Source organism: Chenopodium quinoa, unplaced genomic scaffold, assembly GCF_001683475.1.
Source record: "Chenopodium quinoa cultivar QQ74 unplaced genomic scaffold, ASM168347v1, whole genome shotgun sequence".
Lineage (NCBI taxonomy): Eukaryota > Viridiplantae > Streptophyta > Magnoliopsida > Caryophyllales > Amaranthaceae > Chenopodium > Chenopodium quinoa.
Window position 1 is genome coordinate 420,364 of NW_018742214.1, and position 72,089 is coordinate 492,452.

Sequence of the window (72,089 nt, forward strand, 5' to 3'; positions counted from 1 at the left end):
CTAGAATACTCTAGAAGGTTCTTTTAAATCCTAATGGAGTTAGGATTGATAATTATGTTTCAAAGAGTTTGAAATTGAATAAAACTACTCCTTTTGAGAATCCTTGTTTTGTACGAAGTGGAATATATTATGATTTTATTTTGGTTCCTCATAATATTTATCCAAATTTTATATGGTTGGATATATCTTGAAATTATCTTTCCAATGATATATTATAATATTAAATCCGAGTTACAACGAAAAAGATATGAATGAGATATGAAACTTTATCCAAAACTGACACCGTTTCACTATTTCGGACATATCTTTTTATCTAAAACATTTTTTAATCTGATTCCAATTGGATTGGAAATTAGACTTCAAGATATTTCCAACGACATATTATATTCCTTATTTGGACTTTTGAATCAAAAGATATGATAAAAACAAAATCCGCAAAAACTGATGTCCATCAAGTTCTATTTCGATTCGAATTCGGATTCTCTTCTTATTCTTCGACCCTCTTTTTTTCTCTATGAATAGAGGTTATATCTCCCCTTTTTCTCTCATCAACTCTCATCAAGAATTTCTTGATTCTCTCTCTTTTTCTAAACCAACCCTTTTTACAAACACAATTCCTCACACATTAGCACTAGACATACCTAGCATTGTTCGAAGTTGCCTTCGCCCTAGACGTGAAAGGTTTGATATTTCTGAGGGTTTGGTTCTAAATCTTTATTTAAATTATTTAATTTAATTGTTGATTTTATTATTTTCCTTGAAGTTACTAAAATGTGTTTTTTTATTAGAAAGGGGTACGAGGCATCCAAGTAATTAAGTGCTTTAATTGATTTATTGATTTTATGATATAGAAATCATGCTTAGATTGTTATTTTGATTCCTAGTATCATGTTAGGATGTTTTATTGATTCCTAGTATCATGTTTAGGATGTTCCTAGTATCATGTTAGGATGCTTTCTTTAGTATGATATTTAGGGTGATTTGCATATATCAATCATGATTCCTGCGATGCCTTTTATTTTCTTTCCTAATATTCATGTTAGTATCATGTTAGGGTTATATATTTGATCTTTGATGTTTAGTGACATGCTAAGGTTTGTTATTAATCTTGTTAGTATCATGCCTAGGATCTTGATATTATTATGCTTTAACATGATTATTTTTTATAATTGTTTTGATTATGATTATAATTATTATTATTGTTATGATTTATGATTATTATGTTGCTTGGTATTTTATTGTTATTTCTTGATCACACCTTTTATGCATGTTTAAAGGGAATTTGTACTTGTAATCACGCTTAATAAGATAATTAATAATCTTGTTTAGGGTTAATATGATTATAATTCAAGTGATCGCCAATAATAGATTTATTTGTGCATTATTCAACCAACATAGATAAACAGGTTTAGGGTAAACCTATTGATTGCATGTTAGTCAGAAAGCGCACATGAATACGATCAAAATAAAGTAGAGGCCTATTATTAGGGAAGGTTCAATCTCTTTTAGGTTGAATTTGTACCTTCATCCCCGAACTACCAGTCATGGTTCCAGACCTATTGGAGTTGACAATCTCTTGGATCGTTAAGGGGTGTAACCCTTACCTCGTGAACGGTTCAAGTTCCTAAAACTTGTTGGCGACTCTTTTGCTCTAGCTTTCTTTCCATTGGACGCCACCGTACTTTAGTGTATGATCACAGTGGGGTTCAAGCTAGGGATAATGCTTGAAATATTCTCTACAAGTGTCGGTTTTGGATAGAGTTTCATATCTCATTCATATCTTTTTCTTTATAGCTCGGAACTAATATTATAATATATCATTGGAAAGATGATTTCAAGATCTCCAACCATATAAGATTTGGATAAAGATTATGAGGCACGAAAATAAAATCTGAATATATTCTATTTTATACAAAACAAGAATTCTTAAAAGAAGTAGTTTTATTCAATTTCAAACTCTTTGAAATATAATTATCAATCCTAACTCCATTAGAATTTAAGAGAACCTTCTAGAGTATTCTAGAAGCCTATAATCAATCCTAATAGCTTTGTGAATGATAATTAATAATAGGCCCTCCTCTAGATCATTGGGCCGCATATAAGAACCAAACCGGGCCCAGTTTAGTATTTTGGCCATAACTTCCTCATTATTTATCGGAATCCGGTTTATAATATATCGTTGGAAAGCTATTTTCGAGACCAATCCAACTACACTATTATTGGACCCTTTTCATGGACCAAACTAAACTTGATTGGCTATTTTCATAAAATAGGTTTTAAAAAAACAGAGAGAAGAGAATTTAATTAAAACTAACCGCAACACTAGACTTTCCACACTTTCACTTCATTCAATTATGAATCGACGTGATAGGTATTCATCACCGGGTTTGGTTTTGGGGAGACATAAATGGGTGTCTACACTAGGAAATATAATATTTCTAATATATGTATTGAGTACGATAATCTAACAATCATTAATATTTTGCAGGGTTATTTCAACTGTCCATGGAAACTTAATCTTCTTATGGAAGATATCAAGGCTATTTTGGATTCTTTCTTGAGCTTTCAGGAAAGACATATCTATCGATAAGGGAATTGGGGCGCAGATTATGTTGCCTCTCTCGGTTATTCAACTCTGACTCATCAAGATATAGATCTGTTTCTAGATAGTAAATTTTCTTATTTTTTACTCCTCATAGATTAGGTCACAGTATTGTGAGAAGACATACTTAATCTCTAAATGTTGGGAAGTTATATAAACTATGAAAGGGCGTCAAGCTAGCCCTAGATAGTATTGTTTGAAAATACTTATATAGTACTTCTTCTATATTTTATTATTTGTTCCATTTTCCTTTTACAGTTGTGTTTTATTATTTACTCCATTTCCTTTTTTGAAAACCTTGTATAATATTTTACCATTTTTTTTTCTCCTAGTGGATCCTCAACTTTCATACTTTAATATTTTCATATTCTCTCTCCTCCTAACTATGATACTTTATTTTTTCACTAATTAACCCTACTTATTTCATATTTTATTATTTTTTTACTATTTCTTTTAAAACTCTGCGCATGGAGGAATGGAGCAATTATTAAAATGTAGAGGGAGTACAAGACAATTAACAAAATTTGGTGAAAGATCAGATTATATAAACAAATATATTTAATTCCTAAATCAAAGCCTATCGATTAGAAAAACATATCCTAATAATCTTAACAACCACCCTAAAGTTGGAGCATGTGGAGTGAAAATGCCTAACTTGTGAAGTCAATTATGGAACTGATATTTTCCAAGAGCTTTGGTGAAGATTTTAGTTAGTTGTGCATTTGTATGGACATACGGTGGTTAAATTAAACCATTAGCACCCGAACAAAATGACAATCAACTTTGATATGTTTTGTTCGTTCATGAAACATAGGATTCTTGACGATGGTGATATGAAGAACCGATTGACTATCATAAAATAGTTGTATAGACCTTGGATGATAAAGTCCAAAACTCATTAATAATCCTTTAACCATTTAATTCACAAGTGATGACAACCACAGAGCGATACTTCCTTCTGGTGAAGTGCGAGATATGTTATTTTGTTTCTTAGTCTTCCAAAAAATAGGAGAGTGACCAAGAAATACAAGTCACCTGTTACAAATCTACACATAATGGGACACACGGCCCAATAAAAGTCACACCAACCATGTAGATTTAAATCATTTTCACCTCGCAAAAGTATCCTCTGTTCGGGAGTAACATTTAAGTACTTTACGACTCTTAAAGTTGCTTTCCAATGCTTTGTTCGGGGTTCTTGAATGAACTATGATAATATAAGAACTGAATAAGCATGATCCAGTCAAGTAACAGCTAGATAAATCAGCGAACCAACAAGCCTTCAATAAATTTTGCGAATAGACCAAAATTTCACCACAAGCCAAGCCAAGCTTGTGGTTTTGTTCAATAGGAAAACCAACGGGTTCGGCACCTAACAAGCCAACCTCAAAAATGATATCAAAAGTATATTTCTTTTGACAAAGAAAAACCCATATGTACTACATGCCATCTCAATGCCTAAAAAATATTTCAAGGAGCAAAGATCCTTCATATGAAAATAACAATCACTCAAATACGCTTTAAAAGCCCTTAAAGCAAAGAAATCATTTCCATAAAACACAAGATCATCAACATAAACTAGAACATTAATTTGCACAACATTTGTAGTATATGTGAAAAGCGAATAATCTGAGTATGATTGTAAGAAACCCTAATCTTTCAATGTAGACACAAGTTCACGAAACCAGCAACGAGGTGCCTATTTTAAGTTGTACAATGACTTTCGAAGGCAACATTTGGTTAAGATGATTTAAATTCTGGTGGAAGTTTCATGTACACCTCATCATTAACATCCCCATGAAAAAATGCATTATGAACATCTGTCCGGTGAAGCTCCCAATTTTTCGAAATTGCAATGGCAAGAAAGGCCCGAACAGTGACCATTTTAGGTAAAGGAGCAAAGGTTTCAGTGTAATCGATGCTCTCCTTTTGATGATTTCCAAATATAACTTATCATGATTTTAATCATTCAATGCTTCCATTTGAATTATATTTGATCTGATATACCCACTGATTTCCTAGAGCACGTTTTCCATGGGGATGATCTTCCATTGTCCACTTGCCATTATTTTCCAATGCATGTATTTCTTTCTGCATAGAATACCTCCATTACACATCTCTCGTGGCCTCCTTTAAAGACCGAGGCTCTTTTCCATAAGTAACGGCTAAGATAAAATTTCAAAAATGTGGAGAAAAAATGTCAATTAATAATGTGTTATAGAATTAGGAATAACTGAGGGGTGCTCTTGAGATGGAGTGTTAAAACATGCCAAAGATGGACCATTAGTAAGCAAAATATGAGCTACATTGTAACACACTGAGAATTCCTTCCTTTTAAAATACCTGTTTTACATTTTTTAATACACGAAATAGGAATTCTAAGTGATTACCGCCACAGTGATAATGCCTAAGACAAATATCAAAGAAACAGAGCGAAAGACTCATTTCAAAATGGTAGAGGGAAGATCGGTCGTTGAACTATCACCCTAAAACCAAACACTATTTCTACCTAAACCAACCTAAGACAAGTCTAAGGTAAGTAGAGGATCATATCCACAAGGAATGGGTAAGGACACCAAGAGTATGAAACGGTTGCAATCTAGTTCGAACACAAATTGGGAGTTTTGATTAAATAACTACTATGGAGACAAACTCTAGGGGAAAATGGGAATCGACACCAACCAATCCAATGGATCAAAATAATAGGCAAGCATGAAAACAAATTGGGTGATAGAAAGGGCACTCAACTTTGCCTTCTTTCAAAGCCACAACACTAAACATTTTTAAACTAAACTCAACTAACAAGATAGGCCAACCAAGTCTTAATGATGGGTAGTAGATTACTAACTCGGAGTTGACTTTTGATCGGTCCAAGAAAGCATAAAGGCACAAGTAATTGGGATCTCTCACCTGATTGATGCAACTAAGACTACTACATCATCTAAACAAGGAACCGTAATCAAGAGGAATTGCTGCAAGCATAGAAGTTAATACATGAGCAATAAGCGACCATCCAATTACACATGCAATTAACCAATTATTTTACAATCAATTATCAACCCAAAATGAACATGCAAGCACAAATATCAATCAACCCATGGCTTGGTTCGGTCTTCGCCCAACCCCTAGCTAATTAACAACTCACTAATCATGGTGAAGAGCATCATAACAACAAATTCTAATTCTATCATTAATATAACAAGTTGATAAAACTAATAATAACAAGGTAGATTGAACATGAAACAACAATTAAACAAGATTAAGGAAGAAATGAACAATTCAAAGTAAATAAAAACATAAATTAATTAGGAACAAGTGATAGAGGAATTCGAAAGAGATTACTAATGAAGCTTCAAAGTTGAGTAGATGTTGAATTCAAGAGAACAAACTTCAATTAACTATTACAATGATTGAGTTTTGAGGAAAATTAAGCTAATTAATGAGCGGTTCTAAGAAACTAAGGGGCCAAGAAGACTAAAGGGAAAAAGATCTAGAAAAATGAAGCCAAGGGTCGTATTTATATGCCTAAAAATTACATTGTAAAATCCGTCAAAAATCGGGCTTTAGAACAGTAGGAGCGCCCGATCCTACTCAAAGAAGCTCCCATTCCTCGGGCTGGGGCGCCCGCTCTGGCTTTCACATACGCCCGCTCCTAGCTGCACAGACAAGGAAGATTGTTGGAGCTCGTCTAGGAGTGCCCACTCCTTGAAGGTTGCGCACCCGCTCCACTAAGAACAGGTTTAAGGAAGAATGGAGAGGATCAGGGAGGAGCGTCTGCTCCTCAAGGGGTGCACGCCCGCTCTTGGTGTGCTTTTCTTCTAATATAGTTCTTCATGCTAATGCTATATAACCAATTTCTCGTTGCATCTACAAATATGAACACACATAAAAAGTAAAAGACCGAGGAAGCCAAAAGCTATAAATGTGCACAAAAAGAGTTAGAAAAAGGGATTGAAGTAGGGGAAAGAGTACAAAATCGTGTTTAAAATGCCATGATATGTGGAAAAATAAAACACTTATCACAAAATCATTCAAAACAAACCAGTTTTTTAAAGTCAAACCAAAGTCAAATGAAGTCAACTTAAAACTTGTAACCATTATAGGCCCTATCAAAACCCAAAATAAATTCTTAAAAACATTGCGTTAGTCTCACAAGCAAATATATAATAATTAAAGCAATTAAAACATAACATATTCTTATAGAAACTAAACAAGATTCGTTTTTTACTCATGCCCATCATGAATATGCTTCATCACCTTAAAAGCTTCTCTTTACTTTGTCCTCACTACTCGTCATTAGAAAAGGGTCATCGTAGGACCAAGATAAAGACAAGGACAAACAAACATACAAACACACAATCTACAATGTTGAGTACATAAACGTGAACAAAACACACTAACCTGCTTACATCCTAACATCAAGCCACTTATTGTATTACACCTGTTTACAAGCATACAACATACAACTCAAACAATAGATAATCAACTGCTTATTTATTTGATTATGCATTGAACAAGTTTCCCACCAAATCCATGCCCCAAAGAATTTGGGTAAACTACTCCAAGACCTAACCGGGTAGGCATAAATGTCATATGAAAGTGACGGGCGCGGATAAGATAATAAAAGGAAAATATAGCGTCATGTGCTCTCAATAGAAGCTATGGTTAAATATAAAACCCCATAACTCCCCCAATATGTTCATACTCGAGGTATATACGTTCCAAGAGTTTTGGTACGTAATCTCTTTCACTTTATGTTGTTTACATATTTTAGACTTGGTGATGACTCTCAATTCACAACACAAGTAATCAACATGAATCATTCAAGTAATCAAAAATTCCAATTCAATTCTTAAATATATAGTGATCACATATAATTACATGTTGAACCCTTTTTTAAACTATCTCCGTGTTGAAAAACCTTAAGCGCATAAAGCACCGTAAATCCTATCCCTCAGTGTTTAGAACACCTTAAGTGCACTTAGGCACCACATTTTATTTTATTCTACATCTTTCAATTTAATTCAACAATTTTTTATCTCGATTCGAACATCAACCACTAATATTATCATGTAGTTAGGCATGAATTTCTCAATCGAGGACCAAAAATTGAGAAATGTGATACCTTGCAAAGATTAATGCTAAAGATGTGCATTTGTTATGTAATCATAAATTAATCTTTAGATAACAAGACATCTAATTATGAATATCCAATTTTGATTGAAGATTGATTTTTAAGATGCCCTTATTAATCAATCCCATTATATTGAATAATTCAACTTTTAGCATAATCTAATTTCTCATCATCTTCATCATCATCTAAACCAAGTCGATCATCTCAATTCTAAAGATTATAGTCAATTTTGCTTTTCCCTTCAATTTGATCAGATTAAATTTTGCTTTTCCCTTCAGTTTGATCAGATTCAATTTTGCTTTTTCCCCTCCATCAAAGCCAAGGATGTCAAAGTTTGGACAACAATGCCACAGTAGCATTAAGGTAACAATGGAGTGTTTTCCGACCAAATTTTACAACTTGACTCAATTATATATTAGATCAAAATCAAAAATTTAATTAGATTGAAGATTGATTTTAGCTTAAAATAAATGTTAACGCTACTTGATCCCTGTTTTAAAGCATTTAATCAATTCACACAAATACCTAATAAACATAATTCCATTTTATTTCAAAATATTACAATATCATCAACCATTACAAAAGATACCTACCATTTCATCAACTCAACATATAGGGTTTTAAATGTTAATAACAACCTTTACCCTAAATTTAGATTAACATAAACCCCGAAAACCACTAATCTTATCTTCTTTAGCAAAGCTTTTGAACTTTTACCAAGATACCTTAAAAAAAACAAAAAAAAAGACTAAAATTACATGAAAATACCACAATAAAGGCAAATACTTTAAAAATCAATAAATATATTGTTTAATGATATTCTGTTATCCTTTTATTATACTTAATTACTTTAATTTTTTTAAGGTTCTACCTACAACATTAATCAACAAATTCCTAATAACTTGTCATAATTTATTTATGAAGTTGTTTACGCAGTACTAAATACAATTTTGAAAAATAAATTTAAATATAGTTAGTATTTGTTTTAAGGTACTATTACTAATTAAGAACCTAAGACTAAGAATTTTAATTTCAATGAAAACTGAAAGCGATTAGCTATTAAAAAGTTTCATGCTTATTACCAATTAATGCAAAAAATTAGTTACCACTAAACCACATCAAATCACGTGAATCATACCGCCAACTAAAAAAATGCAAGACTATCGCGCACAATTAGTAAAAAGAAAAGAGGACAGTGGATCCCTTTGTCTTAAGCCCCTACTAGGCATAAACTTCCAAGAGGGTTGCCCATTCACAAGATTATCAAACAAAGCAGTCATATATAATACATCTCAGAATATTATGCACAACTTTCATTGCTATAAAGAATACCCAAAATCTTTAAGAGAAATAATTTTTTTCTTTCGGAATTAGGACAACATGAGTCTAATTAATAGAGCAAATATCATCATCGTTATAAAGAATACCCATAATCTTCTTAATCACATCGATCATTGCCAACAATATTTTAGAATTTTTAAAAAAAATTAAAATTGTAGATGTACAATCAAGTTAGGGTGCTTCGGAGCAGCTAGCTCATCATACTTCTTGTTGGAAGTTAGGTTACAACCTCAACTTTACCAATTATTGATCTTGGTTAAATTTTCCCCCATGCGGAAAACACTTCTTCAAAGTGAGTCGCAAAAATTTCAGAAATTTGATCCTCATCCTTGTGTTCATTCGCCCACAAAGTTTTTGATACAAGTAATGTTATTTCTCTCCCTTCTTTGTTTCGCTTTATTATGGCAAAAAAAGTGGTGTTCTTATCCCCATTTTCCAATCTTGCCAACTTTGTCGTATCTAATACATATCCTCTCCTGTTCTATCTTATCCGTCCTATCATCAAGGGCACGCATTTGGGAAATCACCTCATATGTGTTTTCTTTACCTTAAAATAACCATATTCAAAATAAAATTAATTTCATTTCAATAAAAATAAGATATTAATATCATTTTCTAAAAGATAAGTTTTAATTTAATCAACAACTTAAATGACAAATACTTATAAGTAATAATCTATAGGGTATATTGAATTTAAACACAAAGAAAAAAACGTAATTGTTTTTTACAACCAAAACTTCTAAAAGTTTTATTTTACCACCAAATAATTAAAAATCTAACAATTTTTTTTCACCACTTAACATAAAAATAAATATTAAATATAATAAATTATCAATCAATAACTATATACTAGAAGACACACTAGAAATGACACATGTCATAAAAAGATTTGACATATCTATGACATAAATTTATGTAGCTAAAAAAAACTTTCTTAAAATAATTTTTATAATTTTCTATATCATTTTATATCTAACATATCTTTGGTAACATTTTATTTTGATTAAAATTTGTCAACTATATTTTTTAGATTTTTTTTTGTTTATTAAAAGCTAATTATAAAGATATTTTAATAATGGTTATTGAAAATTATCGTGCATGAAATGGGAGCTAACCTAATTTTTTTCGATTATCGTGCCAAAAACATGTTCTTAAGAGGTTTTGGGGGTCATTTTGTCCTTTTGAGTCCGAGGTCAAAATTGACAAAAAATTATCACAAAATGCCTTGTTTTGCCGATTAGAAAATAGCTCAAATTGCATGACAAACGCAAAATGAGATCTTTTCTATAATTTTTTTGTTATTTCTGACGTCAAATTGGTTTGGATTTAAGAGCTAAAATAACCCCCAAATCCTCTAAAGATCATGTTTTTGGCACGAAAATCAAATAAGGTTTTTCTAAACTGTTAGATTTAACGTTTTTCTTGACAATAGATGATGAAAAATAATTTTACAAAATTTTTTGGTGATAAATAAATTTTTTAGAAGTTTTAGTGGTAAATAATAATTTCATTTTAAATTCTTATGGTAAAAGTCAATACATCCTAATTTGTAAAACTAATTTAAGTTCAATGCAATTTATTTATGGAGTGCTTAGTTCAACTTATTTTTACTTATTTCAAAAAAATAAGTTCAGATCATATCATAAAAAATAAGTTCATATGTATCAGATTATCCTTTTAGGCCCTATTCACTTCACCTTAAAAAAATAATATTCAATTAAATAATTTCAATCTAGTAAAAATAAGTTCAGATCAGTAAAAATAATTTCATTTCAGCAAAGACAATTTAGTTCAGTAAAAATAATTTAAGTTCAGTAAAAATCGATTAAATTAAAGAAGAATATAATATCAAATTGGTAAAAATAATACAGTTCAGCAAAAATAATTTTAGTTCAGTAAAATTAATTTTAGTTCAATAAAAATAATTTAAAATTAGCAAATATAATTTCTGTTCAGCAAAAAATAAGGTGAAGTGAACGGGGCCTAATGTGTAGGTTTTTTTTTATCACTATATATCTTTTGTTTTGTATTAAGAAATTATAAAAATTAGGAAATTTTAACTTTTGGCACCACTTAAAAACTCCTATTTCACTTTTGCTACCCATCTAAAATTTTATTTTATTTTGCTACCACAAAAAACATATGTTTTGCTACCACTTAACAGAATTGGTTACTATTTTCGTTAGTGGGTGTAGACACCTAAAAATGTCTTCCCAAAACCAAACCCCCAATTATGTGTACCTTTCACACCTTGGTTTAAGGACGGAACCTCGAGTAAAGTATGGACTCCTTGGAGTGCTTGAAGAAGGAATTTTGAAAAAAGAAGGGTAAGCTAGTGTTTAGGCTAGAGCATAGAGGAGAGAAAAATAGAGAATAAATTGATGATCAAGAATCGAGTAGAGGCCAATATGGGCGAATGTGACTCCATGTCTCACATCGTACCATCATCCTCGATCCTCCTTTCGTGGTTCCGAACCATATGGAGTTAGTAATCTCATGAATTATGAATGGGGTGTAACCTTCACGGGTCAATCGTTGTCCCTTTATTCGTGGTTGCCTTTTATGATCCGTGAACGGTTTACAAGTTCCTTAAAAACTTGTTGGCGGCTCACTACTTTCCTTGTCCCTAATCGTAATGTCAATTCCCACTTCCTATGAGTGCCAAGCATATTCACACATGCTTAATGTAGGCGCACTTCAAATGACGCCTACAATTTGGCGACTCCATTAGGGAGGATTCTTGGTTATTTATCGATTTGAGTGATCGGTATTTAATTAAGATGAGTGGATGAGACTTGAAAGATTCTTAAATTGTATTCCCGGGATTTATTTGGCATTGTCACATATGCATATGCTTTTTAGGTTACCTTTTTTGCCACAATAGTATGTGTTCTACGTATGTGGCTAGCCCGGGGGATTTAAGCTCTATCAACACAAAAACGCTCATGGCAATAAGGGTTCACCCGATTTTTTAAATCCACCCAAACCATGGAATCGAGTTTGATTTCATCGAAAACTTGCGGAGCCTCCCGTTGACATACACCCTCAAGGAAGGCTGCCTTGCTAACGCGTCCAAACTCTTAACCATGGTACCCTTTGACACCCTTTTAAGCTTGACCATAGTCGAACATAGAACTTGACTTTAGGTAGCGAACTTCATTGCATCATTCGTGACAATGTGCTTATATGTGAATTTTTTGACTTTTTATTTTTTATTTTTTTCTTATCAAACCCTTTTTATTTTTTTAGAGTCGAGTCATAGATTTTTTTTAAAATTTGAGTCAACCCGGATTTTTATTCTCGTATACTGCACAAGAGTCAACTTGTTTTGGTCATAGCCGGAGTTCCAGAAAGTGTTACGTTTCGTATACCTATGGATCTGTATCCCCAACTTTTATCTTTCATTTGGAATTAGTTTCGTTCTAATCAGAGTCACAGATAAAAAGTTATAACCGATATACTACAGCCTGTCCAGTTTAGGTGTCTTTTAGCGTCAACTTTCTTTTGTTTTTTTTAATTTTTTTTATTCTTTTTGTGTCAAGATAGTCATAGCCAAGTCCTTTAATCCGTGTCAACTCAAATAACATAGGATTATAGATTTTTTTTTATATATATATACCCATGAGTCATAAATCTTCTAGAATTCTAGTCATCTTCCTAGTTTCTTGTGATCAATTTTTGTGCTAACCTTAACATGTGTTCTTTGTCTTTGATTGTGGTTGATCTTATTTATGACTAACGATTGCCAATTGACCGTTTTCACCTAGTAAATAGCATAAACATTAAAAAAAAAAATTAATCAAGTTAGTTTGTCTTTTAGTCTTCCGTGCTATTTGGCATTGGGTCCTTTGTTTTTCACAACGTCCTCATGTCTAGCCATGCGATCATACCACGAGTCTTAATAAACTCAACTAATCACACATTTTGAGTCAATGCACACACTTTGTCTTCGAGTAATGCACTATATTGTTTATGATCGTATACTAGGACCATGCATGCGTCGTTTTCCGTCGTAAAAGGAATGGGTGGAGTATTCCCCATTGGTTTTCAAAATTCTTTCATACACTCTTCCTTTCAAATCCGAGTATTGAGTCAATGCATTAAGTGAGCTCATTTTGTTCCTTAGTACTCAAGTTCAAAAATCACTAGTTAAGAGTTGGAAGAATAAGGAGAACGTCATTCCTTCCTTATTTTCTTCTAATCAAAGCATCAGCAATAACAAACTTCTTGTCCCTCTTGGCGGTAACAAGTAATTCATAAGAAACCATGAAGACGAAACACAAGACAAGTTTCCATACAAGATTTCATGCTCTTTTTTTTTCGTTTCAACCCTTTTCCCCTAATAAGTCTAGCATAGGTTCCTCTTATCCTTATGTCTATATGCCATGTTCCATCAATGAACATTTATTTCCTTTGCATTCGATCATGTCATTCGCAAAAAAAAAATAAAAAAAATAAAAAATAAAAAAAATCAATCGTTGTACCAAAACACAAGGTATGCCAATGATTTGAGGCACCTTTGCAACCCATTATTTCCCATTAACCATTCATTCACATATCTATTCTTCATTAACCACTTTGAGCCTCGTCTAACTATTGACCTTATTTATTCAACCCACATTCACTTAAACCTGGGATAGGAAGGTGTGTAATTTGTGTAACATTCAGAAAGCAAGTTCAAATAATAAAAAAAAAAAAGAATAATAGAAAAAAAAAAGTAAATAAAAAAAAAACAATGTCTAAGGGCAAGTGTTCCAATGTCTTTTATATGAACACGTCTCAAATTGCGTCTCTCATCGAGTGCTTGGTACCGTGCTTGAGAAACATGAATGCTAAGTGAGCGATGGACCGCATGATCTGAGATTGCCCACATTGATTCAAAACAATGAAAAAAAAAATCAAAGCAAAACTTGCAAAATTCATATCCATACATGATCGAGTCAAAGAATATCCAATGCTTACCCTTACCCATCTAGAGCTAGACTTGGGGCTTGAACCCACATCATTTAGCCTACCCAACCTAAAGAGTCATCATCTTTGACTCTTCTCATATATAATTCCATCACCATAACCCTTGCAGCCAGCCTTAGTATCACATTCACACACTTCACTCACACATCCATATCCATACCATCCTTCCCTTTAGGAACCCTTTATCATAAAATCTTGTTTCCCCACCGCGCATACTTCATCATCTTTCAAGATAACATTCATTAGAAGAAACGTTATATACTTGCTTAGCTTCCTGACGTGAGCAATATTCATTGTTTCATGCATTGCATAATGTGCTGAGCAACATTTATATATCAATGATTCACTACTAAAATTCGACCAAATTGCGACCGCCTCAAACGGTCGCAGAAAATAGCAAAAAACGGTCGCAAAACATAATTGCGATCGTCAACGGTCGTAACATGGCGGTCGTTATTCTCTTGGTCGCAAAAAAACAAAATTACAACCGTTTGACGGTCGCAAATTTTTTGCGACCGTTTGATGTCGCAAATTTTTTGCGACCGTTTTTACTATTTTCAACGACCGTTAACAAAATGGTCGCAAATATTAATAATTGCGTATGCTTTATGAAACGGTCGCAAATCTTGAAATTAGCGACCGTCATAAGCGGTCGCTAAAAGTTATAAAAAAAAAAAAAGAAAACAGACCCATCACCCACCCACCCTTGACCCAGATCCACCGAAACTAGATCCCACCCAAACCACCACCATTGCCCACCCTAAACAACCACTAGCCACCTCCCTCTACCCACCATCACCTTCAACCACCAATACCCACCATCACCTTCAACCACCAATACCCACCACCACCCATCCACCCTTAACCTAGAAAAACATAAATTTATCAAAAAATTAACCCAGAAATTTAACCAACAAAAACATTCGATTTAACAAAAAAAACAACCCATATAATTTCGAACAAATTTACAAAAATCAAACAAAAAATCGAAAAAAAAAGCAACGTAATTTAATCAAAACAATTTAACCCACAAATAAAATGCACAAAAATTAAATAAAAAATCAACAAAAAATACAAACACAAATCAAACCCACAAACACTAAGCAAATTTTGAACAAAAATTCAACTAAAAAAAACCCCGCAAAAATTCGAACAACAATCACACAATTTCGAAAAAAATCGAACCACTATTCGAACAAAATCGAACAAAATCGAACAAAATCAACAAAAGTTCGAACCAAAACTCAAACAAAAACACAAAAAAATCAAACCAAAACTCAAACAAAAACACAAACAAAAATCGGAAAAAGTTGAACAATTATGGAAATTAGAGAACAAAATAAAACAACAAAAATTGAAAATAAACAAAAATATAATAAAAATTCAGAGAAGAAACACATACCTTTCACAAAACTTCTTCCTCTTTAGGTTTATATGGTCAAATTTGACCATAAAAACTCAAGATCTGGAATTTTTATGGTCAAATTTGACCATTAATACCAAACTTTGACGAAAATACAACACCACAATTCATTAGTTGACAGAAATCCTAAGAAAAAAATAAAATGAAGAAGAAACAAAGAAACAGAGATGGAGCGTGATGTTTCCAATTTACATAGTACTTTACCCCCGTCCCTTGGTCATAATTAGTAGTGTTTTTTTGCTCTTTAGAGCCACTTTTATTACTAATTGGTGTTTTCTAGAGTTTTTGTAGTTTTGCTTGAGTTTTATAGGAAATTGCACATTTGGAGTGTTTTTTCGGGTTTTTCATGGAGCAACTACAGACATTAGGAGGACATGACCATCTTTGAGGCCCAGGACCGGTTAGAGCCGGTGATTAAGGGCTCGGTGTGTGATACCGGGGAAATTGGACCAAGTATTCAATACCCAAAGAGGAAATCTGGATTGGGCCGAAAAATCAAGCCCAATCGAAGTCCAAGCCTCGAGGAAAAGACCGGGCCCGATTGGGCAAGCTCGCGCCCGATCGGGCGGGCGCGCAGTAGGAGTCATGGTGTAAGGTGCGCCCGATTGGGTGAGCATTAGCTCGATCGGGCGCGGCTGCCCAGGAGAAGCATGGTGAAAAAGGCGGGCCCGATCGGGCGCCCTTCGCTCGATCGGGCGCGTGTTTTTGGAGGCACCTAATTGTCGAATTCTTAGTTTTTAATTAGGATTGTTTTTAGATTTGTTTAAGTACGATTTTAGTACAGAATTTTGGTTTACCTTCTCTTTTAGACTTTCTCTCTCTAAATTTCTCTCAACTTTGTTCTTAATTCAACTCCTTAATTCAGATTACTTTTGGTAACGATTTCTTCTCTATTAATTTCAGTTATTTTCTTTAATTCTTTCATCATGTCTTATTTTATTGCTTTGATTAGTTTAGATTTAATTATGTGTGAGTAATTTTATTTCTACGATTTATGGGGATCCAATAAATAATATGAAGGGGTAATTTATGATTGTTGATTGTTAATGCTTAATTATTTTCCTATTGATTGATTTAATGCTATGCAATTAGGTTTGGCCAGATTTAATTGTATGAGTTTAGCAATATTGATTCGAGATTCGAGAGATGAGAATTGATGTTTAAGCTTAGTTTCAATAGGCGGACTAATTTATAAATGGTTAAGTCGAGATTCGATAGATGAGATTTAATACCGGTAAATTAACTCTGTGATTGTAATACGTAGCGAAAGCCCTTTATGATCTGATTAATTGATGCATTGATGATTGATTGTTATGTTTTACCCTGTAATATTGTTTATTGGTGAACCTATGCCCTAGGCTTTTCTTTCATTGATTTACCTCTTACTTTTATTCTTTCCTACTCTTACTTTTAGTAGTTTAATTACCCTTTTAATAATAATAATTTGGTTACTTGATAATTTAGATTGCTTTTAATTAATTAGCTTAGGAATAAATTGACTTGTTTCCCTGTGGTTCGACCCTTCTTCCCTATCTACATAGTTAGTGGATTTAGGTTTTATTTTTGATTGGGTGAATACGACTTGAGCCTGTCAAAGCGAAAATCCTAAGGAAAGAGAACGAGAAGGAGAAGAGGAAAGAGTATGGGAGGGAGAATAGGAGGAAATTTAGAGAAACAGAATTCAGAAAATAGGAGATGAGAGTGAAAGAGGAGAATGAATTAGAGAGAGGAGCAACGTGAGAAGGAAGAGGGAAGGAAAAAGAGGAGATAAGGAAAATGAAGGAAGAGTAGCGGCTGTGTAAAAAAATTAGGGTTAGTGTAAGTTGGAGTTCGTTTTATACCCTATTTTAAAAATTAAAAAAAAAATTGCGACTGCTAAAACGGTCGCAAAATTAGAAATCTACGACCGTTTTAGAGGCGGTCTCAGATTATGACATTTACGATCGTCTCTTTGACGGTCGCAGATTATGATATTTACAACCGTCTCTTTGACGGTCGCGGACTATGACATTTACGGCCGTCTTTGATGGTCGCAGATTATGACATTTACGACCGGCTTTGACGGTCGCAGATTATGACATTTACGACCGGCTTTGATGGTCGCAAACGATTTAATTTAATTTAGAACTATTTTTAATTGTTCAAACATCCGAGCGACCGTCTAAAAGGCTAAAAACGGTCGCAAAACTGTCGTAAATTTGCGACCGTTGTCAAAGCAGTCGTAATATTGCGACCGCATAAAAAACGGTCGCAAATTTCATAATTTGCGACCGCTTTCCAGACGGTCGTAGAAAAACGGTCGAAATTCAGCCGGATTTTAGTAGTGATTTGTAATCATACAAAGCATATCGTTCTTAGATCCTTGACCTAAGCAACGTTCATTATGCAATAATCACTTCATCTATATACGTGCTTAGCTTCCAGACCTAAGTGACATTCAAGATCGTTTCTTTACACCATATATGATGCTTAGCTCCATGAAATAAGTTCATTCATCTATCGTGTCACATGATGTAATTGTCCTTAGCATCCTGACCTAAGAACATGCATCATGCATAAATTATTTTCAAGACAAGCAATTCAATCGATACGATTCATTTCGTCTTGCTCAAGGAGGAAGTTCAAAACTTCTTCCCCTTTTTCATTATTTTCTTTTGGGGAAGTTCAAAAACTTTTTCAAAAATTTTATCGAGGGAAGTTCGAAAACAAAACTTCATTTTTTGCGTCTTTCTTTTTCGGGAGAAAGTTAGTACCTTCCACTCGTTTCATGACAAAAATGACGGAAAATTTTTGCTTTTGCATTTTCTGTTGCTTATGTTTGCACACACACACCATATACGCACACAACCACAAGCTATACACATGTCAGGTCATGTCAAGTCAAGCTTGGTCAAGTCAATCATAGTCTATACAAGTCCCTTGGAAAATTTTATTTTGCAGGTCTTAATTACAGCCCACGTCCGGGGACAAGCGGACCATATACAGCCCATGTCCGGGGACAAGCGGACAATCTACATCCCACGTCCGGGGACCAGCGGACCATTTACAGCCCACGTTCGGGGACAAGCGGACCATCTACATCCCACGTTCGGGGACAAACGGACCATCTACATCCCACGTACGGGGACAAACGGACCATTTACAGCCCACGTCCAAGGACAAGCGGACCATTTACAGCCCACGTTCGGGGACAAGCAAACCAACTACAGCCCACGTTCGATGACAAGCGAACCAACTACAGCCCACGTTCGGGGACAATTGAACCACCATCATTTCACGACACAAGGTTCTCGATACATAGAGACTTGTAATCTCATCATCTGTCGACTTTCCTCAAGCATGGAAAGTACTATCGGTGGGTTTCTTCAAGCATAGAAAACCGCCAAATTCCTTTGTCGGCTTTCCTCAAGCATGGAAAGTATTATCGGTAGGTTTCTTCAAGCATAGAAAAACACCAAATTCATATGTCGACTTTCCTCAAGCATGGAAAGTATCATCCGGTAGAATTTTTCAGGCTTAGAAAGCTACCAAACTCGTCAGTCGGCTTTCCTCATGCATGGAAAGCATTTCAACAAACGTCATCCGGTGGATTCCTTCAAGCATAGGAAGCTACCAAACTCATTTGTCACTGATACACTGGTGTCAAATAAGTATTCTATCCCTTTACTCTTTTATCTGCGGAACTAACACTTTTCTACAGGTATCGGCGTATACAAAGTGATTTAGGATCGCAGAACATCTTAAATCATTCCCCGTACCTATTGACTACTTTGACTATCGTTTTCGAAACTAACGTTTCTACAAACTCAGTCAAATGGGGGCTTCTGTAGACACCTAAAAATGTCTCCCCAAAACCAAACCCAATGACGAACAACCTTTCATCGCCATTATTGGTCGGGTTGAGTATTTAATCTTGGAGTACTTAAATCCATATTTTAATTTCTTAAACCAACTCAACTTTTCGCCCATTTCCCCAAACCATAACTTATTTTCCTCTTTTCGTGCCTTTAAACGCAAATAATTCATTTCGTGTCCTTTTTATAAAAATATTTAATCCAGTTTATTTTGGTCCATAATCTGGGACCAATGATTTAATAATTGGACGGGGTTTGAAAAGAGCTTTCCAACGATATATTGTAAGCCCAAATCCGAGTTATAACGAATAAGTTATGGCTAAAATATTAAGCCGAGCCCAAACCGAACCTAAGCCCACCTTACCTACGACCCAATGATCATGTGGAGGGTCCAAATTATTTAATCTCATTCCTAAACCAATTAGGATTAATTTAAAGCTTCTATAAGTTTCTAAAAGATCTTAATTATCCTTTTTGAAAAGATAAGATTAAAGAGTTTGAAATTAAATAAAACTTTTCTTTTTTTGAAAGTCCTAATTCTATTCGAATTGAAAGACGTTCAAAGATAGACATATATTATTTTCGTGCCTGTAGACACCTAAAAATGTCTCCCCAAAACCAAACCCGATGATGAACAACCTTTCAGTGCCATTATTGGTCGGGTTGAGTATTTGATATTGGAGTGCTTAAATCCATATTTTCATTTCATAAACCAACCCAACTTCTAGCCCATTTCCTCAAACCATAACTTATTTTCCTCTTTTCGTGTCTTTAAACCCAAAATAATTCATTTCGTGTCCTTTAAAATAATTCATTTCGTGTCCTTTTTATAAAAACGTTTAATCCGGTTTAATTTGGTCCATAATCTGGGTCCAATGATTGAATAGTTGGATGTGGCTTTAAAATAGCTTTTCAACGATATATTATAAGCCCAAATCCGAGTTATAACGAATAAGTTATGGCCAAAATATTAAACTGAGCCCAAACCGAACCTAAGCCCACCTTACCTAGGACCCAATGATCATGTGGAGGGTCCAAATGATTTAATCCAATTCCTAAACCAATTAGGATTATTTATTAACTTCTATAAGTTTCTAAAAGATCCTAATTATCCTTTTTGAAAAGATAATATTAAAAAGTTTGAAATTGAATAAAACTCCTTTTTTTGAAAGTCCTAATTTTATTCGAATTGAAAGACATTCAAAGATAGACAGATATTATTTTCGTGCCATATAGTTTTTATCCAAATTTATATGGTTGGATAGCCCTTGAAATTATCTTTCCAATGATATATTATAATATCAATTCCGAGTTATAATGGAAAAGATATGAATAAAATATCAAATTCTAACCAAAACTAACACCGTCTCACTATTTCGGCCATATCTTTTATTATATAAAATATTTTAATTTGATTCTAATTGAGTTAGAAAGTAGAATTCAAGAGCATTCCAACGATATCTTATTCATCTTATTCCAATTTCTGGATCAAAAGATATGATAAAAACAAAAACCGCAAAAACTGCAGTCTATCGAGTTTTATTCCGATTTAATTCGGATCTTATCTTAATTCTTCGACCCTTCTTTTTTTTCTCTATAAATAGAGGTCATATCACCCCTTTTCCAATCATCAACAAGCTTGAACATCAAATAATTCTCTCCTCCCTCTTTAGCCTAAACACTAGCCTCCCTATTCTTCTATAATAATCCCCCTAAGCACTCCAAAGAGTCCATACAATACCCGAAATTCTATATTTAAACCAAGGCGTGAAAGTTATAATTAACTGAGGGTTTGGACCAAATCAAATCTACTTTTTTATTTAATTTAATTGTTTTAATTTGATTTATATTTTTATTGAAGTTACTAACAGTTTATTCATGATGTAGCAATTCAAGGAAACGCGAAAAGTGAGTAATTAATCACTTAATTACTCTTATTTTTATTCTTGTTGCTAGTATCATGATTAGGTTTATAATTTATATTTGATTTGACTAACATTATTATTGTTAAATTTCTTCCAATATTAATGTTAATTCTATTATATTTTTTATCGATCACCATATTGCATGTTTAAAGGGAATATGTAATTGAAAATCACGCCTAATTAGATAATTTGGACAACTGGTTTAGGTTCCTTTTTAATCTTGTTATTTAATTCAAGTGATCACAAATATTTTAGAATTATGTGTTGCATTAATATTTAACCAATTTAGCCTAATAATAGTTTGGAGCAAATTAAATATTTTGTTTGTATGCCTTTGAGATCTCAAGAATCACTTTTCACTATAAGAATCGAGTATAGGCCAATACGGGCGAATGTGACTCCATGACTCACTTCGTACCATCATCCCCGATCCTCCTTTCGTGGTTCTGAACCATATGGAGTTAGTAATCTCATGGATTATGAATGGGGTGTAACCTTCACGGGTCAATTGTTGTTGCCTTCGTTGTCCCTTTATTGTGGTTTCCTTTTATGATCCGTGAACGGTTTACAAGTTCCTTAAAAACTTGTTGGGGCCTCCCTACTTTCCTTGTCCCTAATCGTATTATGTCAATTCCCACTTCCTATGAGTGCCAAGCATATTCACACATGCTTTAACGTAGGCGCACATCGAACGACGCCTACAGTGCCTCATAGTTTTTATCCAAATTTTATATGGTTGGATATTCCTTGAAATTATCTTTCCAATGATATATTATAATATCAATTCCGAGCTATAACGGAAAATATATGAATAAAATATCAAACTCTATCCAAAACTGACACCGTCTCACTATTTTGGCTATATCTTTTATTCAACAAAATATTTTAATCTGATTCTAATTGGATTAGAAAGTAGACTTCAAGAGCTTTCCAACGATATCTTATTTATCTTATTCTAATTTCTGGATCAAAAGATATGATAAAAACAAAAACCACAAAAACTATAGTCTATCGAGTTTTATTCCGATTTAATTCGGATCTTATCTTGTTTTTTCGACCCTTCTTTTTTTCTCTATAAATAAAGGTCATTTCTCCCCTTTTATCAATCATGAACAAGCTTGATAAAATCCTTCTCTCTTTTCTCTCATTTACACCAAAAATCATTCTCTTCTCTCTCCCTCATATTCTAAGCCTTAAACCTATATTTCTAATTACACCATTCTTTCCATAAGCACTCCAAGGAGTCCATAATTAACCCGAGGTTCCTTCCTTAAACCAAGGCGTGAAAGGTACAAATAACTGAGGGTTTGGACCAAATCAAATCTACATTTATTTAATTTAGTTTTCATTTGATTTATTTTTATTGAAGTTACTAACAATTTATTCATGATGTAGCAATTTAAAGGAACGCGTGGAATGTGAATAATTAATTAATTTAAGGAAAAATTGAAAAGAATAATCCCACCTTTCGCCCATCTGCTCAAAATAATCCTACCTTTTTGAATTCCAGAAATAATCCCACCTTGTAACCCTATCTTCCCAAAATGAACCTTTTTCATTTAATGACCGGTTTTTTGAATTGGTAACCTGTTTTAAAAGGTAATTTGACACGTGCCACATTTTAATTGGGTTTTAAAAAAAATTAAAGAATTGTTTAAAAAATTAAAGAATTTTAAAAAAAAAACCCCTCTTCTTCTTCCTTCCCCTGCCACTCTGTCAGAGCTCCTTTCCCTCGCCGGACTAGCCACCGCCGACCAGCCAGACCCAGCTGTCCGCCAGAACGACCAGACCCAGCCGGCCAGCCGCCCTCCTTGATTCCCTCCCACCAAATTCACCAATCACCACCAAATCGTTTCTCCGGTACGGTCTCTCCAAACCAACCACCACTAAACCCACACCCACCAAATCGCCACCAATCACAACCCCTCTTAACTCCCGGGATATGCCAAGCCACACCAACAACCCCACAACACCACCTTTAAATCATTTGTTGCCGCATTAATCAACCACCACACCACCTCCAAATTCGCCCAACATACCCCATAACAACCACCAGTCCACCACTGCACTAACTCCGCAATTACCCCAACTCAGCCACCGTGATGTCGCAGCTCCATAAATCGCAGCCACAAGCTCCAATTCAACCCATAACGCTGCCACAAGCTCCAATTCAGCGATTGAGGTGGGGTTTTGGGTTGTATTTGCGGTGATTCCATCATCCCCGATCCTCCTTTCGTGTATTTGAGGCCAATACGGACGAATGTGACTTTATGACTCACGTCGTACCATCATCCCCGATCCTCTTTTCGTGGTTCCGAACCATATGGAGTTAGTAATCTCATGGATTATAAATGGGGTGTAACCTTCACGGGTCAATCGTTGTTGCCTATCGTTGTCCCTTTATTCGTGGTTGCCTTTTATGATCCGTGAACGGTTTACAAGTTCCTTAAAAACTTGTTGGCGGCTCCCTACTTTTCTTGTCCATAATCGTAATGTCAATTCCCACTTCCTATGAGTGCCAAGCATATTTACACATGCTTAATGTAGGCGCACTTCAAATGACACCTACAGTGGGGCTAGCCACCGTCCAGCCACCTTCAAGCAACCCCTCCCTCCTTCCAGCACCCTTGCTCCCTATTCAACCCACCAATCAATCAACCACCAACAACTACGCCTTATCAACAACAGCCCCAATCAACCACCATCCCTACCGGTGCTTCATTATCAGCCACCCCTCCCCGTGCCAACTACCAGCGGCCAAACGATCCCCCGGCGCCGACGACCCCACCCCCTCTCTTTCCCCTACCCACGCTGCCCACCTCCTTCCTTATACAACATTTCAATTAACCACGTGCAACAGCTGCCGTAACTTCACACACCTAACAACAGTGCCCCAACCACCACCGTTCACATCACCTCAAACCACCACTGACCAACACCACCTTTCATAGCAGTCCGCTCAATCAATTCTCCCCTGCCACCTCACGCAAAAATCAAGTAATTACAAAGAAAGATAGAAGGAATACCGACGACTTTTGGAGATGCACCGAAACCACCACAGCGGACACCAAAGCCGCTACGACCACCGCAGTCACCTCAAACACCGCCATCGCGAGCGCTCCTGAAGCTATCGTTGATGTTGTTGTATGATCTGAGGAGAGAGAAAAAAAATTGGACCTTAAAACTATTTAGGGTCGTTTTGAGGGAAGGGGAGAAAGGGTGGTGTCGGGATGGGAGTGTGGGCAGCCAAGAGTAGGAAAGGGGAGGGAGATGGGCAGCGTGGGTGGGAGAAAGGGAGGGGGGTGTGGTCTTGGACGCCGGGGGATCATTTGGCCGCTGGCAGTCGGCAGGGGGAGGGGTGGCTGACAACAAGACATTAACTTTTTTTTTATATATAAATTTTTCTTTTTTTTAAAAAAAACCTTATTAAATTATTTTTTAATAAATTAAACCATTGTTTAATGAGATAATGGACCCCACTTAACGGAAATCAAATGGTTTATGTTAAGTGGTAGCAAAAGTTATATGTTGTAACTTTTGTTGGTATTAAAATAAAATAAAATTTTAGATGAGTAGCAAAAGTGAAATTTTCCAAAAAATTACATAAAATACACATCTATCTATAAATAAACTAAAACAACAATCGCTGACATTATCACTTTTTCAAATTGTACACATGTCAAGTTGAGGTAAAATTTTTCCCGCCTAAATTAATTGGTGACATCATATTTTATTTTTATTTTTATATTTTTACCTTAACTTATTACAACAGTTTTTTTAAAAAAAATTATTATTTTATTATATTATATTATGATGAATTTATGAGTTACTATTTGGTTTCAAAATATATTTACTCCCGGTACTTCGTATTGCATAATTTACTTAAATTTATACACTTTTTCAAAATTAGTTAGATCTAAATAGCATTGCAGTTAATGATTATGTTTTTATAATTTATCTCATACGAGAGGCATATGTAAAAGAGCAAACCCCTATTAATCTCCCACATAAACAAAACAAGTTTATCCCAACAGAAGAAAAATAAAATATGATAAACTTGCAAAAAGTAATAAATGTGGGTCCTATTATCAATAACGGAGGTCGTTGACGACGTTTGGTGAACTAACCCAAGTTAACATTTTTTTTCTTGATTTTGCTATCGTGTTCCATAAAGAAACTCATCACATAAAATCTTCTTCGTGCAAATCGACCATCGTACCGACACCGACATTGATGGCGGCTTCGCCGCCAAATTGAAACGAAAACCCTAAGAGAAATGGAGTAATTTAGGGCATGGTGAACCCCAAAGGGTAAGTGAGCTTCCCTTCCTCCATAGTTTTCTCCATTGAAAGCTTGAAATTAAGCTTTGATTACCTTTTGAACCTATGAGATTTCCATTTCCCATCATTGAACCTCATAGTAATTTTGCAGAAAGGAGATAAAACTATTTTTGGTTTTTGTAATTATGGATTGAAGGATGAGGAAGATGATGTACAGAGTAGTGCGGGTCGGTTACCATGGTCAATTGCAAATTTTAACGTTTGTCAAATGTCTATTAGCAAATGACAACTGTGCCCTCACTTTTAATTGGGAAATGAAGAATATAGGCCTAGATAAACAACTTTTGTTTATCATGGGTATAAATTTGAATTTTCTCATATGTAAAATAAATATTATTTCAAAGAAATTTTTTATGTCGTGCATCACACAAGGTTTATCAAGTTATACTAATCTAACAATGACCTTATTTGATTTTTTTTTTCCTTTAAAACTTTTCGTACAATTCAAATTCGACTATCAAATCTGATCAAATTATATCAGATCTAATCAATTCAAATTAAATTAAATTAAATAAACAAAATTAAGGTGAACTAAAGTACTAAACAAGCTAATGGCGAAATGAGAATGTACTCACTTACTCACCGTTTGATTTTATTAAGATATACGGACATTACGGAGTACTTATGCTTTTATTTTCCTCCGTTGTTTGCATTTTCCCCCTTTTTCACTTTTACGTTGCATCCCACCCCACCAACACCACCATTGAAGCGTACTCTGAATTCTCCATTGAAGCGACTTCTGAGCTTCTTCTCCTCCATTGAAACAATTTTTGAGGTATGAATTTTTTCTTTCTTAAAATCATCGAATTTCAATTTTACAATCTAGGGTTTAATTTTACAAAATCGTCGATTTAAATTGTCAGTATAGTCAATTTAGGATTCTTCTAAGGCGGAATATTGAATTGTTGGTTATGATTACTCAGTTATGAAAAATCTTAGCAAGTGATTTTGTTAGTAGAATTTTTCTGTGCGGAATTTGCGATGATATTGGGAAGAATTTTATGTGATTATTGGTGCCTAATTTGATAATTGAGTCGAATTCGATTGTTTATTTGTTTTAGGTTTTTGATTATATACCTTTAATGTTAGGACGTAACTATGAAAATGGACCTTTATTACCCGAACACAGGGCGGTCGTCCCTCGTGCTCTGACTCAGGGACGGGCCTATTTCTCGCATTCGTTAGATTTATTGGGTGCTGTTTATAGATTCCAAATTCGTGTTTTTTCGTATGTTGCAGGTTGGTTCGGAAGAAATGCCTTTATCGAAGCAGTATCGGTGTATGCATTCAGCAAGCTGTGCTTGTATGAAAGGGCATATAACAGAAGATGTGATCCTCCTTGTTTTCCAGCAGTTAAATTGGAACCCTAAATTGATTGCAGCGTTCTCTTGTGCTTGTAAATGGTTTGATGATTTTGCAAAGAGAGTGTTGTGGAAAGAGTTTTGTAAGACGAGAGCGCCTAAGATGATGATCGATCTGCATTCTAGTGGTAGTCATAGTGTTGATGGGAGCTGGAGGGCGCTTGGGAAATTGCTTATCTATTGTTCAGGTTGTAGCAAAGGTGGCTTGTTTAATAACATTCATATACCTGGTCATTTTGTATACAGAACCCGTTTTTCTCGAACATCAGGAAAGAGTTTTCTTTTGCCACAGTGCAGATCGGATGTGTTATATGTCTCTGATCCCTGTGAACATCTTGACCAAGGGGAAGATGGGGATATTGGATTTTTTCGGGGTATGTTTAAGTCCTTTTCTATGTCCAAAGTTCGCAAGTTGCTTATCAAGAGAAAAGCACAACTACACCCTACAGAAGCATGCCCTTATTGTAAAGCAAAATTGTGGAGTATGCAAGAAGCAAAAATGATACCACAGAGTGCCAGTTGCAGGTTGGGAGCTTATGAAGATGCAATTGAGTATTATGTTTGTCTTAATGGTCACATGCTAGGGGTCTGCACTCTTTTACCTTTGTCTGAATCTGAGGATGCATCTGAATTGGAGTGATTGTCAAATGAAATACAGGTACTTTTTAAATTTTTGATCTATGTTTGCCTATTAGTTATAATAACCCCTGTCTTAAATATAATAATGCCCATAACTTTCTGTTAATATTAAGGAGTGTTATTATTGAATAGGGTTTAACACAACCTATGCTAGTATGGTGGGAAAGGGGAAATTGGTTGAATTAGTATTCAATTATTGACCAAAGCAGGTTATAGAAGTATAGAGTATGGTTGATCATAAGATAAAGGAGGACAATTACTTGGGATAGGCAGAGTGTGTTGAATCCAATAATAGTATATTTCCATGCTAGGACCTTCTGTTGAATTTAAGATTTTTATAAGCTTTTGGATGACTCATCTGTAATTACTAACACATTGTTTTATTCTTTCAATTGAACTTTAATTCAACTTATTATTGTGAAATGAATGTAAATTGTTTGGTCTTATTCACATTAAAAAAAAATTCAAGGTGTAGCGCAAGGCATGAATGGGCTCCTTTTGTCTTTGTTTTGGTGTACCATTTTGGTGTTGTTTCTTGGAAAGTACCTATTGAACTAGTTACTTGTTTGACTTATGCCTATATATGCATCCATTCTTACAACACATGTTGGGAAGTTCTTTTAACTTGATCTCCTTTGTTTGCTTCAATAAATTACACTGTTAGAAAGAATAGAAACTGTGAAATGCACGTCATTAATACAAGCAAGGCTACGTTTAGTTCACCGTATTCAAGCACTTTATTACAATTACTTATATTAGATTAATAAAAAAGGTTAAGATCTACTTTATCGATAAATGTGCGATTTTTCGTCGCAATATCTTTAATTTTGTAATATAAAAAAAAATGAAAATTGTATACGAAATATTTTAAAAGTAATGCAAATTTAATAAGACCCCTTTTGATATTTTTTTCCTTATGGATTATATAAGGTCAAAATTTAGTCAAATTGGGCAATTAGATCAGTTTAGAAAAAAATAAGTGAAGATCATATCAGAAAAAATAAGATGAACTAAACATTGCCTAAATTATTAGGGCGAATATATTATATGGACAACCATTCTAATTCATGTTGTTGTAGTTTTGATTGAAAATTGAATTTTTACAATAATTTAATAATAAAAGAACTAATAATGGTTGTACAAGAATAAGAACAATTACCTAAATATTAAAGTGAAGTATATTAAAAAAAATGTAAAAATAAAGAGTTGAAATTATGAATGATTAAATAACACAAAATAAGAAAGAACCCATAGAATCTTGTACGTAAGATTTTAGTAATTTTAGTTAAGTTTTTATGTTAAAAAATAGAATGTTAATAGACTTTATTAAAGACTACTCCTTTCGTCCTAGACCTATGTTTACACTTATCATGACACATAGTTTTTCGTGATAACGTGTTTTCTATCGTTATTTTGTTGGATAAGTAGATGTGAAAGAAGACAATTGGGTATTATTTTATTTAACAACTAGATGTGATAGAAAATAGTGAGATTCTTTTGAAGTACACGTGAGAGAGAGTGAGTCTTTAACATTTTAGTGGTGAAGAGAGACATGTTAAAATAATTAAGGAAGTATAAAAACATAATTGAGAATGATGAAAAGGAAAAATGTAAAATTTAATTTTGGATAGAGTAGTGATTTTTTGTTTTTCGGTTGTAGATTTGGAGGAAATCGGTTCGTTTGGGATAAGAGGGATCCCCCATTCACGTCTACTTGAGTAATATGTAGATTGGGAAGTATTAGTCCATCAAGGCATCAACTTTCCTTCTAATTATTTTATCATTGTTTTAAAAGATGGGTTCTATGTATTAAAAGCACTAAGGTTAAGGATGTTACTACTTGAGCGAGCTTGTAGAGTTGTAGGAGTCAACTTAATAAGTAATACATGTGATCGCGAGCTTAATCAATCTTTCAATTTGCTTCTTTTAGCTTAGCTCATGCTAGTTTAAATTCGACCTCAACTTGATCTAGATCAAAATTAAACTAGCTTTTGATAAGCAAGCCTATATGTACAAGCAAGGTGGAATTTTAAGTAGCATAAATCTAAATATACATGCTCTTAATATAAATATTTTTAAATTTTTTGAAATTGTCAATTGTATTAACAAGTTTGCGTAGTAGTACTATATCTCCTAAAGTAAATTAATATGATACAAATCATACAATTTTTGATTTTTAAGAATGTATAAAAAAAGTAAAAAAAAAAAAAGATTTTTATTGATTTTCTAACCTTAATGTTAGGATGTGCTATGAACAATATGTATTCTAAATATGATAGTGGTATTTGCTACTTCCTTTGTTATTTTATTATTGTAACATGAAGGTAGTGTACAATATTTTAGGAGGCTGCATGATGATGTGAGAGCAAATAAGGAATTTTTAAATAAGTAAATTTTTTTGTCAGAAACTACCTAAGACCTATGTTTCATATTATTTGTAGCTTTGAAATATTTTTAAATCTCACTAATAATACACCAAAGTCTATGAAACAAGGTAGTATTTATTATAATAATACCATTTTTGGAATTATTATCTTTTAATATATATATATATATATTTTTTGTATTTTGAAACAACCACGCTAAGAACCCCAAAATTTTTGTTAGTGATACCTATTATCGGTTCCGTTTAAAATTTCCATTTGTAGCCCCCCCTCTCAATTCATGTTTAATTCATTCATGTTATACCCTTGATCACGATAATTCAAAGCAAATTTTAAATGAAAAGACTTGAAATTTCAATGACTTGCAATTACAATATTTGGTTCATTAATCCTAGGCTTTCAAATTAATATATTTAGAAAGTTGATTATCAAATTTGGAGGATTAGGGTTTTAATTTTGGGAATTAGGGTTCTTGAATAGATGTATACCTTTAGGGTTCTTGAATCAATTTATAGGATTTAAAAACCTATTTATGGGTTTAGTGTTTTTAAACCAACTTAGGATTAAATGTTGCTATTGGGGGTTTATAATTATGGGAATTAGGGATTGAATTATGGTATGAAGCTATAATAGAATTAGGTTTTATTAATTTTGGAATAAAGCTCATTTTTGTTTTAATGGAAAATGACTTATTGGTTAAAATAATTTTCCATGGAAAATAATTCTAAGGGAAAAGCACAATTGTAAAATTAGTATTCCTTTGTTTGTTTCCTTACGAGAAAAATTATATATAAGGGAAAATAGGAGTGGAAGGGAGAAGATGGACGAGAGGAGAGGTATGAGATGTAAGGAGCAGGTAGGAAAATGTGGCATATCTTCCTTTAGAAGGAAAACATTTTCTACTCCTGTGAGAACTATTTTCCACCTTTGGGAAAATTATTTTCCATCCCTTTGCTAACCAAACAATGGAAAATGACATAGCCTTAGGGCTCATAAATTTGGGTGATTTGGTTTTGTAAATTTAGAAACTATGGCTTATAAAGTTTGGGATATTATAAATTTGGGAATGAAAGTTTAACTATCAACTTAGGGTATTAAGGGCATAATGTGCTTTTGCTTTTAGTATTTAGACATAAAATCGAAAAGTGGGGCCTATAAATGGATGTTTTGTATACCCAAACTATTTGGGGTTTAAAGTTCGTTTCTTTCGAAAAAAAAAAACAAAGTTTTAACAGCTAGCTATTTCTAAAATTGGTTTTTATTAGGCAAGTCTTATTCCTACCCTAAAATCAAATAAGGTAAGCTTATAAGTGAATTGTTTCGCGAGCCTATATAAATCGAGCGCAATTCATAGCTTAAATTGTTTATTACTACCTTCATTTCATATTATGTTTATAATTGGATTTTTTTATGCCAATCTTACTAACCCTCCTAACTACATAATTTTGGAATATAAATATTTTAATAAAAACTTTTAGAGCTTAGGCAAGTCTTATTCCTACCCTAAAAATCAAATATAGGTAAGCTTTTAAGCGAACATAAGCGAATTGTTTCACGAGCCTTTATAAATCGAGCACACAGTTTTCATAGCTTACATTGTTTATTACTACCTCCATTTCATATGATGTTAATAATTGAATTTTTTTATGCCAATCTTACTAACCCTCCTAATTACATAATTTGGTAGTATTAATATTTAAGTAAAAACTTTTAGAGGGTAAAATTTTTGGTTAGGCCGACAAATTTTACTACTCTTTCACTCTAAAGTCTTTTATAGTCTTGACTTACCCTTAGTACCCACCCTCAATTCTTACGCAACTAACCCTTACCTTCTAGTGTGTGTTTTTTTCTTTAGTTTTATAAAATAAAATATGTTTATTTTAATTTAAAGTATAAATATTAATTAGTTTATTAAATACTAAACTGTATAATGTCTTGTATGAATTAATAGAGTAAGTGGGTTAAAGGTTACCAGGTTAGGTTTGGGTCAAGGTTTATTAACCCGTTTAATATTGTCATGAACCCGACACGACACGACATGACTTGTTTAACCGCTCTACCTAATTGTTTTTGGGAACAATTTGAACAAGAAGGGTTACCGAGGAGAGAGGTATGAAGCAAAGTACTGAAGGAAAAATCCAAAGAACATATATTTTTTTTTTCATTTGTCAAATTTTTTTAAGCTAAAATGTTTATTGTTTAGATTAGTCAGAAACTCATAATAAATGAATGGCTTAGATTTGATCTAATAAAATGGCTGCTATAAAACTAGGAATAATAATAAAAATAAATGATAAAAAGGGAGGGGTCCACCTTTTTGCTTTAAAAATTAGGTTAGGGTTATTTTACTCATTAGAGCTGTCAATGACCTTCTTCTTCCTTCTACTCATTTCTTTCTTCATTTTCCTCCATTAAAGGAACTTGATGCTTTAATTAAATCTAAAAAACTCAAAAAAATAGAAGTTTCTTTCGCCTATAAATGTGTACTCTGTCAAACACGAACCAGAGCGAACAAGTTCCGAGTTTCGGGGCACGTTCCGTGTATCAATGTAGCAGCCACTTAAAGTAATAATTTTTAAAAAAAAATCATATTGAGATGTGTCTGACAAGAAACCCCCGAAACCTTTATGTGACATTTTTCGGCACGCAAATAAGAAAAATTTACCGGTGGGAATGGTGGCCGGAAAACTCACTAAAGGTGCGCTTTGCACCCAAGTCATTAGTTTGTGGTGTTTTGGCCACTAAGAAAAGTACAGGGTGCACCCAAGCCATAGTTATGAAGTTAATTTTTGGAATAATATTTCTTTTGTTATATTTACGTTCAAAACACCATTTTAGCACGCACTTTAAGAAAAATATTGGACTAGGTAAACGGACAAACTAATTGAAATAATTTATAATCGATAAGTAAAAAGTGTTATGTTATAGTTTAAGTTTTATAGCTTTATAGATCTGTTTACCTTTTCTAATCACTTTCTCAAATAGTATGTTAATACATTTAGGAACTATATTCCAATTTTAACTTTGGTAGTATGTCGGGCCATATTCCATATTTGATGATAGATTATGTGATTAATTAATTTTCCAATTTAAAGATAATGAAGCATTTTAGGAGACCTCATTACGTGATTCAAGGTGTGTATCATTTGTTAGCATACAAATTGGGTTGATGTACATGGCTTTTGTACAAAATTAGTGATTAAAGGGGTTTAAGAAGTCACACATGAATTCATGATTTAAAAGTGATTTCATACAGACACCTTGGTAATTCAGTGAAACCATTTTGTGGCTTGGTGCAACATGTATTGAAAATCCCAACTTTGTATAATGAGGATTATTTTTTGCAAATGATGCGAAGTCCCGATATTTAGAGGCCATTTTTACTACAATTTATATGGTTATCTCTTGGTAGATTGATCACTCATTGGTAAGAGAGGAAGAAATTAATGGGAGAATAGTTTGGGGCTGGGCATGTGATTTTAGAGAGTATAAACTGGACAATGAGGTGTCTTATGTCCATTTTTAGTTAGATATAGTATCCGGAAAATATAAATTAAATATAAATGTCAGGTTCATTAATTTGGAAATTAAATTGTCTATTATTCTGGAAGAAAAACTTTTATCATGGTGTTAAGTTTGACAAAGACATCCTCAAGCGTGTTCTCCATTTGTGTTGCAAACATGTGTGTTTTTTTCACCTGAAAATTATGATACCAGATTTGGGAAAGGGTTTGATATTCTGTCAAGGAATATTCTAAGCTTGACTATGCAGTGACTTGGTTATGAGTGAGCCTAATTTTGATTGGGACATTTAATTTGGACAAGGGTGCTTTCCTTTGATATGCATGTATGTATATGAGTGTTGATAGTCCCTTGTTTTATTGATACTGAAGTATCCATAGCCAAGTGGATTGTCAAGTTATCTCATAAACTTAGTTGACTTTTCTACTATTTGCGTGATCTAAACTTATCATTAGTTGTGATTTGTACTTTCTAACCCATGTTTCTACCTTTTTTTTGCTTGTGAGAAAATCTTATTAGATATTATGTGAACTTGGTGTGGTAGTTAGATAGTCATTAGGGTCTTGGTATGGTAAGCTATGGAGTCGCATAAACTATCTTACTATTTTATTATTAATAGCTTTGAATGAATTCTAGCATATCCCATTTGAATTGATGTTAGTAGTCCCTACTAGTCATTCTTCTTTAAACAGTTTAGTTTTTAGGTGTTAAATCAGAAGAGTGTGGTGCCCAAAACCCTGTGTTGTGCTGGCCTGTTGGGTGGTATTTGTGCTGTGGGAGAGGGACAACGGTAATAGAGAGAGAGAGAGAAATAATGGGGAAAAAGTGCTGTGGGAGAGTGACAATGATAATGGGTGTTAATTGCCAAAGAGGTGAAAGGAGACGAAGAAAAATAGTGGGGAAAAAAGGAAAGAAAAGTTATTTTTCTAGGTGATTGAAAGTTTGGGCTTCTTTTAGAATGTTGTTAGTAGTTAGGAGAAACATCAATTTATATTTCCCATTTTGAAAACGGTTTCAGAAACTCTTTGGATACATCTTTGTTATATGACTAACTAGTTCTTCCCATCATGGATTCTTTTATTTTTGGGATGGCCATTTTTTTTCTTATAATCTCTCTCAATAAACCTATAGCTTGAGACCTTGTTCTATTTGTATTTTGTAGGCAAAAGAAACTGAATTATTGTTTCTATTTTTTCCAGAATATTGAATTCACCTCTATTTAGGGACTATGAAGTCTGTAGGAGATGAGCAATGATATTCGCCCAGCCAAAATAATACATTATTACAAAGTCTCAATCAATCAGTTGCTACAGTTAAATTTTGATCTCCTGTTGATTTGCTATTCTCCAACCATTTTATATTGTTAGCAAGTGTTTCGGAAGTCCCTGCTGATAGAAAATGTTACATCTCATAGTCTTGTGGTTTGAGTTTTGCCCTTCGTTTTATTTAACTCTAGACTTGCTGTTAAATGCAAAATTGGAATTTGCTTTAATTGTATTGGAAGCCAAGTATTTAGCTCTGTTTTCAGTATTTATGCTGACTGATGGGCCTGTGGCCGTGCCTGTTTTTCGAACTAGATGAACTATGGCAGTGAATATTTGCGTTGCTTGACTCTCAAATTTGTTGGGAGACTTGGAAGAAGCTTGGTTCCATTTAAATGCTGGGTCTAAAATCAGCCAACTGAAGAATATTTCTAAACATCTGGGATCTGTGCATCACTCAAAACTCTGGGGGACAAGCTGACAGTCGTGGAAGGAACGCAGTTCCAGGTATCTTCACTGGTTGATTTTACTGACATAAAAAAGTCCTTCGAGAGAATAGTGTATTAAATTTGTTTGTACATTGTATAATTCATAATGTATCTCAGATGCATCAGCATCATTTCTTGTTCAGTTATTTTCAAATTCATAGCTGCATGAATATCATTCTAAATAATTAATTTCATGTTTAGTTCCCTGCACTTTTAGCTTATGTTTGTGTTGATCCATTTTTGAAATAAAGCAAACAAAAACAACTAACAATCACAGACTCACAGTGCAAGTAACATTGTAAGTGTTAACTGCGTAGCACAATATAAGGGACCAAAAATGAGATTGGTACACAAGCAAAATGAGATTGATACACAAGACTTGGCCTAAAAATAAGGGAACCACGAGTCAAACTGGTTCAAATTAATGGGTTAAACTCTTGAGGAAGGAAAGAAAAAGGGTAATTCCACAACTTTATGATTTTGAGATGTCTTGCGTACCAATTAAATAATGAAAAATGTTATACATAATCCTTAGAGCTACATATAAGCATTAAATTTACACTTGAAAATCGTAAAAAAGTTCAAAAATATAAAAATCTAATCGCTAATTACACTGATTTATGCGTGTTTTTGTCTTGAATTCCTAATTTTATACAATTTCTAAAAGTATCTTTAATGCTTATATATAGCCCTTAAAGTTACATATAGCATTATTGCATTACTCAATAATTAATGGTCCAATACTAATATTACTACTATTAAATTCCTGTATAATGGCACGACAAATATACCATTTTTTTCCCCTTCTCTTCCTTTCTCAACCTCTTGCGAATTGCGATTACTCTCTCACTCAATATCCACATTTTTTTTGTCTTTCTTATGCACACCTTTATCATGATCTTTTTCCTTTCTTTGTTGAGTAATGCTTTCATTTTATTCATTCTTAGAATTATTGATGACTAAAGTAATTAGAGGCTAAGCCAAACTAAAACGAACAAAGGAAATATTTAGAGATGATGATAAGGTTGTTTTCAATCTATTGCCAATATGCAATACACTAATCATTATTAAAAACATCAATTTTCGGTTATATTGATTCAGATCAGGTTAAAATTAGTTCAAGGAATTTTGGGTAGAGCAAATCCATTTGAAAAAGGTTTAATTCTCTATTTTTGTTTTAAACTGTTTTTGTAATATTTTTGATCCATGCAACATTTATTCAGTTTATACTTGTACTTGTTTACATGCCATAGCCTAAAAATATGGATCCATATGTAGATACAAAATCTAATCCGAAGAGCTTTTTGTTTTTTTTTACGGGCTTGTTTGTTATGACTATATCGGTTTTAGGATTTCACAAAGTCTTATATGTGGTTGGCTATACGGTGTGGCCAACCACTATAGGGGTTACTTTGCTAGTGTAATGGGGGTTACTTGATCAGTGTTAAAGAGGTTACTTCATAATTGTTATAGAGTTACTCGGTCAGTGTTATAGGGGTTACTTGATTGGTATTACAGGATTACCTGATCAATGTTATAGGGGTTACTTTAAGTGGTCACACGGTGTGGCCGGGCCGCACACAAGACGAGCTGTTAGGATTTATATTTATATGATTTAGGTTGGCTTATATTATAAACAAATATTATCCACTTATATAAACATGTTGATTTTGACAATCTACAACAAAAAATTTGAAAACTACGGGCTTGTTTGGCATCAGTTTTGGTTTTCAGTTTTCTGTTTTTTTTTTAAAACCAAAAACCCAAAACAGGAAACAAGAAAAAGGTGTTTTCACTTTTTTGTTGTTAGTTTTTAAAATTATCATAATTTTAATAAATTAATATATAATTGTTGATTCATTATGGGACACATATCATATACTATTAGAAAACAAAAAGCCAAAAAACAGAAAACCACAGCAATGTCAAACAAACCCTACATTTTGTGATTTCCATAGTTTTGTTAAACTAATGAAAACATAACAACATACGGTTGTAGTTTCACTTATTAATATCCAAATTTAATTTTAGTATGAATGATTTCAAGTTCATTAGAAAGAAAAAAGACAAAAAAAGATGTACAATCTTGTAGGTGTTATCCAATTAAGTTATTTTATAATGTAAGAATGTCTAATTTGAAGGGATCAAATTTGTAAGAAATTAATTTGTTTGACTAATTCATGTAATTTGCATGGATTACAATTGCTAAATAGTGTGAAAACTTGATAAACTAGCACACTTTAAAACAAGGGAAATTTCCATTCAATTACAAGAACAATCACTTCACTCTAAATGAAACATACATAGTTGCATATAAGTCCATTAAAATTAGGAAAAGTTATACAAACACAACTACTAAACTTAAATAAAAACACAAGCCTGCTTCACAAACAAAGTATTTATTGATCATATGATCTTTAGTAACTAATAGCCTGGGGGCTTGTAGGCAATGAAACTGATGCATTGAACTTGACGGAAACTGTCAAACCCGATGATCCTAATGAAGGCATTAGGGTAAGCCTTCTTGGCCTCCTCGAGCTCGTTCACCACTTGTGTTGGGTCAGTGCACCCGAACATGGGTAGTTTCCACATGGTCCAGTAGCGTCCATCATAGTACCCTGGTGACCTGTGGTTCTCACGGTACACAAATCCGTGCTACACAAAATAACAAATATATGTTAGCTTAGTGTAATATTATTATGATCTAACACTAAAACTATACAAGGGGAATTCCTAATCAATTGTGTCTTTCATTCAAGCGCTTAAAGTTAAATATGCTTGTACAAGATTTAATCCCACGACCTGAAGTTTTAAAAGTAAAGTGTTAGTCACTAAACTATTACCATATTATTTGTCATTATATTAAAATTAATAAAAATAATGATTTCAACCATGAAATTAATGCAGTAACTCGAGGCCTCGCCGCCTGAGCCTAAAAACTAGTGTAATTTTAAAAGACGGAGTATAATGGAGCTTACTTCAGTCTCGAACTCTAAGCAAGGAACCCATCCATTGTTAAGAAGGTATTGGATTTCACTAAGCAATGACTCAGGGGAAAGTGGTGGGAGGTAAGACAAAGTCTCGAACTTCTTCTTGCCAATTGGTGGCCATACTTGCATACATTGCACTCTTCCACCGTTGCTAGCAAGGGAGGTAATGTCGACGTTGTTCTTCCTGCTAACAGGGAAAGCTGAAGTAGACTTCAACCCATTGAATGGAGCCACCATGTTGGCCTGAACACTGCCAGCCGAGGCAACAGCCGAGGCAGCATTGGACATCAAGCTAGAAGCCATTTCTCTTCCCCTTCTTAATTTCTTTTTTCTAACTTTTTTTTTTCTTAGAGTGATGCTTATGTTCAACTATACAAGTACTATTTATACTAGTGAAAATATTTGTGTTAGATTCCTTAAAAAATTTATGTTCACTAGTTGAAATTTTTTAAGATAATATGTGATATGAAATGTTTGAAAATTCTTGGCCATTTGAATCATGAGTGGGTAAGGTTCTGAGGTAATAGGTATCAGCTTAGCCACAAATGAGTTAGCTTAAAGATTATGTTTTTCAACATTTTCCTCCTAGCACATTTAAGAGACCGTCCAATTTCCACCTTAAATTCAATTTATGACTTGTGTTTGTTCTGTTTTTGATTATGTACCTATATTCCTTTGCCAAGTGGAAATTATTGGAATGAAAACGACAAATGTCACCTTATCATTTTCTTTCCCATGAATAATGTATTACTCGTAGCATTATTTTGGACGATGGTCCTTTTATGGTTAAGAAAAAAAATATTCATTTATAATACTCTGCAGTTGATAGTTGTCTCTCTCGATTATCTAATTTATGTACAATTTTCATAACTAACTAGTCACATTACTCACATATCTTGAATTAATCATAAACTATCGGTACACTATGATGATAACATTAACAAATTTTTACAAGTACATAGTCTCTTCGTCTCATTTTTAGTCTCATTTATAATTTGCACAGTTTTCATTGCAATATAATAATAACAATATCTCTATATACTAATCAAGAATTTGTGACAATTTGTTTCAAAAAAAAGTATTTGTGACAATATAAAATTTGATATATAAAAACTAAAAATCAAGATAAATGTAACAAAATCTCACAAAGTATCAAGTTCTAATTACATGGATTTCCTTTGGTATGGAATCCTTGATGGCAAGGGAAGAGCACATAAGCCTCAATTCTTAAATTCCCCAAGTGGAGACCAAAATGTGAAGAATAAAATCACTAGACCATGTCTTGCTTAATATTTCCTCCGTCTTTTTAAATAAATGATTTTTAAAAAATGCAATACATAAACTTTAATCATTGAAATTCTTCCATTTAAAAAAATAAAAAAAATTCATTGAAATTCTTTGACTAAATTAAATAAAATTACACAAAAATAAAAAGGTATTTTGAAAATATATTAATACATATCTAACAAGATTCCTTATTTACCATGATTTTACCTTTGGCTATAAATCACAATAGAATCAAAGCAGAGAATGAATATGCAAAAGTCAAAAAAATGTCAACTCATTCATACACACAAATAGTTATGTATATGTTCATGCAAATAAATATGGAACCTACAAGAACACAGGATGTATAGTTAAATTAGACTACCATTATTCAGTCAGTTGACATTTGTAGCACTAGCAGCTAAAAACTGAAGAAAATAAGGCAAGCAACTATTTACATTGCATTATGATCATGACTCTAAGAGACAGGGCTACGTTCTTGCTGAATTACTCATAAGCAGAATCCATTCGAAGTCTGGTAATATCAAAGATCCAGTTCATCCTCAGTTTCATCATCATCTTCTTCATTGAAGTCCAAACCCGTAATGGTCATCTTTCCAGTGTTAACTGAGACAAAAATAAAATAAATATGTAATCACAAAGACTTCACCATTAATCCATTATATACAATATAGGTCATTTCACATCAAACTGTAACATTTGCTCTGTTGGGTTCACTGCAAAAGTATGGAAGGATTTTGTCTAAATGCTGTGAATGGGACACTTGTTGCCTCTTTTCTAAGAAAAATAAGTCATAGAATAGCATTAGCATCGCCGAATGATAAAATTATAATGCGTTACAAACGGTAAACATGGCAATGAAAAAGGAGTGAAAGCAGAGGGAGGTAGTAGATTCAAGAAGTCAGATTCATTCAGAAGTGTTGTTAGGAGACATCAAACGATTAAGTTTTAAAAAGATGAGATTGAATCCTCTTCAAAGGAGCTCATGCTACAATATCAAGGACCATTTCTTCTAATAGGGGATTTAAACCAAGTTAAATCTTTAGATAAAAAATTAGGAGGCAATAAGATCATCACTAGGCTAAGCAACTTTCTTGATTGGAAGATCCAATTGGCCATATCTCCTATCCCCTTTTCGGGATCAATACATAACTTGGTGCAAAAATAGTCTCAAATCCTAACTATGGGCAGCTGGATAGAGCCTACACAAATGATGAATGGAGACGTGCGAATTCTGATGCTATTGTTTGGAACCTACCAATCTTACTTTCGGATCATGGTCCCATCATTCTAGAACCCTCGCCCTCAAAAGACAAAAAATGTACGCCTTATAAGATGGAAGCGTGGTGCATCAATATCCCCAAGATTAAAGAATTGGTCCATGAGGCATGGTCAACATGTTTCAGGGTGACCTTTGTTCCAAGTGCAGAGAAGGATTAAGGCCTTGTTTGGCTGACATGGGAAATAAATTCCCGTAGGAAGTTGTATTTCATGGAAAGTTATTTCCCAAATGAAATTCCTAGGAATTTTTTTTAAGTTGTTTGGTTGTGCAATGGGAAGTTGGAAATCCCATGAATTTTGAATGACCAAGGGGGGCTAGGTAATTTATTTCTTACATTTTGTAGGAAGTGGAAATTCCCATGAAATCCAACTTCCCCCATTTTTGCTTTCTTTTGAGTCAACCAAACAACTACCCAAATTACAACATTCCATGAATTTTCACTTTCCCTGTTTTATTTTGTCAACCAAACAACCCCTAAGTACACTCTCTCGAATGACGTACTGGTGCCTTGATTACGAAGCTAAGATGGACCTTAACTGGGACAATCAGCTAATTATTTAGAATGGCAATACAAGTCAGCCCAGGGGATCAAGTGTAGACAGGAGTTAGAGGGGGGGATCGAGAATAAATGGTGGTATTGGAGGCAAAGGTCGAAATCAAGTTGGGATGCATTTGGGAACCAAAGCATGTCTTTTTCTTCAAAAGTGTAAAGTCAAAGGCATGCAGAATGGAACTTAGAGCCTTAATGGTAAAGCCTATTGGACGCATGGAAAGGAAGAGATACGTAAGCTTTTCTTTGAATCTTTCTCATCTTTGTTCAAAGGGAATATGGCTGAGCAACCAAACAATTTGGAGGACTGGTTTGATGATCTTCCCTCACTGTCGGATAACCAATGTAATTTCTTGCTACATCCATTTAGAGAGGAAGAGATCAAAGCTGCAGCCTTTGTTCCACATCCCCTTATGTCGCCAAAATTGGGACTCCATTAAGTCAGATGTAATCAGGGCAGTAACACACTTCTTCTCAAAAGGCTTCATGGTTTCTGAGACGCATTGAATATTCATTGCCCTGACTCCTAAGGTAGAACAACCTTAACAGCGGGGGACTTTCAGCCACTTAGTTTGTGTAACTCAGCGTAAAAGATCATTTGAAAGTGCATGGTGAATCGGCTAAAAAGTGTTCTCCTTGATTTTTTTGAAAATTTCTATCATGCATATGTGTTCCAGGGCGACTAGTGGCGGATAATTGTTTTATGAAAGTATCCTAAAGATCAATCTTAGCAAGGCGTATGATAGGGTAAAATGGGATTTCTTGATCAAAGTCGCTACTAAATGAAGTTCCCTGAGATATGGAGAAAGTGGATTACCAATGTGTATCTCATCTGTTTCATATGCGGTTTTAGTGAATGGAGAGCCAAGTGAGTTCTTCAAGCCTCAAACGGGATTACGAAAAGTGGATCCCCTTTCCCCCTACCTCTTTATAATTATAACAGAAAAGCTATCCAAGGAAATTCTGCTCCTCAAAAGGAAAGAGAAGTTGACAAGGTAGAAAGCAAAACAAGCTCCTTCAGTAAGCCATTTATTTTTTGCAGATGATGCCTTATTTTGCTTTAAGGCCACCCCCCAATCTTGCAGACTGCTGAAACAAACCCTTGATGAGTTCTACTCTATATCTGGAGAAGTAATAAATCTACAAAAAATCCTTGATCCTTTTTAGCCCCTAATACTCCATCACGATTTCTGAGGCTGATGAGGCAATCACTCAAAAGTCAAAAGCACAATGGAGTTGGGTTCCTACTTAGGTGGCCCGATGGATGTGGATGGACGATCCTCCACCAAATTCCAGCAGGTGATAGACAAGGTGAATCAAAAAATATCCTCATGGAAGTACTCAATGCTATCCCCAATCAGGAAAGCTAATCCTCATAAACAGAATTCTAGTTGCTATGGCACAACATATCTTCTCTATTTATTGGGGGGGCAGAATTTGTTCAGAAGTCATTAACTTCAGCCTTACTCAAATTCTGGTGGGCCTCTTCCACATCACAGAAGCTCATTTATTGGAGGAAGAGAGAGTTCCTATTCTGTCATAAGTTGGTGGGGGGGGGGGGGGGGGGGGGCTAGTTATAAGGAATCTAGAAGCATAAAATATAAGCCTACTGGCAAAACATAGGTGGAGATTCAACAATAATACTAGCCTTCTAGCTAGTAGAATCTTCAAAGGAAAATACAATGCGGATCAGGACAAGTACCCGCAGGGAGTATATTGAGGGCAGTTAATGCACTCAAAATGGGCATAGGATGTAGAATTGGAAATGGTAGAAATATTCATGTTGAACCAGATATGTGGATGGGTAAGTAAAGAGTTACTCGGAAGGAGCAATCCCAACAGCCAAAACCACAGAGAGTCTGTGAGTTATTTACAGATAATAGAAGTTGGAATGCAAATTTAATCTGGAAATACTTCCAGCAAGAAGCCAAGAAGACACAAGGGAGGTCTTGGCAACCTACATTCCGCCTGTTGAGGGTGAGGATAGATACTCTTGGGCCCTAACCAAGAATGGAACCTACACTTTTAAATCTGGATACTGGGATCTCTTAAACCAAGAAAACCAGAGGAGCAGCCACTCTGAGTTTTGGAGGAGGCTCTAGAAGAGTACACTTTTAAGTATTAAAAGGCTCAAGGTGTACCAAGGTGTTTCAGAGTTCGTTGTGCCTAAGGCACGCCTCATTGAAGTAAGTCGCATATAATAAACAATAAAAACAACCGTGTGCACCTCAATGTGCCTTGGTGACTATAGTGTGAAAAAAATTACAAGATGAAAAAAATAAAAAGAAAAAAAAGTAGAAACCCAACTTAAAGCCCAATTACATAGTGTGACTATAGTCACGTGAGGGGGTTGATTTAACTTTTAAAAAAATAAATATAAAAAAATAGAACATTATGTGTTTCTGGTGGGATTTTTAATGCCGGAAATAATTCATGTCAATAACCAGACCCACCCCCAAAAGGTTGTGTTGTTAATTGCTCCACCTAAAGGTCGTGTTGTTGACCACACCCAAACTATAGTTTATGTCTAGCCAATTTTACCTTACATCATAATTTATGATATTTATCATTCACTAACCAAACAACCAGACAGACACCAACCTAAAAAGTTTGATACAGCCAAATTTTAAAAATGTACCACTTACCGACAGCATCCATGCCTGCCAATTTCGGCATATATTGCCTTATGTGATCTTCTGCTGCTTTATCAGCTTTAAGTGCCTCACACTCGAAGGAGACTACGATCTTGCTTTTTATTTGCTTCTGTTCAACTTCATTAGTGATATCTTTCCCCCAGCTGTCTACAAACCAAGTACAAAAAAGAAATACTTGTTAGTAGTTACGTATAAACTAAGAGCATGCAAACTATGCTGTAGAGGAAAACAAAGCATTAGTTCTCCAAATTGATTCAATGAAATTCGTGTCATACATCAGATGGTGCTTTATCACCATCACATGAAAAATCAAGCTCAGAGTTGCATTTTGAAGCAATGAGGGCAGAATATAACACGAAGTCAATAAAAATAGTGGACCTTTCTAACCATCATTAAAGAGCACTACACCTTTGATAAATAGAATAAAACAATAGGCAAAAGTTACACATCTTAGAAAGGAGTTTAACCAAAATAAATAAATTTATAAAGTCCACTCATGTTCCTACCAAACGAAAAAATATATCACTAAGCTACTTTTGAAACAGCTTACCCATGTACATGTTCAGCATTCTTAAACCTTGCGGCATCATGTCCTTTGCATTCTACAACCACAATTGCTTCTTTTTTAGTCTGTCATGTAGTATGTCATCAAACGATAATGAGAGTGACATACAACTACAAGGTAAGAAAGTGATATCCAATAGAGAGTATTTTAGGGATTATTACAGCGAAATCAACAATATTGAGCTTGATCAAACGATAGTCATCACCTCTACTGCACTCTCTTTCACATGCAAGTTCTGACCAAATCAGAGACACAATCAATGTCAAGTGGTACAAAGACAGCTCAAGTTTAGAGAACTGTACAAGATAACAGCAAATTGGGTAAGGGATAGAATAAAACATGATAAGGGCATAGAGCACCACAAACAACATCCACAATTTATAGTAATCTCATTACATATAACCAGTTGATTAAAACTTTCATTATTACATCATACAGCATTGAAATATTCACAAATAAGGGAAAGAAGCAGGATATACAGATCAAATGTTCTTGTTGTTCTCTCACTGAAGAACTCCTCTAGCAGTACTTCATTTGATAGGATTTCCATGTGCAACATGGGTGTTGTGTACTAAACATGCTGGTATGCACAAGCATAAAATTGAAACAAAGCATTACCAATACCACGTCAGCTTCAAATAGCAAGCAGGATTTTGCAATTAGAATGGTACAAGAGTGAAATCAAAAATCCCAAGAGAAATATTGTAATTCAAAGGAAGCAAGAGGGAAACTGCTCTTAGCTTCTAACCATGCTACTTGGAGAAGATGCTTATAGGAATTAGGAAATAGCCATAATTACATTGCTAACCAGGAAATATGTGCAAAGTATGGGCTGAGTCGGGATGAACAAGTTAACGAGGTGAGCTTTTGTTATGAGTGGGTGGAAAATGCCATACATAGCTAACAGCTACTAGTCATGCAAATAGCACATGACTACTAGTGACATGTATAAGTTGTCATAACGAGAAAAACAAACGCAATTCTCCAATATGACAGAAATCCAAAATCCCATTACACTTTTGCTTGCAAAGTTGTAATGATTTTATTCCCTCCATCCAATATGTACATCACTTTAATAATATAGTTTGAAGTACCAATATGACAACCAAAGCCCAGCAAAGGTAGTAATATCGTAATAATTAAATTTTAGGAAGTAGCATCTAATAATCAAGTTCACCACATAAGGTGTGAATCACACTCTCTCTAAATATATGAAAAGGGACAAAAAAAGAAAAGTGAAACCTTATGAACCAGAATGTATGAAACATCATACTTCGTACATAACTTACGCGACAAACTGGATGCATACTATATATAGTTTTCTCAAAAAGTAAGGTGCAATAATCTAGGGGAATGCCATCACTCTACATTTTCCTCTCATCTAGAGACAAGCAAACAAGGAAACTTAAAAAAAAAAAAAAAAAAACCCTTACAGATTTTTCCAATCAAAATCAAAGTCGCAGTTTTAATTTACACTTTCTAAACAATGAACACTATTAGAATTAGATTACTGATACAAATTCATGTCCCATGTCCGACTCCGCTATTTTGTAAAAACAATCAGTGTCCATACCATCCCCAAGTGTCAAAAATCCAACACGAGTACTTAAGATTAAATGAAAAGTCGAGCAACAATTCACAATTATTACACTAACCAACACAATTAAAGCAAGTAAATGAATTTGAATAATAAAAGCAGTTAAGAGAAAGAAAGGGAAAGAGATAAACCAATGCCATGGAGACCATAGCAAGTAGAATGAGGAAGACGGATGAAGTGACCAGAGATGGACCCACAAGGCAAAAGTGCTATAGAAGCTATTCCTTCCATTTCCTTCATTCTACTTTTCTTTGAATCTCCTTCTTCTGCAACCAAAGAATTCGAAGTATACCCATTATCAAATTATCTTCCAATGAATTGTAAAATTGAATTGGGTGAAAAGGGTTGCAAGAAAGTATAATTCGAAGTATACCCATTATCAGATTCTCGGAATCCACGAGTTTGAACGTCTCGGAGTGCCCTCTTGAGTGAAGGGGAATCGCTTTTACTGAGAACTCGGAGGAGTGCAGAGAAAATGAAGCTATTCAAATTGAAATAGTATCTCGTCCACTTTACTCCCAAATATTTCCTGGTCTAAATTACTTGTAACTTTCCCATTTATTTTCTTTTTTAGTAAAGTTTTTTATGTAATTTTACCATTTTACCCTTATTTTTATAATAATTCAACTTTGTTACATTACTAACCTTATTAGATTAAAAAAGAAAACTGATTAATTAAATTAATCATTCCCACCAAAATTATACCCCAACCCTTCAAATTCAACAACTCCCCAACTACCTCAATTGAATGCTCCTCATTCAATTCATCTGATGAATTGGTTGGAGTTCATTTATTTTGGAGAATTCTCCAGAATAAATCCCTCCCACATAAACCCTAGTTGTTATTTTCTATCTCATCACTTGCTGAATCCCATCCTCTCTCTCTCTCTCTCTCTCTCTCTCTCTCTCTCTCTGTCTGTCTTCCTTGGTTTGTTTTCTTTGAATTCCTTTGTTGATCGTATATCTGTATCCAACTTTGAGGTCCGTCAATGGCTTCTCCTACTGACAAAAACCTAGATCTAACTTGCCATGAAATCCTTGAAACAAGTGCTTCCAGCCCCCGATCTGGTAGCGTTACCTACAAACCCCGCCGTGGAACGGGTGTGATGAAACCCATTCGTCGTGCTTCTGTGATTGCGAGGAGGCGGATCCGTGGGGCGAAACTCGCTGACTATGACAGCGATGAGGAGCCGCCGAAGGTGGTGGTCTCTGAGGCTCTGGCCATGATGAACCACCGTCTGAGGTGGTTCCTGCTGGTGAGGGTTCCATGGTTGCTGCGGTTGTTTCTGCTGGGGGTTCTGGGTCTCCAGTGACTGAGGTGGAGGTTTCAGCCACCGGATCTGCTACAGGGGAGTCTACCCCAGTAGATCTGGAGGTTTCAGAGGTGGTTAAGCCACCGGAGTCCCAAGACCGTGACGAGGGGCCTTCCTCCGGCGCAAAACGCATCAAATCTGGTCCTCTAGACAGCATGACGAGGGAGGAAGTCATTGAGGCTTACCTGCAGATCTACTTCCCTCAGTTCAACCCTCCTCTTAATTGAATGCGCAGCGTATACTCTATAAACCCTAATTTATTTATGAGCTTTTCTGTTTGTGCTTGTACTGTGCAATTAGTTGTTTAGAAGTTGTGTGCTGGGTTGTTGTTGTGGTTTGTGTGAGTAGTTAATTTTGTTGAATGACTGTGATTTTAGTTACATGAGAAGTTCATGCATGACTGTTGGAGTAATTGTGGGTAGTTATTTTTGTTAGCCTCTCTATTTTGGGATGGTGGTGGCTGCTAGAAGTTGGTTTCTGTTTGTTAAAATACTGGTATTTTTTGGACATGTATGTTGTTTGATAGAATTTGATTTCTGTTTTGGGATGGTGGTGTTTGGTAGAAGTTGATTTGGTAATTGTGATAAAACTGGTATTTTCAGGACATGTAGGTTGTTTGATAGAAGTTGATTTGTGTTTTGGGATGGTGGTGTTTGCATTTGTTGGAGTAGTTCATTTGCCTATATGTTTGTTGCATTGGTGGAATTCACAGTTGAATGGTCTATTCTGGTTGTTGAGATTGAGTCCTCTGCTGCTTTTGTCAACCTTCACCTACTTGCCATGGAAGTGTTCAATTTTGACCCTTGTCTTCCGCCTGTAATGCATTGAGTCCCTTTTTTGTTCATGCATATCCCTTTTGGTTTTCCATATGATGATGGGACTCATCTGATAGCTACTTGGGTGGTCTGGATGCTCCATAAACCATGTCAAAATGGTTTTTTTTGAGGTACCAACACTCACTAAAGCTTTGACTGAAAACACAATAGGTTCTAAAAATTAAACAAAGACACAATAAAACTTGTAAATGTTTGTTTAATCAAAATATATGAGCTTGACTGATTACATGACTGCCAAAAAAATAAACCAGTTGTATCTAGCAAAAGTACACATAACCTACACATAATCTAACTCAAAAAATTGTTTGAATAGGAAAAGGTTATGTGTGGCAGTCAATTATGAGTACCCTAATACTAGCCTTCCAAAAGTTAGGCAAAGTTATCAGTCTGCATCTACTTCCATGTGCCCTTCATCATCTTCTGTAATTGTGACTGTGTCCAAAAAATGGACAACCTGACCAATGAGATCCCTGTCTACTTCAAGTAGTTGTGGTAGTAGACCTTGGTTGTCCAAGCTTCTCTTCTTCATGTGTGGGGGAGAGAAGTTATTACCACCTTGTTTTTCCAGTATCTTAATCAGGCAGGATTGAAGTGTGATCCATGTGTACTTGTTTAGTATAGGATCAAATTCTTGAAAAGCTCTAGCCACTTCCTTGATTAAGTCATCTAGATTCCTTGGAAAAGATTGATATTGTAATGATTGAATCACACTAAACAACCCTAAATCTAAAACATTTGTTTCTGGTGACTGAGCTGGTTGTAATATGAATTGAATGTTGAACCCATGTGCATGACAAGCTACTTGAAATTCTTCATCCTTTGGTACCTGATGAGGCCTAGCATTATCCCATTGTATGACGATGTCCTTTGGCAACTGTTGTGGCCATTTTTCATAAATTGTTAGGATGACATGTGTTAGCAGCGTCTCCCTTATGCACTCTTTTGTGACACTTTGAATTGCCTTTGTCTCTAGAGTCCTTGCATCTCTGTTCTTGCTTTTCTTTTTGGCTCTTTCATACTTTACAAAAGGATAAAAAGGCCATATTTTCCATCATGTATCATGTTGTTTTCAGCATCAAACAATGGTTTACCTATCATTCCCATAAACATTGCTTTGATCTTGAACCTCCTTGATTGTTGAGCCCTGTATGGATCATCTTCTGTTGGCAGTAGGTAGAAGGTTCTTGTTTCTGGATTAATGTAGAACCATTTCTCATCTAAATGTATCCATTGCTGCATATCACTGAATGTTGGGTCCCCTACTGCTGGTACATGACTCATTAGACTTAAAAACCATTTAAGTCTTGACACTTTGTGCTTCTCTGTCAATGCTGGGTGATTTGTGCTTGTGTGTGTTCTCAGCCTGCCTTGCTGCCTTAGCCTATGCAATGCTGTTTTGGGTATTTTCAGTGCACCAGCTTATGCCCTTTCAGTTGTTCTTTTGTACAATGGTACAGATGTCAGGAACTCATCTGTGTATTCTTTTGCTTTGCGTCCTGTCCTGCCTAATTTTTTTGTATTAACATCAACAACAATACCTTGAGCTAGAGAATGTTTTATTACCTGAAACCATCTTGTTGTTGTAGATTTGTGCACTGAATGTTTTCTTGCCAAATTGGCTAAAAAGCCTCTTGGCAGTGAGTCCCCCTCCATGTGCAACATAATCTCCTCAACAATTGCTCTTTTCTATTCTACTGTCATCTCTCTTGTTGCTCTGCAATTGAATTGTAGCTCTTCTTGGTTTGCATCATCATCTGCATCATACCCATCTGCATCATTATCTTCATGATGTTGGTCTTGTTCATGGTCTGAATCAGACGACCCTTGATACTCTTCTTGGATGAATTGTTCTTCGTTGAATTCATCTTCCATGAGCTAGTCCTGTTGAATTAACACATCCATAAGTTCATGTATGAACTCTCCCATGAGTCCCTTCTCTTTTGAAAATTTTTCAGGATTTCTTTTTGGTGATGAAGTGGCGGCTGGTGGTTTTTGGACGGTCTTCAACGGAGCCTATTCCTGTAATTATTGAAGCTGCATCTACTAACACAGCTTTAGGAATTAGGATTTAACTAATCAACTTTTAGACGGTTGTAATTTGTTAGGTTGTCTGTATTTTGAATTTACTAAACTAATTTCTGATGTGATGTTACTTGAATTAATTCTCCCCCTCCCCCCTCCCCAATTCTCCTAAAACTGATCTTTTGAAAATGGGGAATTGAAAGGGAAGCCCTGGTTTTATATAGGGCATTTTGTTTGAATTTAATGCAAAAATTTAAATTTTGGGGGAATTTGGTTAAACATTTGAAATTTGGGGAAATTTTGGGAGGGAAACAAGCTGCCCAAAACATTTTCCCACTTATTGGTTATGCTGCCAGCAAAAAGGGTGGGAATTTCCCACTAATTTCACAAAAGTACAAGTGCTTACAAAAGTCAACAAAAGGGGACCACAACTATTCCCTCCAATTTTATCTCCTAATTACATACCCTTACTTTTTCTAATTCACCCCTTAAAAGTTTTGTCTTGGCCTCCGCAAACCCCGTCAAAGTTGCTAGTAAAGTGGACCGGAGGTAGTAATTGATTTTAACAAGCCCAAGTTTTACCCATCTGTCGTAAAGAGTCTCACCTTTTGATTATCTTATACGGAGTAATAAGTCCCATGTAATGCACGGTTAAAAAATTATAAATATAAATTTAATTTTATTCCTAACTATATCAATGTATAAGGTTTTATTTTTACACGTGGTGCTTTATTATTGATACGAATTTTAAAAGTAGAAAAAAAAAGTGTATGGATATCTCTTAACAAAATGAATTTATTTTTAATTGAATTAAACATAATTGCAAAAGTAACAAAATTGGAAGAAAAAAAGAAGTTAACATATAGTATTATCGAAAACTAAAATAATATATGCAGTATTGTTTAATAACATTTTCCTCATTTTTTTTACAAAAATAATACCTAATATAAAAGACTACGTATATGTAAAAATATATTAGTTGGGTTTATATGGAGAATTATTATTGTTAAGAATTTTAATTGGAAGAAAGATATTTTAAATTATTATAAAATGATTTTCTTAAAGAATATGCGTAAAAACGGAAAGTAAAATGGGCGAAAAAATTGTTAATGACATTGTGACATGTGTTATTTTAGGTTTGCTTTTAGTATAGGTTAATTGATTGGTGAGTCTAATTTTTATGGATTCTTCCCAAAATGGTCCCTTACCAAACCACCCTCAAGTCCAATAACTCCAATTGCCTCCCGTACACCCTTTACCTTACTAACCACAATCAAATCACCTCATCCTGACTTTTTCTCCCATTATCATAAACTAACCACCATCCTAGCTTGTAAAGCTACCATGACCACCACCTTTTATCTCTCTATCTTTCTCCACCATGAGCACCATCTTCTCTATCTTTTTCTAAAAAAAATCAACATAATTGTGACACATGACATTAGTAACTGGTTACCCTCGTCATTTGAGGTTTAGGACCATTTTGGGAAGAATTTCCCAAAGTTGGGTACATTATGGAATAATCAAAAGGTAAGACTGTTTTTAGCGGATGGCCGTAAGTTTGGACCATTAAAATTAATTTTTCCATACAAATTTGGGTTCGGATACATATTACTTTGTAGTTTTTGGTTTCATTTGGTTCGGATACATTTGGTTTCATTCGAGAATTTCTTAATATTCACAACTTGAAAAAAAAAACTTTAATTCAAATACTTATTATGTTAATTTAGCAAATTAAATTACTTAATAGCATCCTATTACGATTTTCAGGCCCTTTTTTTACTTTTATAAATATTTTTTTAATTTGTCAAAATAATTTTTTGTGAGATTTAAATTTATTCATGAACACAAAGGTGTAAAGTTCTTTTAATTTCATATACAATTACGCTTTTAGCCCTATTGCAAATAATATTCGATAATTTAAACAATTAGCCATATAAGGATAGAAATGGTCATTGTTAGGTAATATAAAAATATTAGCATAAATTGAATTTTTTTTATTATTCATTAGGTAAAGGTTTTCTTCTTTTTGGGAAGAGTACAACAACAAACTGGAGGTGCTCCAGCGATTGGTGGTAAACATACACCAGGCCTATTAATAAATGTCTTACAAGCCTCGATACATTGTGTTAGTATGCATGGTACAGCTTCATCTGTTTAACACTCATATTCAGGATCTTGAGGACGACCACGTGCTTCGGCTTCAAAAACTAATCAAATAACATAAAAAAAAAAGATTTTTTTTGTAATAATAATAGTAATAATAATAATAATAATAATAATAATAATAATAATAACAGCAGCAACAAACAATAATTTTAATAATAAAAAATAGTCTAGTGTAACTTAAAAAAAAACTTACTCAAATTAAAGGCGCAAAGGATAATATTGTATGCATCAAAACTAAAATTTTAACAGAATATGTTGAGAATAACAATTAATTAAATATGTATATATATATATAAAGAAATTAAAGATACTAGATTTGCAATTCATAAAATTAAATTGTATGTATCATTACATAAATATTATTAATCAACAAGAAAATAACAAAATTGCAACGCAGTGTTACCTGAGCTCGAAATTACAATAATGAATAAAATAGCAATAGGTACAACTTTTTTTAGGAGGAACATGTTGTTTTTAGTGTTTTAGCACTTTTTTCTTCGTTGTTTAATGTTGCAAAGATTTTTTGATCCTAAAATTTTCTTTACTTACACCCTTTTGGACATAGGATAAAAACATGCTATATATATATATATATATATATATATAGTGACATAGGTCATACTATGATATCTAGAAACATAAGTCATGTAGATACTCAAATCTAAATGATACTCCCATCTTCTTACAAAAGAAAACATCAAAGAGGATTATAATATATATATCATTATCTTCCTTTCTCAATAAGTTAACAATAAAAACTAATAATAAGTTTTTAGAGAGCCACCTAGGATTTAATTTTTTCAGTGCGCCACGTAGGATAATAAGTTTTAGTGGTAGCCAATTAAATACAATATTATTAATTTCTTATAGAATTAAATAATTTAACTGTCACGTAAGCAAAATTAGCAAACGAGATCTTCCATTTTAAATTAATTAAATATAAAATATTATCTTTTGATATTAGAAATTTTATCTAAATATATAACAAATTTTAGCACATAAATATATAAATATATATATATATATAATTATTATAAAAAATTCAAACAAATCGTGCATCGCACGAGATTCATCTAGTTAAAAATAATAATTAATTAGTATGTATGTACTATGACAATTCTAACAAGATGTCACATGACTATGTTTAAAATTACATATCCTTACCTTATAAAAAGTACAAGATTAATCTTATGAATATTGTGTTGCTGATGTTGCCCATTATACCTTTCAAAATTCTAACAAGGTGCTATAACTTTACTCCTCTTTTATGTTCCTTTAGAAATAATTAATATCCTCCAAATAGTAGCAAGCATCAAGCGTTTTTTTCCCTTGGAAAATAATCTAAATATGCCATTTGATTAAAACATATTTTTTTTTTACTGAAATCAAAACGAAGCAAAAATCTTCACTTTTAATGCTAACTATTACCATACATTAGTTCTATAAGGTTAAAGTGTCTAACATACCGTGTTATATAATAAGTTTATATTGAAATCGTTTCTATCATGATTGAAGGCCAAGATTATTATAATGTCTTTAATTCTCAATTCAATTAAAAATTCCAAGGACGCTATGTGTGACTATGTGAGAATCGACTAACCTCCTCGAATTTGGGTTTATCGATATAAAAGATAATTTGATGAATCGTTGTGCTTTGACTAGAATAGTGCAAAAGCAATCCTTTTTATGGAGCTTCCTACAAGATTGGATGATGATTTTCTATATTGGAAACATCATCCATTGGGGAGATATATTGTGAAAACAGGTTACTACTTTATGTCCAAAGAACAGAGGGTAGTTCCTGATAATAGAGAGCAAGACTTTGTGAAGCTTACCTGAAGGTTCAATATTCAATCTAAATAATGGAAGATCTTATGGCGTGTCTTTCATGATGGGATTGCCATCAAGGTAAAATTAGCCAAAAAGGGAATACAAATCAATGAAATGTGTGGAAACTGTGGAGGGGACGTGGAAGATAGCCAACACATTTTCCGTTTCTGCATTCTAGCAGTGGAGAACTAGGAGCAAGGTTCCCTCTCCATTTTCTCTGTCTCTCCTGGGTTCAACTCGTTAAGTATGGATCTAACATTATATCCTGCTCTTCTATAGCGAGGATGGTAAACATAGTACCCGCATAAGTAGATTCATAGCCCACTTATGGGGCGCATGGAAGACTGGGAATGAGAGGTGCTTTAAAGAGGTAAGTGGGATGGTTGTCCTAGTGACAGAGTTAATCAACTTGGATTTGCATGCTCATGAGACCTTCACGCAAAGAATAGGGGAAGATAATAGTGGTGCAAACGAGGCCGATGTTGACCCTATTATCCCATTGAGTTTTAACCATGTTCAGCTAGGCAAAGAAAGAAACGGTTATGATAGTTTCACTATACAAGTGTATGGTACGGGGCATAGGTTAAGAACACTACAAGGGATGGTATCGGCTGGGTGACTAATGGTAGTGAACAAATCGATACCTTCGGTTGTGGAGGCAAGCATGGAGCAGCATCATCAGATTTGCATTGTGAAGCATGGGCGTGCATCGAAGCTCTATTATGGGTCAACTCAAAGGGGGAAGCAAGGAGTCCTCCTCTTAACTGACTCTGTGGTGCTCCTTAACAACTTTTAAGATGACAATGGTAAAGACGTCTGATAGGCCGTCGTCGAGCCTACCAAAGATAAAAACCTAATTTGGTCTCTCTAATGGTATAAAGGGCAAGTAAGGGTCGATCCCACAAGGACTAAGGGGAGCACTAACAAGTATCGATTTGTGATAAGCTAAGTTAAGTCTTTTTGGGTTTTGAGTTATAATGAAAAACTACAAACAATAATAAAAAGGATCTTGGGAAGGTATCCACCAATTAAGTCATTCACAAACTACAATTTAACATACAAAACATAGCAATTTGGAGATAAATTAGGGGAAGTCATCTAAGGCACCCAACTACTCTCTCAAGCTAGAGGGATTACTTGAGTTATGAATACAACCTACTCTCGTGGTTACAAAGCATAAACAAGTGTTAAAGCATTATCACGATGACATAAACATTCCCTTGATTGGAAATTCCTATTCTCATGACATTTCAAGTCAATTAAGCATAAGAGAGCTAACTCAAGTTCATCTCTCGATCCTTCGTTGAGAAAGCTTAGATAAATAGTTCTAGCAATGGCCACTTACAAGAACTAACAATGAAACCACTTAAACTTAACTAATTAACATCCCACATTAGCTAAATCAACACATGCAAACAAGTATTTGTGAATTCATCAATGGTTTCAACCATCCCAAGTAAAAGAACTACTCACACATCATTATAAATTGCAAAACTAAAGTAGTAAACTACTAAGAACATGAAATCAAACACTAATTTAACATAAACAAGTAATAAAACTAGAAAAGATACAAAAATAAGTAATTAAAGCAATAAAATAAGAGAGAGAGTAAGAAATTCTCATTGATAATGCAAGAAATAATCAAATCTTCAAGTCTTCTTCCTTCAATTCTTCATATTCCAAGCTTTCAACAAGTTTTTCACACTTTCTCTTTCTAGAAAATGAGAGTCTCTCTCTCTAAAAATCCTAACCTAAGCTAAAACTACTGTAAGAAGATCTTCCCTTACAAATGAAGCCAAAGAGGTATTATATAACCCCCAAGTAAAAGGACGAAGAACACGAGGAAACGACCCGTCTACAGGTCGGCACGGACATGCCAAAGGTTGCACGGACGTGCAGACCTGTTAAAATACGACCAGTAGATACTACCTGACCTTGCATGGACGTGCTTCATTTGGCACGGACGTGCAGTGACTTGCACGGACGTGCAACTCTTTTCTGGCGAAACAGCTTATTTTCGGAAGGTCATAACTTCTTCGTTACTCATCGGAATAAGGCATGTGACCAGTCGTTGGAAAGCTCTTGAGATGAACTTTAATCTCCAATTCGAATCACTTCAAAATGTTGAGTGGAACAAAAGTTATGGTCAGTTGAATTTGACCTTAGTGCAAAAATTCTTCCAAAACTTTCCAAAAGCTTTTCATTTCTCTTTAAGGCACTCATCCTTCTTCCTTAATTTTTCTATCAACCAAGCTTTCCCTTCTCCTTGTTCACTCAAAATCGCTAAACCCCTTCCACAGACTAAGGTATGAAAGTCATATTAAAGTCTTGGATTGAAGCAAGTTATGTAATTTAGGTTGTGTATGTTTTAAGAAAACATATTACTTAAATGATGCATCAATTTGCAGAATTATGTTTAAAACAGAAATTATTATTTCTCTTATTTAATCATGGTTTTGGAAATTAAATAAAATGTCCAAAATAATTATGAATTGATGGGCTCATCAGGTTGATGACCTGGTAAATGAAACCCCACAGGTGAACAAAATTCATATATTATTTAACTTCCTAGTTCAAGATCATTAAAGTGGACATAAATGATTTCAATAAATGGACTAACATGTAAGATTGATTGGATAACACAGTTTCATGTGCTATAGGGGCATAATGATGCTCGGTCAATCACTTGGATATGCATGAATGATGCATGATCGAACTATTGACCTACTTTGAAGTTCAAGTATAGAGCTTCCGGATATATTAGTGGATTCCTTTGACATGAGTGGAACATTGAGTTCATTTAATGGATGTTATGACTGTGGAACACTCAAACGTCTTGCCGTAACTGGAGATTATAAAGAGTGTTTCCTGGTTATTTCAAAAGTTGTGTGGGAGCCTTGTTGTCACAAGATTGAATACAGTCTACCTATTAAATTAGAAAATGTGTCATGGCCGCTTGAAGAGGGAGAATTCAGAAAATACGTCGCCGCGTTCAAATGCATTACTTAGTAATCATTTGGTTTTGTAATTCTAACTCAGATTTCAAGAAACGATTTGTAGATTAATATGATCTCGACGTGTGATGCAATCATATTATCAAATCGACACATATTGACTTAAGGAATTTGAATATTGCACACTTGTCTCAGACAAGTGGGAGATTAAAGGATTTATGTCTTCGTCGTGTGCAATTACTAGATATATAAATAGATCAAATTATAGAGATAATTAAGTTCGTACATTTGGTACGTCGTTTTATCATTGCTAAAGGTACTAACGATCTTCGGGCTAGTAAAATAGCCCAAAGCTCAATTGGACGGACCATATAAGGTCACACAAAGGGTCTAGATCGGGCATGAGAGGACAAGGCCCATGATGGGCCTCATCCTCTAGTATGGCCGGCCATGAGAGTAGGTTTGAGGGTTTTGGACTTCCTAACCCTAGTCTAATTATAATGTGATTATAAATAGACTAGGTGTCTAGGGTTTTCTAGTAGTAAGTAAGCAATTCAGTGATCAGTAAGATCAAACCCGAATTAGCAAACACGAAACCAACCCCTCTCAAACTCTCCTCTCTCTCACGGCTCTCTCTCCTCCTTCGGCTCCAGTGTAGTGGTTTGTGGTGGTGGTGGTGGTTCATGGTGGTCGGCTTAGTCAATTAAAGGTGGTGATTGCGGTTTTCCTCAATCACTTGACCAATCTAGTATTGATGGACGGCTCGTTCGAATCTCGTGGACTAAGTAGAGGAGCAACATTTGGAGCTCTATTCTCTCCCTGATTTGCTTGTTGAATAACTACATAGAATTCACGCTTCAAAGGTATGATTATGTGTCTTTGTTTGTTATGCATGTGATTCTTGGGATTAGGTGCTTTATTGAATATGATTCATATTATTTCCGCTGCTTAGTACCTATAAACTCCTACACGTTCTTCTGGAGGCTTCCTTTCTCTCTCTCTCTCTCTTTTTTTTTTTTTTTTTTGAAAACTTTGGTCGGGCAAAATGAAAAGTGGGTTGGCATACCTCTTTTCATTAAAAACTTTTATTGGCCGACATTAGATGGTAAATCGGTCGGTATATATTTAATTTGAAATGACCATTTTACCTACCGAATTTCAGTCGGTAATATTTAAAAACGGTCGGTAATTACCGACATACATAAAATCGGTCGGTAATATTTAAAAACGGTCGGTAATTACCGACATACTTAAAATCAGTTGGTACAATTTAAAATTACCGATTGATATTATTCGGTCGGTGATTTAGTCAATATAAACGCGATTTTTTTTGTTGTGCACCACGCCCTTCGGCCTTCGATCTCCTTCTCCTTTGTCGTCACATTCTCCTTCGGCACCACTTTCTTGGCCTTTTCCACCAATTTTCTTGGGCTTCTTCATCACTAATTGTTCAGAAACTCCACCTAATTCTATCTCATTCCTCTTGTTCGCCTCCCTGCGATCGCGATTCCCCCGAAACCAGCTCCCTCAGAATGAAACCCCCTCCCCTAATCTCTGTCCTCAAATTCTTAATCTTTCCTCCCCAAACGAAATCAACTCATGGGAAAATTATAAATTGTCGCTTCTGCTGAATTTTGGTTCAAAATCTTCCTAATTTGATCCTCGAAATAGGATTTGCATGAGAGAATGGGGGAAATTTATAAGGACTAGGGTTGGGGTAGAAATCTAGGAGTGGGAAAAGGGATGGGGAATCGGGGTGGATGAAATGGGAGAAGGTATGGTGACCGGCAAGGGAGCAAGGCACCGCTGGCCCGAGGAGAGGCCAGGTGGTGGCTGTGTATGTGGGGGAGGGTCGGAGGGGGTTGGGTTTTTTTATTAAAAAAAATTAATTTCAAAATTATTTTATTATTAAAAAATAAATAATTTACCATGGTTAAATATTTTTATTAAAAATAACTATTATCTTTCGTCAGGATAATAAGAATTTTCACCATTCACCACTTAGAAAAATAAAACCATAGTGTTATCAAAGAGAGTTTCAAAAAAAAAAAAAAAAAAAATAATAAATAAATAAACCGTCAATTTCAATTATTTAAAGCTATTGCTGTAAAAATTGTCTTCCTTGTATAACTAGAGTATGTGTGCTTATCGACTCCCCTAGCCCAATACCAGTTTCTGATACCATAATTGTGTTCAAATGGTAGTAGTTCATGCCAACAAGGTAGAGACATATTTGACAGTAAACTCACCAATTTGCATTACCAGATCTACATCCAAGGCAGACGCTATTGCATGAACTTTGATGAATTGATAAGGATCCAAAATCCCAAACTCTTTACGTACAACTGTTACAAGATCTATGAATGCCGCTCCTCATTTCTCAAGTTAGGAGTGCAGGTGATACATCATCAATAAAATCACTGCTCCTGTCATGCTACTTTAATTTCCTCAGAGACTTCATCCAACTTGATGGCTGAATCTTAGTTCTGACTCTCTTCCTGAGAAGGTGACTCCTCTTCTATCTTTATGTCTATTTGAACGGAAAGACATTGGAAACTTGTCTGCTCTGGAAGTGAGAATAGTTTCAATTGCTTCTTCTGGCCAATCAACAATAATGTCAATATCTCATGTAAATAATCACTTAGCAATTAGAGGCCTAATAAACAAAGTTAAACTGTTTTCCTTCATTTACGATCATACCAAGACAATTTATCATTTACCTTCATATCAGATGAAGATGATAGGTCTTTTTGGCCAATCAATACTTTGTCAATCCATCGATTATGACTTTCAATACTGTAATTCTAGTTCTTTGCATGCATGAAGGAGCTACCTAACTCCTTATATTCTCAATTTTGGTAACATAAGATGTTTTGTCTACAGAAAGCACGACACTGGTTTATCAACAAGCAGAGCAGGTCCTTGGTCCTTCCCATCATTTGTCAACTGCGTATGATATATTCGTTCCCTACACAGATGCAAAATAACACATTAATTTAAAAACAGATAAAATAAAATAAAGTACAAAAAAAGACTTTAATGTGTCAATAAGCTAAGCAGATGAGCAGAATACGTAGTATACTTAGTATACCAGTCATTTACTGCATTTAAAGGAAATCTGTTCTTATTCATTCAAATACCAAACATGAATTACATAGGAAAAAAATATGACAATAAAAGATCAAAGATCGATTTGTAACACGGAAACTCCTGAAAGTTCAAGTGTAGTTAAAAGATCAAAGATTGTTTTTTTGATGTATCAACCGAATTGTTTTCTATGGAACTTAAAAGAATCAATCGAAGACATGTTTAATACTTTTATTGATATCATTATAACACTAACTTCTCCTGGTAAGGATTAACTCTCCAAAGGCAACAGGTACAAAAGGTACTACATAACCTACCACAAATTCCTTGGTTGGCTATGTTGATAGCTTTATAAGAAACAAAGAGTTCAACTTGGAAGTTGGAGCAGCTTGCAGGTTCCTTAATGACTTGCAAACTTCACTTGGTTACCAAAATCCTGAATTTATTAAGAATTAAGTGATTGCACTTAAGGCTGAGGATGTTGAGGAGTCTGCACTCGTCATTCATATATTCAGAAAGATGTGCATGCATATTTAATAAAAAATTTCTAACCAAAAGTTTTTTCCCAGTTGCAAAAAATGAAGACTGTAGAAGTCTTGAACACACAATTAAGGAATTTTTCACAAGATTGCTTTGTAAACACGAAGATCATGGTTGTAGACCACTTCATTTGCTAATTAGATGAGATTTAACGTCATGATTATCAATGGTTTATACATAGCATCATAAACATAAGAAGTAACTGGACCAAAGCTCTAAAATTTTACAAAAAGTTATAAGATTTGAAAATGAAAAATTGATTAAAGCTTAACCCCTCTGTCAGGTCAAGTGATCTTTGCAGAACATAAAAACTAATGTCCTTTTGTAATTAGCTCTAGAGTATTGAGTTCAGTTGGTTAGATCCTTAAACATAAGGTGCTATACAATATACTCAACTAGTATGCAAATATTGACCAAGAAAATGAATTGACTGCTAATTAGAAGTACTCACAGCTCACAGGAGAACATCTGAACATCTAGATAATCAATGTTCTATATTAACCTAAAGAAGCAATACTTGCAGCATATACTGCATCTACAGAATAATTGAGCTGAAAAACTGTTCTATTTTATTTACTTGTTTTATTTTTTATATTGAAGAATGAAACCAGAAAGAAGTGAACGATACAATTGAAACACACGTTGGAAATTGTTGATGTAAAACAGAGAATGAGAGAGAAAACAAAGTGAGAAAAAGTCCCACATTAAAAGAAAAAGAGAGAGTATTCTGACATTTATATATTGGAGTACTTTTAGTTTACTTAGTTGAAGAAGTGGGTGGTGGGTTTTTATACCACACACATGCGCACTGGCTAGGCTAGGATCGGGAGTTGGGTCTTGGGGAATGTGTGTGGTTTGGGGCCGGAATGTGTGTGGTTTGGGGCCCTCTATCTTTTGGGTACGTTTATGGACTGCTCTTGTTGTTTGAATATTGTAACAGTTACAATATTTATTCTTTTGACTGATGTTACAATATTTTTTATATTCATCAATCGCCAGCTGTTAGTCTAAAGTCTAAACACACAGTCATACACACAAAATACTCCTCTCCAACTTAATCTTTCGTTTTTTTGGTAAGTGTTCGGAGTCGGGTTTGTGAGTGCACACAAGCTCTTGTATAATACATGTGACATGCCTCTAGAATTAGCCAAACATAAAATTGGCACTTGCAACTGTGACAAAATGAAAGTAAACACAACATTTCTCACAACCAACCACAAAAAGAGTTGTTAGTTTACTGACTCTAAAAATATTAGAGTTAATTTGAAAAGGCAAGTACCTCATGGCCTGACTAAAAACAGTTTTTGGTGATATAATCAACAAATGACTTTGTGAGGTAACAAAGCATAATCTAGGTCTTCTATTACTAGGACATTACCATTAACACTAGCGCTACTCCTGATCTGACCAGCTTTCTTGCAAAAATCACTAACTTCATTAATAACGCAAACCAAGAGTAAAAAACGCTTGATTCTTGATTCAAACTTAACAATTTTGGATGATCACTTCCTACCAAGAATCATTATCTTAAATGCATAAGGAGGATACCATTAACCTGTCCTTTGATAGGGCTAAGTAAGGCCAATGTCAATAAGGAACACCATTCCAGTCTATAAGACAAATTCTAGCTAGCAACATGAGAGGTTAATAGTTAAACTGAACTATGGTTCACTACTGCACTTTCACCAGGATCCAGGAAACATATATGCGGAACTAGAAGTTGTCTATAATGCAATGGAAATGACGTACTAAGAGTTTCACAAGCATGAAAGGTTTTGCCTGATTCATTCTGATAAAATCTGCCTATCAGTCAACTTTCCTTCAGGCTGTGTAATAGTTTTCGACTAGGTGAGTAGGCCAAGGAGCACATTTAAAAATATAAATATATAAAAATAAAATATATGAAAAAAACAGATGTAGCTTAGTTAGAGCACAACGGCCTGACAGAGATTATCAAAGGAAACGATACTGATTAGCATGCAAATGAATTCAAATCAGATTCATTATCTCATACCCAGTCACTAATGATCCATGAAAATTCTATAATACAAATAATAAGATTTGGGCGAATCAAAGAAATGGTGTCAGCAACTTATGCATGATAGGAGAACAGAAAGACAAAAGGAAACACATATAAGAGGGAGAAATCAAGCAGTACGCAGATATTACTCATCAAAGCACTCAGAACAACAATTTTATACCTATAGACTTCTGCATTCTTGTCTGAAGAAGCCCTGCAGTTCATGAGCTAGCACTTGATAACATAGAACCACGTTACAGGGTCTTCTACAACTTCCAGTTGTAATTGGCTTAGAGGATGCATCTCATGGCTTGTTTTTCTTAACTTCTCCTCCTTCGCTGTCTTTTTGCAGGTACTGCCGACCTTTAAAGCAGAAAAGGATAAGTGGTCTTCGTATATACTGAAAGAAACAGTAACATGACTAATCTGATAGCAACGCTGGCTTTTCTTTTCCAATCAAGAGATAGATGTAGAGTAAAGGAATTTTTAGTATTGAATATTTGTATAGCTAGATCTCAGTATTTTATTGATGCCCTTGATGGGTTTACTTTAGGACATCCCAAGATAATATATGTGAATATTATTTCTAGAAGAAGAGGACATATTAATAAACAAGTATTTTCTACCTGCTCTTTTTTAACTGCCTTGAGTTGACACGTTGCAGATATTGAAGCATCAACGCCCGTGTTTTCCCATCAGGTACAAGGCCAACGTCACGCAATTTCATGTATAGTCTCTTGGCCGACTCAATCCTCCCTCTAAGACACATTCCATGAATTGCAGCATTATAAAGAGATACATCAAGTGATGACTCCTGCCAAAGGGGACAGCAACGAATCTTGAAGCCAAACAATAAAAATAAAAAGGCAACAAAAAAACTGTCATAGAAGAAGATAAAGGAAAATTAACCAGTCAAAGAATCTGACACATTTAAACATGGGCCAGTTCAAATAATTGTTTACATACTGGAGTTAATAGATATAGCATGCCAGCTTGACAAATAATACGGTTGGATTTTGCATGATACATAAGATCTATTTAAAATTAGTTGACATCCGGCAAAAATAGCCAACTTCAGAAAAGTATGAACTTACATTTAAAATGTCCTCCACTTCATCACATAGATCTCCCCAAATGCAGCTTCTGATTAGAGACAAATGTGTGAAAGTATCTGGGGCACACTTCTTCTGATCCATGTGCTTATAAATCTGTAATGCAACTTTTGGTTTTCTAGCAACCTCACAAGCACCAATAACTATATTGTACGATGAAGTTGAAACTAACATTCCAGAATTTTCCGTTTTCCAAAGAAACTGCAGAGCTTTCTCCCAAAAACCAAGCCTCTGGCAACACATTAAAGCAGTGTTGTATAGCTGTAAATTTGGTTCAAAGCTCCAATCTTTCTGTATGCTTTCAAAGAACTGGAGAGCAAAAGCATATTGATTGGTCTTATAGAAAGCAGCTAGCAAGGCATTCCATGTGTACGTATCAGGTGTATGGCCCAAGGATTTCATATGTTTATAAACCTTAAATGCTTCTTTAAGCTTACCGGCTTTCCCTAGTGAGTTTATCAAAGAATTACAAGCAATTAGATTTGGCTTCAATCCACTATTTAGCATACTTTGGAACAAATTTAAAGCTAAATCCCACTTCTCTTCTTTGGTGTAAGCACCTATGACAGCATGCATTGTATCACACCCAGGATTTAGTCCATTCTGAAGCATCTCAGCATAGGCCTGGATAGCCATCTCATACTGACCACAACGGACAAATGTACAAACAAGTAGACGATAAGTAACTTCCGTCCCAATAACCCCATTTCCCTTCATAGCATTCCATATCCTCTCCATTTGAACCCAATTATTCTCCTTAGCGCATATAGACATCATAGTATTATAAACAATCGCATCAAAACATTGCTTCATCTCACTTTCAATCTCCCATTGATCAAAAATTTCCAAGGCTATATCACTACCGCGATAACTTGCAACTGCTTTCAATACTAAACTACATGAATGCCCCGAAATTATCTTCTCACGTTTCATGAATGCAAACACTCTCAGCATATCATCCAACATCGTATTCCTCAAAAGACAAGCTAATAAAGAATTACAGGCATGTAAATCAGGCCGTAATCCAGCAAACTCCATCGACCTAAACAATTGCAAAGCACTCTTTCTCTTATTGGTTCGACTAAGACCCAAAATTCGTTTAGACAATTCCCCTTCATCCCTTTCCTCTAAATAGCATAATTTCATCTCACCCCCTTTCGAACCCAACGTATGATACAATTGCTGTGCCACACCTTCATCTTCAATAAATGGAATCCCACCTTGCTGAGAAACCAACCTATTTTCAATACTACCAACCATAGTCTTAAAATTGACAGACTTTCGTCGTCTTTCGGACCAATTTAGCAAACAAACCCCCCATAATCTTGCTCCTATACCATGAAATTTAGTAATAGTATCAGGCCCGTCTCCGAGCCGGGCAAGAGGGGTGGCCGCCCGGGGCCGAGGGAGAAAAGGTCCGTTTTCATAGTTACTTCCTACAATAAAGGGCTATAATTAACAGCCTTACAATACATCAACAACCAAATTTTACTTTATTATCAAATTAAGCTCCAAAAATCACATTAACAATAAAATTTGACTCAATTATCAATTTAGTCTCTAAAAATAACATTAAATTCTTCTCCCTCAATTATATCAATGTAAATTGCACATAACAAAATTCTAGCAACAAAATTGATTGTTATAACCTTCCATAACTTCAGTAATTATGACCAGAAGTTCAATTATCAAATCAACGATAATATAATGACTTAATAAAGGATTAAAAAATAAAATACGTCTTACCTCTGAAGCTGCTGCAATGGAGAAGAGAGGGGGTGTACTGGTGTAGATAACGTAGGTGGATGATTAATGGCAACCGTCAGTTCAACATAATTCAACGGTCATGATTTTATCTATAGATTGATCCGAGTAGAATTTGAAGAGGTTGCTCCAATTAATCTCCGTTGAAAATCGCTACTTTGCAATTCAACTGTTACTTCATAAAAAGAAAGTAGTCTCCGTCACTTATTGATAGTCACTTTTGCTATAAAATCACGGAAATTAAAGAGAATAAAGAAAGTACAATGAAAAAGTAAATTAAAGTACATGGGAAATTTAAATTACATTGAAAGTAATTAAAGTACGTTAACATTTGCACAAATATTTTAATTACTTTAACATTTGCATGAAAGTAACCAAAATTCTCTAACAATTGCTCCTATATAGTAAAAGTAATTAAAATATATGGAAAAGTAATTAAAATACAAAGTGTAATTAAAATACATGAAAAAGTTTAAATTTGTGCAAATGTTAAAGTAATTAAACTTTTGCAAATTAATTATGTCTCCACCTTCATCCCTTTCCTCTAACAATTCCCCTTCATCCCTTTCCCATGTATTTTAAATTTGTGCAAATTAAAGTAGAAAGTAATTAAACATTTGCCCAAATTTAAACTTTAACATTTGCTCATATACCATTTGTTAGAGAATTAAAGTACATGGGAAAGTTAAATTTACCCAAATATTTAAGCAAATGTATTAGAGAATTTTGGTAAAAAAAATAATATTAATGGTACTTTTTTTTTTTGAGGGGATATTAATGGTACTTGAAAAAAGCAAATGTGACTAACATTTTAAATCACCAAAAATGGCAAAAGTGACTATCAATCGGGGACGAAGGGAGTAATAAACTTGAATTTTCTCGAATAATGTTAGATGATTGAACAAGTATGTTAAACTATTATGGAACACTTTCCATTTAGCCTCTCTAATAAATAAGATTCGTTTATCATAAGACAAAATCGCTACTTCATAGTGATAAACTTGAATCTAATACTAGTATATAATTTTAGTGTCAATAAAAAACATAACTTTAGGAATAATCGATAGTTGGGATTAATTAGAGTAAATAATTTTAGGGTTTTGATAAAACACTAACTCAACACCCCCACTCAACACCCCTTGAACTTGGGATTATTAAGAAATAATCGACAGTTGGGATTATTTACAATAAATGGCCAAAAAAATTTAGGAAATTTTGAAAAGAGTAATCCCATATTTGACACATCTTTTCAAAATTATCCCACATTTGCGTATTCTAGAAATAATTCCATCTTTGTTTCGCATATTCTCAAAATAATCCTTTTTACTTTTAACTTGTAAAACATGTTAGATTTTTTTTTTTAAAAAAAAAAAAAAAATTCCTTTAATCTCTCTCCTCTCACCTCACCCCCTCCATCCCTGTCAACCACCTCCACACCACCACTACACACTAACTCCCACGCAAACACCACCCCTGCTCCACCGTCCATAACAACAACCACAACTCACAAGCCACGGCTAATCCCCACCTTCTACAACCCCCATACTCAACCTCAACACAGATTTCCAACTCCCCTGCCCCTGCCTTCTCTTACCCATGCACATCAATTGCGAGCTCAACCACCACTAAACGCTGACTCCCAATCCTACGAGCTTAGCCACCGCTCAAAATCCTCTTTCTCTTTCTCCTCCTCCTTTGAAGCTCATCAAACCTCCTACCTTCGTCACTCCTTCAATGGCAAAATTGGGGCTTCAATTAATCTGAAATTGGGCTGAATTGGGGCTTCGATTAATCTGAAATTGGGCTGAATTAGGGCTTTAATTAATCTGAAATTAGGCTAAATTGAGGCTTCAATTAATCTGAAATCGGGCTAAATTGGCTAACCAAAAGTATAATGCGGCTGTTTTTTACTGATTTGATGTTATACGTGGCGGAAGAGGTGTTGGTTTGCGGCAATGGTAGTCTGGTAGTTGTTTGGCTGCGCTTTTGTTGTTGTCGATTTGGGTGAATGGTTTAGGTGGGGAGTGAGTGAGTGACGGGGAAGGGAAGTTAATGTTTGGGTTTTTTTCGGTGTGTGGGTGGTTGGATGTGGTGGTTAGGGCTGTACACAGTTTGGTATGGACCGTAACCAAATCAGACCAAACTGTATTTAAGCGGTTTGGTTTACGGTTTATAAAATTACGGTTTGGTCTCGATTTTTTTGTAAACATGGATTATGGTTTGGTTTGGTTTTGCAAAAATTATAAACCAAACCAAACCGTAAACCAATAAACCGTATTTTAATATTTATATAATTTTTCAATAATTTTTTTTATATTATATAAAAAAAAATTAAAGAATAAATAAAAAAACCATGAAAAATAGATAAAAACTATACCGTCAATACTCTATAATCAATGACTATAATGTAGTACTCATATGAATATCTTTTATTGTTATGTATTATTTTTATTATGTGTTAGCACTTAATATTTTTATTGTAACTTTATAGTACAATTCAATCCATTTGGGCTACTTATTTAAACATTATTATAAAATAGTGAAGTATTATTTGACAATTTTTGGAAAAAAAAAATATCATCTCATCATAAACCGCAAACCAAACCACACCAAACCGTATTATTACGGTTTGGTTTCAATACTAATATGGTTTGATTTGGTTTGAAAAATATACTAAACGTATTTTGCGGGTTGGTTTGGTTTGGACTCAAATCGCACCAAACCAAACCATGTTATTAGGTGGGAGGGAATCAAGGAGGTCGGCTGTGGTTGGGTCTGATTGGCCGGCTTTTGGCTGTTTCGACGGGCAGCTGATCTGAGGAGGGAGGGGTGGCTCTGGTAGGGTAGCAGAGTAGGGATGGCAAAGGGTCGGATCTGGACCGGGTTCGGATGGATCCGGATCTAGATCTGTTTTTGTAACAAGGATCCAGATCCGACCCGGATCCGTCGGGTCTCGAAAATGGAGACCCGGATCCAGATCCGACGGGTCCAATGGATCCGAGTTCGAATCTGGGTAACAAGGATCCAGATTCGACCCAAGACTGTCGGGTCTTGAAAATGGAGACCCGGATCCACATCCGACGGGTCCAATGGATCTGGGTCCAATATATCTTGCCTAATTTTTTGCAATAAATGTAATGTTTGGGTCAAGAAATGCATTTCAAACTTTCATCGGGTTATTAAGTTGAACCTGTAGACATCTACTTTTGGCCTCCTGTCCCGACAGGAAGTGCAATGACGATAAATAAAGTCATCTTCGTGTTGGATCAAAGTGAAGAATACTTATGGATAACTGGTTAAGCCACAAAACATAAAAGACTAGCCCAAATTAATGAAAAGCCAAAACAAAGGTCCAATTAACTAAACCCGGTCATAATTAGGCTTAAGCCCGTGCTTAAACCCTAATAATGACGGATTTAGGAGCGCCTAGGTAAAAACTTAGTGTTGCCGCATAAAAAGCCGCGCGCATCTCACAAAGTCGCGTTGGGCTGCCGCGCGCAACTATTTCAGTTGATTTGTAATTATTCGGAAATTATACGGAAAATATAAAATCGAATCTTACCATAAAGTCGCGCGCAAGACAAATAGTTGCGCTGCACATAACAGCGCAACTCTATAACTTGCGCTGGGTTGCCGCTCGCAAATTCAACTGTTGCGCACGACACCTGTTGCGGCAGATTGCTCGAAACCCTAAACCTAATCCTTCTCTATAAATACGAGCTTAAACCGAGGCTTCAATAGACAGAAATTAACCTAAAAACTCTAGCAAAATAACTTGTGAACTTGTGCAACCTAGCCCTCTTGTCCTAAACACTCACCCTTTCGATACTTTGTTAATACGGTGGAGGTTCCCCAACAAGAAGGTGTCCATAAGTGTTCTAAACGGAGATATAGCAAAGAGAAGTGGTAAATTCTCGAGCACTTAGTTAAATCACCTTTATTTTCTTGTTTAAAAGGACTTTAATTAATTAATTAGTGTTGTTTGATCACTTTTAAAGTAATTAATTAATCAATTCCACATAGTTTCTTGCGTTAAATAAAGACTAGAATTGAATTAAATAATTGTTGGTTGATCACCTAAGCCAAGGCGAATCTTGTTTATTTATTGTTCTTTCATAAAAATTATTAAATAAGAATAACGACCTTGCAATGTAATTCCTACGTGAACTAATGCTTGTAAATAAAATCAACTAACATAGTTTTAGGTATCGCGTTGCATATATTGTTTGGTGATGAAATTGTAAAAAAGGAAGAGCTAGTAGAGGTCGTACTAGGGCTAGGATGACGATTTCCCTCTAAAAGGAACGTTATCTTAGTACCCTCGCTCCCGAACTCTTTTTGGTTTATAGACCAATTTGGGCATGGTTAAACTTATGATTTGTGCTAATTATTCCATGAACTCCACATGGAAGAAAGGCATGAACGAGGTGTATGAGTTTTTCCTAAAACTCATTGGCAATTCTTACTTGTTTCTTATAAAAAAGCGTGATGATGGAATCAATTATAATTCAAGGTCCCCCAAACAGTCAGGAATTCAAATCCTATTACACCCTAACAAGTGTAAAGTCCTAGGCTTTTAAGTGGCCAAGGGCATTTAAGGAGAGTACCCTTTACGATGGGATCACTCTCCTTATAGTGGCGACTCTACTGGGGATTTAGAGGTTACATGAATAATTCGTAGTTATGGTCCAAGGTATCCAACACTAGGTTGCCTATGGGTTGTAACGAGAATTAACTTGGATAATCTCTAGTTAGAGAGCGAGACTTGAACGCATAATATCTTCCTTTTGCACAAAAGTAAAAACCAAATAAGCAACATTGCATCATGCATAAGCATAGCACACTTAAACCATTGGGGATTAGCTAATTGACTAGGGGTCGCCAACACTAGGTGTCTATCCCAAAATCAATAACAATCATCCCACCCATATCACCAACAAAATGTTGGGAGGGCGATGTCATGGGTCAACACGTTGAGTGATTGATTTATGCGTCGTTTCTTAAGGTATGGTACCTTTGGACACTCAAGCCTTTTTTTACCTTAGAATGGCATTGTGTGAATCTTGACTTATAACATGCTTATGTGATTATGTGACTATGTGCAACGTGTTAGGATAGTCTTCTTTTTCTTTTTTTACTTTGGTCTAGGTTCCCAATTACGAAGTTGTCTCTTTGTGATTTAGCGTCATATTCAAAGGATAACATAAAAAAATAAAAAAAAAAATAAAAAAGAGGTCAAATGAAAAAAATTCGATTAAAAAAAAATGCTCGAATAAAAAAAATACTACGAGCAAGTGGCGCGCGCAACTCACGAAGTTGCGCGACCCCTCCCAGCGCAAGTCATTTTGTTGCGCGTGACAACCGCGTGCAACTTAGTAATTTGCACACGCCCACTGGACGAGCCAGTTTTGTTTTCTCAAAAAAAAAAAAAAATTGACTCGTCCGAATAATATCTTCATTGATGAATTGTTAAGGGCGATGTTATCCGTTTGAGTATATTTTGCGTCTTTTTTCTTTTTTTTTCTTCAAAAGAAAGCGTATCGATTTACTTATCCTTTCGTACTCCTTTAGGGCCGGTTTTCAAGCTTGGGAAAGAGGACCCCCGGGCACTCGCATTCTACGTTTACCACCCAATTTATCATTGTGTAAGAAGTAGTATTCATACCTATTTTCAATTGCATGCACTCTAAGGGCTTTCCTCAACACTGAAGCACTGCTAAACTTAAATCTGTTTACAAGATTTACATGCCTTGTAAAGTAAGTTTTCTCATTAAACCAAGGACTGTTGTCCTCTTCATCTGATGAACCATCTAGGCTCCTAAGCTCATCTGACTCTCCCTCAAGTTCTGCCTGCAGCTGAACCTCACTCACATCCAAGTTCTCATTCAGCCTTGACCTAGGATCCTTTGTAATCCCCTGGTCATGTACATCCAGTTGCTTCCCAAGAATCCTACTTACCTTCTCCAAAATCTCTTCAGAATTCTGTATAAACCACCTCTCATCCCCACTATCATACTCCTCCTCACCAGGCTCCCAAGTTATATCAATGTCACCCCTGTCAGTTGAAGAATACCCCTACTCACTCCCAGATTCACTGCCCTCACTAACATCCTCAAAATCCAAACCCTTGGCTACAGTTTTCTTTTTCCCCTTCCCCTTATCCAACACCTTCCTACTACCACCTTTCCCTTCACTCTTTACTGTCCCCTTCCCCTTATCTAAGACCTTACCGCTACCAGCTACCCCTTCACTGTTTTCTATCCCCTTACCC

General features: G+C 34.7%; 5 protein-coding genes across 7 annotated transcripts; 1 reads left to right on the forward strand and 4 right to left on the reverse strand.

Annotated features, from left to right (window-relative positions):
* The first annotated feature begins 26,065 nt into the window (after positions 1-26,065).
* LOC110734217 (EID1-like F-box protein 2) lies at positions 26,066-35,485 on the forward strand. Its single transcript, XM_021914278.1, has 3 exons — positions 26,066-26,365; positions 26,830-27,609; positions 35,074-35,485. Exons 1-2 carry the CDS (start codon positions 26,150-26,152, stop codon positions 27,589-27,591), a joined length of 978 nt encoding a protein of 325 aa, XP_021769970.1. The 5' UTR covers positions 26,066-26,149; the 3' UTR covers positions 27,592-27,609; positions 35,074-35,485.
* A 1,976-nt stretch (positions 35,486-37,461) lies between these two features.
* LOC110734228 (ribulose bisphosphate carboxylase small chain 3, chloroplastic-like) lies at positions 37,462-38,612 on the reverse strand. Its single transcript, XM_021914290.1, has 2 exons — positions 38,225-38,612; positions 37,462-37,901 (listed from the first exon to the last, which is right to left on the reverse strand). The coding sequence occupies exons 1-2, from the start codon at positions 38,537-38,539 to the stop codon at positions 37,671-37,673; spliced, it is 546 nt and encodes a 181-aa protein (XP_021769982.1). The 5' UTR covers positions 38,540-38,612; the 3' UTR covers positions 37,462-37,670.
* Positions 38,613-39,773: 1,161 nt separating this feature from the next.
* Positions 39,774-46,704, reverse strand: LOC110734237. Of its 2 annotated transcripts, none has more exons than XM_021914310.1 (6): positions 46,545-46,704; positions 46,303-46,437; positions 44,736-44,809; positions 44,560-44,611; positions 44,001-44,156; positions 39,774-40,129 (listed from the first exon to the last, which is right to left on the reverse strand). In XM_021914310.1, exons 1-6 carry the CDS (start codon positions 46,546-46,548, stop codon positions 40,047-40,049), a joined length of 504 nt encoding a protein of 167 aa, XP_021770002.1. In that variant the 5' UTR covers positions 46,549-46,704; the 3' UTR covers positions 39,774-40,046. The 2 variants fall into 2 exon arrangements, with proteins under 2 accessions (XP_021770002.1, XP_021769993.1); XM_021914301.1 differs by having other exon boundaries at positions 44,001-44,152; positions 44,560-44,639.
* A 1,998-nt stretch (positions 46,705-48,702) lies between these two features.
* LOC110734117 lies at positions 48,703-49,601 on the reverse strand. The gene is made up of 2 exons (XM_021914175.1): positions 49,412-49,601; positions 48,703-49,328 (listed from the first exon to the last, which is right to left on the reverse strand). The coding sequence occupies exons 1-2, from the start codon at positions 49,599-49,601 to the stop codon at positions 48,703-48,705; spliced, it is 816 nt and encodes a 271-aa protein (XP_021769867.1).
* A 9,757-nt stretch (positions 49,602-59,358) lies between these two features.
* LOC110734247 (pentatricopeptide repeat-containing protein At3g29290-like) lies at positions 59,359-66,131 on the reverse strand. 2 transcript variants are annotated; one of them, XM_021914324.1, is made up of 6 exons: positions 65,801-66,131; positions 64,037-65,490; positions 63,569-63,756; positions 63,124-63,305; positions 60,016-60,263; positions 59,359-59,892 (listed from the first exon to the last, which is right to left on the reverse strand). In XM_021914324.1, the coding sequence occupies exons 2-4, from the start codon at positions 65,312-65,314 to the stop codon at positions 63,263-63,265; spliced, it is 1,509 nt and encodes a 502-aa protein (XP_021770016.1). In that variant the 5' UTR covers positions 65,315-65,490; positions 65,801-66,131; the 3' UTR covers positions 59,359-59,892; positions 60,016-60,263; positions 63,124-63,262. The 2 variants fall into 2 exon arrangements, with proteins under 2 accessions (XP_021770016.1, XP_021770025.1); XM_021914333.1 differs by lacking the exon at positions 65,801-66,131 and having other exon boundaries at positions 64,037-65,794.
* Positions 66,132-72,089: the final 5,958 nt, after the last annotated feature.

Bases quoted from the DNA above. Each gene is read 5' to 3' on its own strand.
- LOC110734247 (XM_021914324.1), bottom strand. From the start codon at position 65,314: ATGGTTGGTAGTATTGAAAATAGGTTGGTTTCTCAGCAAGGTGGGATT. The intron at 63,757-64,036 runs GTAAGTTCATAC...CCCCTTTGGCAG, and splicing joins AAGTGGAGGACATTTTAAAT to GAGTCATCACTTGATGTATC. The intron at 63,306-63,568 runs GTAGAAAATACT...TCTGCTTTAAAG, and splicing joins AGGCAGTTAAAAAAGAGCAG to GTCGGCAGTACCTGCAAAAA.
- LOC110734117 (XM_021914175.1), bottom strand. From the start codon at position 49,601: ATGAGTCATGTACCAGCAGTAGGGGACCCAACATTCAGTGATATGCAG. The intron at 49,329-49,411 runs GTAAACCATTGT...AGTATGAAAGAG, and splicing joins AATGTTTATGGGAATGATAG to CCAAAAAGAAAAGCAAGAAC.
- LOC110734237 (XM_021914301.1), bottom strand. The intron at 44,810-46,302 runs GTTTATCTCTTT...TGATTTGGTCAG, and splicing joins CTATGGTCTCCATGGCATTG to AACTTGCATGTGAAAGAGAG. The intron at 40,130-44,000 runs GTAAGTGGTACA...TTTTTGTCTCAG, and splicing joins GGCAGGCATGGATGCTGTCG to TTAACACTGGAAAGATGACC.
- LOC110734228 (XM_021914290.1), bottom strand. From the start codon at position 38,539: ATGGCTTCTAGCTTGATGTCCAATGCTGCCTCGGCTGTTGCCTCGGCT. The intron at 37,902-38,224 runs GTAAGCTCCATT...TATTTTGTGTAG, and splicing joins GCTTAGAGTTCGAGACTGAA to CACGGATTTGTGTACCGTGA.
- LOC110734217 (XM_021914278.1), top strand. From the start codon at position 26,150: ATGAGAATGTACTCACTTACTCACCGTTTGATTTTATTAAGATATACG. The intron at 26,366-26,829 runs GTATGAATTTTT...CGTATGTTGCAG, and splicing joins CCATTGAAACAATTTTTGAG to GTTGGTTCGGAAGAAATGCC.